The 72,089-nt window shown below is 38.3% G+C and overlaps 1 non-coding gene across 1 annotated transcript; it reads left to right on the plus strand.

Moving 5' to 3' along the window:
* The first annotated feature begins 24,328 nt into the window (after positions 1-24,328).
* On the plus strand, positions 24,329-24,435 carry LOC145056094 (small nucleolar RNA R71). Its single transcript, XR_013685630.1, has one exon. It is a non-coding gene; the product is annotated as a small nucleolar RNA R71 (small nucleolar RNA).
* The last annotated feature ends 47,654 nt before the right edge of the window (positions 24,436-72,089 follow it).

Consider the following 72,089-nt stretch of genomic DNA (forward strand, 5'->3'; position numbering starts at 1 on the left):
TGGTAGATCTCGGCATATCGACAGAAAATATCACTTTATTAGGCATCGAGTAGAAGAAGGACACCTCGTGGTTAAGATGATATAATCAGAAGATAACCCAGCAAATCCGCTTACAAAGGGACTGAGCAGGGTTAAGCATTTGCAGCATGCTATGGGTATTGGGCTGAAGGATGATATTAGTTTAGATTAGATAGTATTTGAAACGTGTAATAGATAAATGTAATTGACATTTGATGATTAAATAAAGGAGTATTATTTATGAGTAATTTTATTGTCTTATGTTAATTGTTTAGCTATTGTTTCACTTTGCATGTTTTGACTTCCGGAATAATTAAGTTTATTAAGAATAATCGAATTATTCAAACAGTCCACAATCGTTCATATGTTGGAAGTAGGTATAAATGAAGATTGTCATGAATTGGTGTGTAGATTGTCTAAATGGCATTTGACATAGCAAAGGTTTGCTGCAACGTTCATAAGTGCTTATGAACAAGTTTTGAGCATTGGAATAAACCCGCGCTTGCTGGAATCACTTTGAGTGATCGCAAGACGATAATATCATATGGTCTTAAAACCTAGATATATGGTTTATTATTTACTAATTGGTTGTACATTGATAATGCGAAACCGCATCAGTAAATTGATGTCATAAAATGCATTGTTGTGTATAGTGGTTAGTCGATAGGTAAATGCATATAAGTCGAAGTTTATCTGTTACTTTTATTCTAAGAGGGTAAAAGCGATATCACGACCGCTCGATGATTTGATTTGACTTATGTGTCGGGCCCAGTCAGGACTGAATTGATGTGTTCAATTAAGTTCTATGTCAAATAAATATGAGATCGAGAAAATAGTTGTTGGACAATGAGTATGACAATGTCTCATGAAATTGTCTACACGATATCAAAATAGAGGGCTGTACGATCCCTTATCTAATGGACAGGTTACTGATAAGATCAGATTTGACAGCGTCTTTGAGAGCTACGATTGCTAATCGGATTGTGTTTGCATTTATAGTTACTAGACTTATCCAAGTGGGAGACTGTTGGATTAGTGTCTAAGGCTGTAACTATATTTGGTAAGTACTTGACCCGATTGTGCATGGTTCTTTTGGGTTGCCTTCACCATAGCAACTTGACAGGGTGATTTAGAGAGAAGAGATATTATAATTAATATATTATAAGAATAATATATTAAAAGAATAATTATATTATTTGATTAATATAAGTCATAAATTAATTAGGAATTAATTTGGTTACTTAAAGAGATTAATTAAAAAAGGGGTATAAACTGTCAAATGTATGAAAGTTGTATTTTGAGTGGATAATCCTTATGGATATAGGGTTGGACGATTTTAGGGATATGGATCACCTAGAAATCGTCCAAGGCCTTATCTGGGAAGGGATTTGGATTGCTTTGAGGCTAAGTTATCCAATTAGGGTTTAAGGGTGAAACCCTAGGAGTTCACAGTATAAATAGACCCATAGGGTTGAGGAAATCAGACACAATTGTGATTAGAGAAACCCTAGAGCCGATTTCCCTCTTGCTCATCTCTCTCAAGTCATCTTCTTGCTAGTTGGTGTTTGTAAGCCATTAGAGGAGTGACATTTGTGACTCTTAGCTCCAAGAATAAGAAGGTTTCAAGCAAGTAACTCAAGGTATTATTCTAGATCTATTTTCATATGTTTTGTTCTTATATTTAGCCATGAAAGTCTTGGAATTATGGCATGTTCAATTAGTGAAACCTAGATCCAAACTATTGGGTTGTATGTGCACATAAGGAAAGTTCTTATGTCCAAAACCCATCAGTTTTCACATTTGGTCCTTTGTACTTTGAATTTTCAAAATAACATGGATATGTATTGGGATTTTTATATTTACTATGGTTGATGTTATGGAAATAAAAGTTTAAAAATTTTATGAAAATTTTGCTGTGACAGCACAATCTCTAAATGAATATTAGAGGTAGCAATTGCATGAAGATATTAAAGGACAAGTTTTTTGAACAAGAGATTTTAAATTGTGAGAACTGAAGGAACAGATCTTGGAAAGAGATAAGTGATGAAATCACATTACCATGTCAGATTTGAATTTTGAGGTGTACTTCATTGAAAATGTTTAGAGGCAAAATATTCAACATATTCGATGTGAGTATATTGGACGAATCTTCAAGTAAGGTAGAATTCTAAAAATCTTAAGACTATATGAAAAGGTTAGACAAAAAGACATATAATGATCCTTTATTTTTCGAGAAGAAATAATTCCAAGAATAAAAATTAATCGGAATTCTTTGACTTTCTAGTGTTCCCATTAGAGAGTACCAACTTGTTGAAAGAATTGAGGATCAGGCATCATCATTCTCATCTTGTTCAGAAACCTATTAAATTTGGTTTCGTCTAATGCCTTAGTAAAAAATCAGCAATTTCATCGTTAAATGGAACAAAAATGAGCTCAATGTTACCTTTTAGAACATGATCTTTAATAAAATGGTACCAAATATCAATGTGCTTGGTCATGGAATGTTGAATTGGATTGTGAGAGATTGCGATTGCACTTTAAGAGTCACAATAAATAGGAATATTTTGAAATCGATAACCATAGTCCAAAAGCTAAGATTTCATCCATAGAACTTGCGAGGTGCAACTTGTAGCAACGATGTATTCTGCTTCGGTTGTTGAAAGAGCAATGCAGTTCTATTTCTTGAATGACTAGCTAACCAATCTTCCACCAAAAAATTGACAGCCACTAGATGTACTTTTTCTAGCAAGTTGAAGTCCTCCATATTTCGAGTTGGAATAGGGTTGAAGAAAGAAACTTCCATTAGTAGGATACCAAATTTCGAGGTTATTTGTTCCTTTGAGGTATTAGAAGAATTGCTTGATAGCCAAAAGATGAGACTGTTGGATTAGTGTCTAAGCCCGTAACTATATTTGGTATGTACTTGACCCGGTTATGCATGGTCCTTTTGGGTTGCCTTCACCAAAGCAACTTGACAAGGTAATTTAATAAGAGAGAAAGAATATTATGGTTTATTAATATATTATAAGAATAATATATTAAAGGATAAATCATATTTATTTAATTAGTATTGGTCATAAATTAATTAGGAATTAATTTGGTGACTAAAAGAGATTAATTAAATAAAGGGGCATAAACTGTCAAATGTGTGATAGTTGAGTTTTGGATTGGGAAACCTAATGGACTAAAGGGGGAACGAAATTATGATGGGGATCCATCATATTTTCGTCCAAGGCCTTATTCCCGAAGGTTCCTTGGGCTGCTTGGTGGCTAAGCTGTCCATTAGGGTTTAGATTGAAACTCTAGCAACCTGCAGTATAAATATTACCCCTAGGCTATGAAAATCGGCTACACTTGATTCTAAGAGAACCCTAGGGCCGAAATTAGCATCTCTCACCCTCTGTCATATTGCCTTCTTGCTTTTGGGGTTTGTGAACCATTAGAGGAGTTACAATTGTGACTCTAAGCTCAAGATCAAGAAGACTACAAGGATTCCAAGTTATTTGAAAGAGGTAAACACTTAGATCTGTTCTTATGATGTTATATTTGAATTATATATGATAGATCTAGGGTTGCAAGGCTTGGATTCAAATCATGTACAATAGATAAACCTATATCCAAGCATTAGGGTTTGTATGAGCACATAGGATTGTTCTTATGCATAAAACCCATCAGTGGTATCCGAGCCATTATTGGTTTAAGTTGTATGTGATGCTTTAACTATTTGCTTGCTGAAAATCGTGTTTTCTTGCCTCTGCCCGACTCAACTCGGCGAGTCAGTATCTGGACTCCGCGAGTTGGCTCTACTCGGCGAGTCCAGGTCTGACTCGGCGAGTCTGTGCGTCAGGCAGAGGATATTTCGAGATTTTGTTGCTGTTTTGTCATGGAATTAATGCCTAAATTGGTTTTCGAAGATAAAATCCAAATTTTATAATATTTTCATGATTATCCCTGCCAAAACAATAGAAAATTTCAAATCTTTTGAATATTAGTTATTTATATGATAAATATGGATTATTTAAATTATTTGGTAATTATCTTATGACTAAAATTAGATTAGGTCATATATAGATAATTATGAAATTAACTGTTTAATTTAAATTTTTTGTTATTTGATCCCTTTTGTTTTGAAAAGTTCAAAACTTGTCTTCAAGTTTTGAAATTTAAATTTTATGATTAAAAGTTTAATTTTGAATAATTTAAATTTCAAACCCTTAGAATTTTACAAGTTTAAAATTCAACCCTATACTATTATATTATTACAAGCTTAATTCATATATATATATATATATATATATATATATATATATATATATATATATATATATATATATATATATATATATATATATATATATATATATATATATATAACTTAAAATGCTAGTCTTACCGTTAGTAGGCCTAATTCACGAATCCGGTCTATAAGGTGGGTATAAGGTTACTGCCTATAAAATGGCGCTTATTGGGTGTACACTCACACCCACCGCTTGCTAAAAGGGTAGGATAGGGCAATCCTCTCCTCATTAAAAGTATAATGTAAGATACAAAGTAACTACAATGTTTTACAAATTCCCAATCTTAGTTACTTTAGGGTAAAATGTGAAAATGATGCTAATGTTGGATTAGTGTCTAAGTCCATAACTATTTTGGTATGTACTTGACCCAATGGTGCATGGTCCTTTTGGGTTGCCTTCACCAAAGCAACTTCATAGGATGAATTATGGAGAGAAAGGATTAAATATGATTTATTAATATATTATGAGAATAATATATTAAAGGAGAAATCATATTGTTTAATTAATATTTGTCAATAATCAATTGGTAATTAGTTTTGTGACTAAAAGAGATTAATTAAACTTAAGGGACTAGAATTGTAATTATAAGATAATTGCAATTTGGGCCATGGATTGCCTTGTATTAAGGAGTGGACGAATTCTATGGGGAAACCCATGAGGAAATCATCCAAGCCCTTAAGGAAAGGAATCCATGGGTTGCTTAGGGCTTAAGCATCCAAATTAGGGTTTCCTTGTTAGATAACCCTAATAGCTTTACTATATATAGACCCCTTATGACCCAAAAACGTGGCTAAGCATCCTTCTAGGGTTTCACACGTTTTAGGGCAGCCTCCTTCCTCTCTCCTCTTCATCCTCTTGCTCTTGGTGTTTGTGAACCATTAGAGGAGTGACATTTGTGACTCTAAGCTTTCTAAAGTCAATACAAGAAGGATTTAGGATTGTTATTACTATATAACAATCAAGGTAATATCTTAAACCCATTCTTATGTTAATATGATTACTTGTATGCTAGAATTAGGGTTTATAGTCTTGGATAACTTGCATGTACAATAGAGAAACCTAGATCCAAGCATTAGGGTTTGTATGAGCACATAGGATGTTCTTATGACCAAAACCCATCAGTGGTATCAGAGCCTAGATTGGTTTCTATTGTATTGATGCCTTGTATGTTGAAAAAATTCGTTTTTTGCGGTTCTGCTTGCTGAACTCGCCGAGTTCATGCTAACACTCGACGAGTCCATGCCTGACTCGACGAGTCGGCTGGTCAGTAAGAGGGAAAACCGGGATTTCTTGCTGTTTTTGCTTGAGGATACTTGCCTTATCATATTAGATCAATATAAATCCGATTTTTTGATATATATGACTGTATTTTTGATCTAATTGAAGATATTTATCAATTAATAAAATATTTGTTTCCTTATGTGATAATTGATTAATTATTTTGATTAAATTGGTAAATTGTTTTGCAAGAAATCGTTAAATAAATCAAATATGGATAATTATGTGATTAATTGTTAATTAAGATTATTTGTTATTTGATCCTTGTGTTATGAAAAGTTTCACATTTTCCCCTTTAGGTTTTATAGTTTAAATTTTACCTCAAAAGTTTTGTTGTTTTGAAATTTAAATAGTTGAAACCCTAATGTTTTGAAAAAGGTTTCAAAACTTGCCCTCAAGTTTTGGAATTTAAATTTTGATTAATTGTTTAATTTTGATGTATATTTAAATTCTAAACCCTAATGTTTTGAAATGTTTCAAAACTTGCCCTCAAGTTTTGGAATTTAAAAGTTGATTAAAGGTTTAATTTAGGAATGTTAAATTCTAAAACCCTAGTATTGTTTTAAAAAAGTTCATATCACACCCTTATGGTTTTATTAATTAATTAAGGTGTATAATTAAAAGAGGTTTAATAAATCCATAAAGTTTTGGTTTACAATTTAATTGAATTAAAAGTATACTTGTTAAATTTGACCACCTAATATTTTAAAAGTTGTAAAATACACCCTATACTATATATAACATTAAAAGTCTAACATTATATATATGTATGAGTAAAAGTCATTCTTACCGTTTGTAGGCCTCATTCACGAAGCTGGTCTATAAGGGGTGTTTAAGGAAATTGCCTATAAAATGGCGATTGAATGGGTATCCACTCTTACCCACCACACTCTTGACTAGTGGAGGGTCGTTAGTCGAACGGGTAGGATAGGAAGAAACCTTCCATTACAAGTATAATGAATTACTAAAGTAACTAAATTTTTTAAATTCCCAATCTTAGTTACTTAGGCAAAGTGAATTGATGCAATTCCATGAAATTACACTTTGTACCCTTGCGAAGACGTTAGTGGAGCGTGTGTGGTTTACCGGCACACTAAATGGTTCTAAGCAAAGATAGCAAAGGGTGACTCAATGTTTGTCATAGCTCGGTGGAGCGTGTGTGGTTTAACGGCACATCGAATATGTGACTGTAACATATGGGGGCACCATGTAAGTTTGCATGGTTATTCACACCCGCTTTGTGATCCTCGGCATCCCAATCACAAACACGAGGGGCATATCGAGATTTAAACATGCCATTGAAATGTTCAATGAATCTCAAAGGATCTAGGAGTTTTCATAAATTTAAAACTTAAATTTCTTTTTCGTTTTTCATGGTGTAAATTAGTGAATCGTCATTCACTTACCTTCAAATGTTCTGCAATTTGGGTTACGACATCCCTCTCCCGAGTTGTAAAATATTGTGTTGGGTCCTAGCCTTAGTATCTCATTTGGGTGATTTGCTAAGGACTCAATCAATCAACTAACTTGAATTTGTTTCTCCCGTTTTGTAGATGTCAAAGTTCGACAACTATGGTCTTCCTGAATCCCGTGGAACAAGCATTCCACATGAAGATGATATTCCACGATTCGATCGAGGAACAAGAGATCATGCTTCTCTTCCTCCACCTCCTCCAATTATTCTCCCTAACCCACAAGTTAGAAGACTTGAAAAGTTCAAACTCACTCAAGCCCTTTTGGCAAGTAAACATAAAGAAGGAAAGTCGGTGTGTGTGCATGTCCTAGGGATGAAGTCACACATTGATAGGTTAAGAATGTTGGGATCCGTTGTCTGTGAGGAAATGGCTGTTGATTGGGTTCTTCAGTCACTTCCTAACTCATATAGTGAGTTCGTAAGAGAGTACTATATGATGAACTGCGACGTGACCCTCATAGATCTCACCTATATGCTTATTGCTGCTGAATCAGCAATGGTTTGGCGCAATAGAAAAGCAAAGTTGATTGGTGAATCTGCCTTTAAGACCTCTATGGATATAGACAATGGCAACGAAAGACATGCTATGATCGAAAAGTTTGATCATAAGAGAAAGGAAATGTCTGAAGTAGTTCCATGTCATGTTCCAAAAGAGTCAATTTGCTTTTATTGCCAAGAGAAAAAGGCATTGGAGACGAAGCTGCCCCATTTACCTAAGAGATCTAAGAGATGGGAAAGTCGAAACGTATGGCTCTAATATAGGTAAAATACATTAACTAACTCTTTTAAGCTTCTATTCTAGATTCTTAATATATAATGTGATAAGATTAAAATTGATGTTTTGTAGGATCGAACAAAAGAAAGGAAGCTTAAGGGAAGAAGTGAGCAGAATCTAACCGTGAAGGAATGGATTTCGATCGCATTTCTCGAAGATTAGATTCTTGAGCTACTACTTAGAGTTAGAATAAGATTGCTAAGAAAGATGTATTAGCATAGTTTTTCAATTAATTGCATTGTAAGGACAAATTTTTTCCGCAATAAAATAAATTTTGATTTATATTATTTATTTATCCTTGCAATGGAATGCATGAAAATCGATGTTTGAAGGTTTCTAATATTAGCAATAATGGATTGATTCTTAATTATATTGTTTGTGGAAATGTCGAGAATTTACCAAATAGGGAGAGTTTCTCATCGCCCAAGTTTCAATTGGACAGAAACTTGGAATCATGCAACTTGGTTGCACGATGAATGAGAACTTTCATATTTGGAAATTAGACTAATTCATTGACAAAGTGTCAAGTGAAGGACTAGGAGATCGAATACACAAAGTTGCGTGTTGATAAAGTCCACCATAAGAGTAACAAGGTATTCGTCATGATTTACTAAAAGTTTAGTAAATATGATTACACTTATAAGATTAAGTGTAATTGTGAATTGATTAAAAAGGTTTAAATCAATAGCAAAACGAATAAGAAGAATCAAGTAGGCAGAAAGATAAAAGTTTCTCCATTCTAAGAAGAAGGGAGAGTAGCTTTTATGCTTTATGATAGGTCTGAATGATTAAGAAACATATCTCAATTGATCCTCTAAGTAAGTCTTAGTACAATTGTATTTTTAAGAAGAGGAATCAAGGATTGAAGAAATGGTTAAATGGTTAAATCAAGAAGTCAATCATACTTCGTTCCAAAACAAGTCTTAAAGTTAAGATTGTGACATTGAGTGAAAAGTATTAAGAAGGTTTGTAACATTCATCAAATGTGGAAAGTTGTGATGTCTTGGATAATACAAAGACCAACTAGGACCAATTTATGAAGAGTTTTGATAAAAGCTACACTAACTCTTGAATATTTGTTTGTCAAGAAATGTTTTGACAAGAGAATATTATATGTCAAGGAGTCAGTGGGAGTCTTAATGGTCTTGAAAGGTTTCAAGAACAAATCAAATAAACCTTATCAATCATCACTAGCACACGAGTTGAGGTTTACAACCTATCGTGTTGACATTATTTTGTTTCTATGCCAATCCAATCGAGTTAATTATACATGTGAGTCCTATGAGTTCTCATTTGAATGCATAAAAGGCAAGGACCTTGATCAATGGAAAGTACATTGATAAGAAAAGGTGAGCTGCTTAACTACTTGGAAGACATGGTGGGCAGCTGTGCTACCATAAGGCAAGAAATTGAGATTAAGAAAGTTCGATCCATATGAGTTTGAATTTGTCGTAAACTTTGGTTTTGACAAATTCACATGGATAGGAACAAATACACCGTTTAAATCTAAGTGTCATAAGATTTCCTCCATCATGAAAATGATTGTGAGGAAATACTTTCACTAAGAAAGATTTTAAGAAGATAGTGATTGTAAAATTGCATTCTCGAATTCGATTATGGTTACGGTATCCCTTTCCCTAATTTGAATTGTGAGGTTTGGCAATTGTTTAGACACACATATGAACTATCTAAGGCAAAGGTGTATAAGTTCAAGAAGCCTTGATAAAAGATTATCAAAGCACTAAGTATTAGAAACATGAACTTAAGAAATTCAATAAGCATTGTTTTTTTTTTCTGAAAGTTAAGCTGTTTCTGAATACATGTCAAAGCTAGTAGGAGCATAAGTGTTATGTTTATAATAATCATCATGATAGTGGGAGGATAAATGTTATGATTGTATGATTATTAAGGAAAGTATTGCAAGTCGGCAATATTAATTATAGAAAACAAGAGTCATTCTTTGCAAAGTTGTAAGGATGGAATAGTTGTTTTGCTATAATTAAGGGAGAGAATATTATGTTTCATTTCAAATCTAAAGGCTTAGGTTGTGGAATGTTAATAACATAGTCAAAGAAACATAGTGTGTTCTTAAAATTTTGATTATGATTACGGCATTCCTCTTCACAATTCGAATTTTGAGAACATAGCAAGTAAAACATTATGGCAGAAGATTGATGAAGTATCAAATCTTTATGTAAGACATTTTGCATCGTGTCCCATACGCTTCGGGTATTGGATCGATTGCAAATGCTATAATATTTGACCATTCTAAAATTTTCCAAATGTCTAGCGCATTTAGAGGGAAAAAGGACAATAATTGGTTTTGACTAAAATAATTAAACAACTATCAAAGGACAATCCAAAGTTCGCCGAGGATTGGTACCTTGTGAGTAGTTGGAAGTATAGTATTGGAAAATACGGAAATGTTTCCATATTGGATAGACCATATCGACATTATTATGAATATAGAAGATTCTTTTAAGAATGAGTTGTCATATGGAAAATATGGAAATGTGTCCATGTTGGGAAATGAATATTGAAAATCTATGTCTAGATTAGAAACTTTTATGCAAAAGGATGTTCAAAGGAATGTTCATTGAGTGAGAGACATCATATCTAAGGAATTGTATTGTAACAATCTCCGATAGAGGATTTTGTAATTTCATTGGCAATAGTCTTTGTGACTTTGGTGCAGTGACATTACGAAATGATCATTGCATAAAATGTTAGAATCTAGCATATTCTATAAGTGGCAAGAATTTGATATTCTTTCACTTATGGAAAAGGATTCGGGGTTGTGAAATGAGTATGATTGGAAATGTGTTCAATTTGATCTATTTCACAAAGTAAGAACCATAGGTAAACATTGTGTGCATGCTAGGAGCATGGGACAAGTGTAGTAATAATTCGAGTAAGTTGATTACCCGAAACGACAAATAATGAGTAATCAATATGGTGATAAATAAAAGGTGTTTTATTTATGCTCAAAGGTTTGAGGCCATATGGGATTAGTATTATTCTTGTGTTTAACTTTGCATGTTTTGACTTCCTGAATAATTTAATTGGTTAAGAACAGTCAAATTATTCGAACGGGCCACAGTCGTTCATATGTTGGAAGTAGGTATGAATGAAGTCTGTCGTGAATTGGTGTGTAGATTGTCTAAAAGAATATTAGACATAAGCAAATGTTTGCTGCAACGTTCATGAGTGCTTATAAATATGATTTGAGCATTGGATTAGACCCACGCTCACTTGGATCACTCCATCAATCGTATCACGAGTGATTGGAAAGACGATAACATCTTATATTCTTGAAACCGAGATGTGTGAGTTGTATCTTGCAAATCGGTTGCACATTGATAATATGTAAACGCACCAGTAACTTGGTGTTATAAAACATATTGTTGTGTGTGATTCGGTAAGTAAGTGCAAGTGAGCATTGAATCAAAGTTTATCCGTTCCTTTTATTCAAAGTAGGATAAAAGTGATATCTTTGGGCCCCTCGATGATTTAGTGATGAAAAAACGTAAATGCTCGGCCGGGCTAGGGCTAATTTGATTTGTTCAATTAGTCAGTCGTCATAAATCGGAAGTCGAGAAATAGTACAAAGAGAATGATTACAAATCATGTCTCATACGATATCTAGAATGGAGGAATATACGATCCCTTATCTAAGGACACGCGTATCTGATAGGATCAGAGTTGACAACGGCTTTGGAAAGCTACGATTGCAGATCAGGATCTGAAGTCATACGCATAATAGTTATTAGACTTATCCAAGTGGGAGACTGTTGGATTAGTGTCTAAGTCCATAACTATTTTGGTATGTACTTGACCCGATGGTGCATGGTCCTTTTGGGTTGCCTTCACCAAAGCAACTTGATATGATGAATTATGGAGAGAAAGGATTAAATGTGATTTATTAATATATTATGAGAATAATATATTAAAGGAGAAATCATATTGTTTAATTAATATTTGTCAATAATTAATTGGTAATTAGTTTTGTGACTAAAAGAGATTAATTAAACTTAAGGGACTAGAATTGTAATTATAAGATAATTGCAATTTGGGCCATGGATTGCCTTTTATTAAGGAGTGGACGAATTCTATGGGAAAACCCATGAGGAAATCATCCAAGCCCTTAAGGAAAGGAATCCATGGGTTGCTTAGGGCTTAAGCATCCAAATTAGGGTTTCCTTGTTAGATAACCCTAATAGCCTCACTATATATAGACCCCTTATGACCCAAAAACGTGGCTAAGCATCCTTCTAGGGTTTCACACGTTTTAGGGCAGCCTCCTTCCTCTCTCCTCTTCATCCTCTTGCTCTTGGTGTTTGTGAACCATTAGAGGAGTGACATTTGTGACTCTAAGCTTTCTAAAGTCAATACAAGAAGGATTTGGGATTGTTATTGCTATATAACAATCAAGGTAATATCTTAAACCCATTCTTATGTTAATATGATTACTTGTATGCTAGAATTAGGGTTTATAGTCTTGGATAACTTGCATGTACAATAGAGAAACCTAGATCCAAGCATTAGGGTTTGTATGAGCACATAGGATGTTCTTATGACCAAAATCCATCAGCTAATCCATGGAATTACACTTCGTACCCTTGTCAAACATTGATGGAGCGAGTGTTGTTAACCGACACACTAATTTGGGGATGACATTCGTAGTGAAGGGTGACTCGATGTTTGTCATAGATCAATGGAGCGTGTGTGGTTTACTGGCACATTGATTAGGTGATAGAGACATTGAGTGCACCATGTTGATTCGCATGGTTATTCACAATTTTTTTGCGATCCTCGGTATCCCAGTCGCAAATTTGAAGTGCATATCAAGATTTAAACATGCCATTGAAAAGTTCAATGAATCTCAAAGATCTAGGAGTTTTCAATACATTTAAAACCTAAATCTCTTTTTCATTTTTCATGGTGAGAATTAGTGAATCGTCATTCACTTACCTTCAAATTATTTACTTTTAGAGTACAACATCCCTTTCTAAGTCTTAAATAATGTTGTTGGATCCTAGCCCTGATTTCTCATTTGGGTGTTTAATTAGGGATTCATTTCTAATCAAACCTTGTTCCTTTCTTTTTCAGATGTCTACAAACAACAACAACAATGTTTCTGGGTCATTCTCATTGATGAACCTATGTCAAAATGTGACATTTGATGGGTCAAACTTCAATGAGTGGATGAGGTACATTCGCATGATCACACGCTACGAGGACAAAGAATATGTCCTCGATGAAAAGCTTGAAAAGATCATCCCAGATGTTGCTACTCCTGAAGAGTTGGCCGCCTTTGAGGCCCAAGAGCGTGATGCTACGAAAGTTCATTGTATCATGTTGGCCACCATGAACCTCGAACTCCAAAAGTCCTATGAGGACATGTATCCGTATGAAATGCATCAGGATTTGCTGGACAGATATCACCAGAGCGCGAGGCAAGAGCGCTATGAGATCATTACTAACATGATCACCGCTAAGATGGGGAGTGGAGAATCCCTAACCTCTCATTTGCAAAAAAATGTTGAGGTATGTTGATCGTCTTCTCAAACTTAATGTTAAGTTTGATGAGGATTTGGCTATCGACATAATCCTCCACTCCTTGCCCTCCTGCTACAACCAGTTCAGAATGACCTACCACATGAACAAGGAAGAAGTCTCCTTGAGCAAGCTCCAAGGACTCTTGAGGACTACTGAGAGTAACCTCAAAGACAAATCTGTTGCATCATCCCCTACTGTGTCTGCTCTTGTGATGGAAATAGGTCAAGGAAAGGGTAAAAAGAGGAAGGCTTCATGTAAGAGCCACCAAAAGGGAAAGACCCATGATGGTTCATCTTCTAGTGGGACCAAAGCAGGCCCCGCTAAACCCTCCTTCGAACCCAAGGAAGCAGAGTGCTTCTATTGCCACGAAAAGGGCCACTGGAAACAAATCTGCCCTAAGTATCTGCAAGATATAAGGGAAGGGAAGATTAAGCACACCTTTGCAGGTATTCATTATATTAAATCTAAAAACTCATCATTTGCTACTTCATGGGTTCTTGATATAGGGTGTGGATTCCACATTTGTTCTGATTTGCAGGGCCTAAAAGGAAGTAGGGAAGTGCAAGATGGAAAGATGAACTTGATTATGGGAAACATAAGATCGTCGCCTGTGACCAAAGTCGGAGTTTATTCTTTAGTGTTGAGTAATGTGTTAGGGCTAGATTTAAATAATTGTTGTTATTCACCAGATATGGCAAGAAACATTATTTCATTTCATGGATTGTTTAGGCAAGGTTTCAGATATTCTTTTGATAATAGCAATGGTTCTATTAATGTTTATTTGAATGGTGTCTTTTATTTCAATGCATTACTTTGTAATGGGATTTATGAATCTATGATGATTGTTTATAATTTAGGAAATGATGTTTTGAATATTGATTCATCTACTAGCCTAGACAAAGCATGCTTGTGGCATTGTCGACTTGGCCATGTCAACAAGAAACGCATAGCCCAAATCCAAAAGTATGGAGTGTTGGAGTCATTCGATCTTAGGGACGATGACATTTGTGAATATTGTTTACTTGGGAAGATGACCAAGTCACCTTTTACTAGCACTTGTGAAAGGGGTGAGGGTCTATTGGATCTCATACACACCGATGTGTGTGGGACCTTTAGATCCACCACAAGGGATGCTTTCCGCTTCTACGTGACTTTTACGGATGATTATAGCAGATATGGATATATCTACTTAATCAAGCAAAATTTGGAAACCTTTGAAAAGTTCATAGAGTTTAAGAATGAAGTGGAGAATCAGCTGGGCAGGAAAATCAAGATGCTTCGGTCAGACCGAGGAGGAGAGTACCTAAGTCTTGAGTTTCATGACTGTCTAAAAGAATGCGGAATTGTTTCGCAATTGATGCCTCCAAGAATGCCATAATTGAATGGTGTGGCTGAGAGACGTAATCGGACCTTGTTGGACATGGTTCGATCTATGATGAGTCGGACTTCGTTACCAATAGCTTTATGGGGGTATGCCTTAGAGACTGCCGCCCATATCCTTAACTTAGTTCCCACCAAGAAGGTTGCCAAGACTCCTCACGAGATGTGGACATGGAAAGCTCCCCCGTTGGCACATATTAAGGTTTGGGGTTGCGAGGCTTTCGTAAGACGAGAGACTCACGACAAGCTCGAACCTCGTAGTGAGAAGTGTTATTTCATCAGCTACCCACATAAGTTTTTTGGCTATCTTTTCTATAGACCAAGTGACAATGTTGTCTTCGTTTCTAGAAGAGGAGTTTTCCGAGAAAGGGAATTGATAAGCCAAGAAGACAGTGGGAGGCAAATTGAATTTGAAGAGATTCAAGAGCAAAGAAATGAAGGAACCTCTGACACTGTCACTCAACTTGAGGAGGAAACTCCTGTTGATCCCGTTGACGAGTCCTTACCTCTTAGACGTACTAGTAGGGTTAGTGTTCAACCCCAGTTTTATGGTTCTCATATTACTAGTGAAGGGGATACGTTTATTAGTGATGAAACACTAATGAATTTGGACGAACCTAGCAGCTACAAGGAAGCCATGGCAGGCTCGGAGTCTGCTAAATGGAAAGAGGCGATGGACAGCGAGATTCAGTCCATGTACGACAACCAATTTTGGAATTTGGTTGATAATGTACCGGGTCGTAAGACATTCGGGTGCAAGTGGATCTTCAAGAAGAAGAGAGATGGATGGGAGAGTGCATACTTATAAAGCGCGATTGGTTGCAAAGGGATTTACTCAAACTCCCATAGTTGATATGATGAGACCTTCTCACCAGTTGCGAAGATAAAGTCTATTAGGGTAATGCTCGCAATAGCTGCGTTTCATGATTATTAAATATGGCAGATGGACGTGAAAACCGCTTTCCTAAATGGAAAGTTACCTGAGGATGTTTATATGAATCAACCAGAGGGTTTTGTCGATGCGAAGCATCTAAATAGAGTGTGAAAGCTTGAGAAATCCATTTATGGATTGAAACAAGCGTCTCGCAGATGGAATCTTTGTTTTGACGAGAAAGTTAAAGAGTTTTGCGTTCTGCGAAGCAAAGATGAATCTTGTGTATATGTCAAAGCTAGTGGGAGTATAGTGAGCTTCCTCGCATTGTATGTCGATGACATACTGCTCATAGGAAACGACGTCCCAACCTTGTAGGAGGTCAAGTATTGGCTTGGGAAATGTTTCGCTATGAAGGACCTCGGAGAGGCTGCTTATATTTTGGGAATAAGGATAATAAGAAACAGGGAAAAGAGACTAATAGGACTCAGTCAGGAAACATACTTGGATAAGGTACTAAAGCGTTTTAGTATGGAAAATTCCAAGAAAGGGGAGTTGCCAATCCAAAGCAATACCAAGCTGAATAAGACTCAGAGCCCGAGTACAGAGGCAAAGATAGTTGATATGAGACGAGTACCTTATGCTTCCGCAGTAGGCTCTATCATGTACGCTATGACTTGTACTCGCCCTGATGTGGCCTTCTCTTTGAGCATGGTCAGCAGATATCAAGGGAACCCTGGTAGGTCTCATTGGATTGCAGTTAAGAATATTCTTAAGTACCTACGAAGGACAAAGGAATGGTTTCTAGTCCCCAATGGGAGTGATGAATTAAGGGTACGAGGGTACAGTGACGCTAGTTTTCATACGGATCGGGATAATTACCGATCACAGTCGGGCTGGGTCTTTACCCTAAACGGAGGAGCAGTGACTTGGAAAAGTTCCAAGCAGGAAACCATAGCTAATTCAATGTGCGAATCAGAGTACATTACGGAGAGCGAAGCGTCAAAGGAGGCTGTATGGTTGAAGAACTTCATTAGAGACCTTGGAGTTATGCCATCCATAAAGGAGCCGATGGAAATTTTCTATGATAATGAAGGAGCGGTTGCCTTAACCAAGGAACCAAGAGATCATGGTAGATCTCGACATATCGACAGAAAATACCATTTTATTAGACATCGGGTAGAAGAGGGACTCTTCGTTGTGAAGAGGGTATCATTAGAAGAAAACCCAGTAGACCCCTTACGAAGGGAGTGAGTAGGGTCAAACACTTGCAGCACGCTAGGAGCATTGGGCTGAAAGATGATATAAGTTTGAATTAGATAGGAAACGTGTAATAGATAATTTGTACTTGACATTTGATGAATAAATAAAGTTGTGTTATTTATAAGTAAAGCTACTATCTTGTGTTGATTATTTGTCTATTGTTTCAATTTTGCATGTTTTGACTTCCTGAATGATAGGATTATTCGAACAGTCCACGGTCGTTCAAATTTTGGAAGTAGATGTGAATGAAGACTGTCATGAATAGTTTGTAGATTGTCTAAAAGGTTTTAGGCATAGAAAAGGTTTACTGCAAAGTTCATGAGTGCTTATGAAAATTATTTGAGCATTGGAATAAACCCGCGTTTGCTAGTATCACTTCATGGTATTTTACCTTCAGTGATCGCAAAGCGATAATATCATATAGTTTTAAAACTTAGAGATATGGTTGTTGTTTGCTGGTTAGTTATGCATTGATGATGTGTAAACGCATTAGTAACTTGATGTTATAAAACATATTGTTGTGCATGATTTAATTAGTAAATAATAGATGCATATGAGTCAAAGTTGATATGTTCCTTTTATTCTATGAGAATAAAGGCGATATCTTGGCTACTTGATGATTTGTTTTGACTTATGTGTCGGGACCGGTCAGAATGAGTTGATGTATTCAACTAAATTTTGTGTCAAACAAGTCAGAAATCGAGGAATAAATGCTAGAAAATAGGCATTGTCAGCATGATATCTAGAGCAGAGGATTATACGATCCCTTATCTGAAGGACGAGTTGCTGATCAGAGTTGACAACGATGTATAAGAGCTACGATTGCTAATCGGATCCTGAAGTCATATGTAAGATATAGTTACTAAACTTATCCAAGTGGGAGACTGTTGGATTAGTGTCTAATCCTATAACTATATTTGGTATGTACTTGACCCGGTTGTGCATGGTTCTTTTAGGTTGCCTTCACCAAAGCAACTTGACAAGGTAATTTAAGGAGAGAGAGAATATTATGGTTTATTAATATATTATAAGAATAATATATTAAAGGAGAAATCATATTTATTTAATTAGTATTGGTCATGAATTAATTAGGAATTAATTTGGAGACTAAAAGAGATTAATTAAATAAAGGGGCATAAACTGTTAAATGTGTGATAGTTGAGTTTTGGATTGGGAAACCTAACGGGCTAAAGGGGGGAACGAAATTAGGATGGGGATCCTTCATATTTTCGTCTAAGGCCTTATTCTAGAAGGTTCCTTGGGCTGCTTGGTGGCTAAGCTGTCCATTAGGGTTTAGACTGAAAATCTAGCAACCTGCAGTATAAATATGACCCCTAGGCTATGATAATCGGCTACACTTGATTCTAAGAGAACCCTGTTGGTGATTTTATATCACTAATGTTATTTAAGTGTAATGGGGTTAATTTGTTGATCAACGTCACTTTAAAAATTATTGAACAAATCGGTATGGTGTGGAGTGCACATTTGTTTAATTTTTTCTTTGTTGAAAGTATACGGCTATATAAGGGCGAAGCCCCTAAACCGACGGGGGTCCGGAGGCAGCGCCCCTGGGAGCGGGTTCCAAGGGGCGGCAACCCTTGGCGGGGTCCAAGGGGCAGAGCCCCTGGCTGGGATCGAGCTGTGGTTGTTTATGACAGTTTGTGGACAGTTTTAGGACATAAAACTGTCATGTGGCAGTTTTAAGACAGGAAGTTTTTTCTGTTATATGATCATATCCGAATCTATGGTTGGTACAATTCTTCTTCATAACATCAAAACATTCTCTCTTCTGTTTTCTCTTAATTCTGAGTCTTATCCGATCAAAGATTGGGAGTACCACCCAAATACTTTAATCTGAAAGTGAAAGCCACAATTCGCAAAATTTCCAAGTTTTCTATACCCCAATTCTAACAAACCCTAGGGCCAAAATTAGCATCTCTCACCCTCTCTCATATTGCCTTCTTGCTTGTGGGGTTTGTGAACCATTAGAGGAGTTACAATTGTGACTCTAAGCTCAAGATCAAGAAGACTACAAGGATTCCAAGTTATTTGAAAGAGGTAAACACTTAGATTTGTTCTTATGATGTTATTTTCGAATTATATATGATAGATCTAGGGTTGCAAGTCTTGGATTCAAAGCATGTACAATAAATAAACCTAGATCCAAGCATTAGGGTTTGTATGAGCACATAGGATTGTTCTTATGCATAAAACCCATCAGGGACAAATTCGGATTAACATGGAATCTAGCACACAGACATGTTGAGAACATGATTTCTGACGACTTGCAGTGAGGTAGAGTAACGATCCAATCATTCCCCTATACTTCTTTTCATCTACAACAACACTGGATGGGTCCGAAAAGTTCTTGGGTCTGAAACCCATCAGAACCTTTGCAAAGGCACATGTGTTTGATGCGAGCAAATTGCCACACCTAATTTTACCTACTATTCTACTAGCTATTCGACCCAGGGCAGTGTACCCTTTCGCAAATAGTATAGCACAAAATTCGGGTATCGATCTCAGGGAAGGAGATTAATTATTTAACCTACTCACTATTAAGTTAACCTAAAATTCTAAGCAAAAGTTAAAGGGTTTTTTTTTTATCTAATTTTGCAAGTTTAGACAAACTTAAATTCTCAACAACTACTCAACCAAATATTAAAAACACTTATGTTAGTTCGAATCCACTTTCCCTCAATGGTTTAGCTATTAATTATGACAATTCCCGTTGGTTACCAATTAATGTATTATTAGCAATTCAAGTCCAAATTTACTAATACTGAATTAATTCATGTAGAGCTATGCATAGTCATACATAGTTTAACACATAATCAATTATTAAATATGATTAAAGCTATGTAAGATTGAGTAAACAAACACAATTATGGTCATAATATGAGTTCTCCAGCATAGCCAAATTCAATACATTAATTATTTATCTAAGATTGGTTCGATCTTAGCTCTAATAATCTAATGTTCAATAAATTACTAGGTAATCAAATTCATGCATATTAATGGTCACTAAACTACATGGAATATGAATTAAAGCAATCTAGTATAAAATTAAGCATGCTAGGTATAAACAATCAAACACAAGACATTAACCAACTAGGAAAATATATACTAATATAACCAAACCATGAGTTCCAGCTTCAACTAGCTAATAAAAGCAGCTAGATTCAGCTACTCATAACTAAAATAAAACACAAAATTTCAACTAATAAAGACATAATGAATTGTACCAAATCAAAAGTAAAGTAATGATCTTCCTATCCTTTTTCCAACACCAATACTTGATTTCTCTCTTAATTCTCCTTTGAAATTCGTCTTCTGGAACTTCTAATCTCCAGCCAACCTCTCATACTCGTAAGTACCAAGGATATATATATATATATATATATATATATATATATATATATATATATATATATATATATATACTTATCGTGAATTTGAACTCCACATCATGGATGAGGACTCCACGTCGTGACTTTGGATGAATCCTTATCGGGCAAGGATTTCGATTTTCTGTGTACTCATCTTCCAGAATCGTCCTTGCCACGTCGTGTAAACTAAGTCCATGACGTGGCTTCATCTGTTTACGTGGACTTTCTTTTCTGTAATTCTCCAAGCCTCCAAAGTTCAATCTCTTGTCGCTTTTAGTCCTTGTTCTTCAAGAATGCTCCTTCTAGCTGCAAAATACAATTTTAATCTTATAAGTACCACTTATCTATGTAAATAACTAAAATATTAAGAAAAATGTATTAAAATATTGCCTAAAAATAGGTATAAATATGGCAATATCAAATACCCCACACTTATCTTTTGATTGCCCTCAAGCAAAATTAATTATTTTTAATTCAAACCCTCATAACTAGCATCACATAAAACAATCCATTTTGAACTCAACCATTATACCAAGACCTCAATGCGTAAATTTGTGTCCAAATCTCCTAATAACTTCTCAATCCTAAATAATCACAATCCTTATGAACCTTCACCCCTTAGCTTATATGACACTCATTTCTACAACCCTCTGAATCAATCCTCGGAAATCTTTCTTAACTTCTTGGTATTTTTGGTTAAGCTACCCAAGCATACATAATGTAGAAATTAACACTTTAGATACCACAATGGAGCTTTTAGAATTCTTCACTTCTTTGAATAATTGATCTTTGATTTCTTTGAATTCACCACCTTTTTGTTTGATTTTTGGTAACTTCAAATTTTAATTCTTTGGAATTTTGATCTTTTGATCTTCATACTTGATAGATCCAATATTCTTCAATTTTTTGGTAATTTCTCTCTCTCTCTCTCTCTCTCACTTTTTTTTTAATATAACTCATTTTTTTTCTCTCAAAACCTACATGCATAAGCAAAGGAGCTTAACTTCAACATTTATTGGCTAGAGATATTAGTCTAAGTGTAATGACTATATAAGCTCTCTTGGATAGATTTCAGGTACACACTGCAAAACTTATTTTGTCATATAAACTACCAGATTACCTTTAATATCTCATGGCTTTTCACTAGGAATGGGAAGCCACAAATATACTATAACATATATTGACCCCGTTAAACATTTGAGCTCTCATCGGATCATCCTACACAACACTAAAAACTTAAGTTCTAACTATTCCTAGATTTAATTTTTAGACTATTATCTCAAATCTATTTCTAAATTTTCTAAATTTTAAATTTCAAAATTTTCTAGCAATTTAATTTTTCAACCCCCTACTCCACACTTATTACATACAATTAGGGGTGCAAACGAGCCGAGCCTGGCCAGGCTCGGCTCGGGCTCGTTTAAGTTATATAAGGCTCGAGCTCGAGCTCGGCCTGATTTGAGCTTCCTTGTACTGAGCTCAACTCGAGCTTGTAAAGAATTATAGAAGCTCGGCTTCGGCTCGGGCTCGACTCGTTTTTTAATTGACGTGTCTAAATAAGCTTAAGCTCGGCTCGAGCTTGTTAAGAAGCTCGTTTACTAATACCCTAAATCCATAATTCCCCTAATATGTTTTTATTTTAATATATTTAAATAATATCAAATTATATTATATAAAGGCTCGTTTAGGCTCGCTAGCCTAATCAAGCTTAATGATATAGGCTCGAGCTCAAGCTCGTTTAATAAATGAGCTTAATATTAAGCTCGAGCTTGGCTTGGGATCGTTTAAAATCGATTTTGAGTCGAGCTTTTAACGATCTGATCTCGAGTAGCTCGCGGGTAGCTTGGCTCGTTTGCACCCCTACATACAATGCCCTCATTGTATGCATAAAATAATATAAAAACAATAAAAGGGAGAAAAATGAACAGACTCCCCTGGGGTAGTAGCGGCGAGATCGAATTCTGAACAGTGCGGATAACTTGAACATCTTGAACTTGGACTTCTTCAAATATGGAACTTGGATCTTTAGAGATATATGATAGGTAATATGTGTCGACAAAAATATGAATCTGAGGTTTGAATCTTCAATAAGAGTGGTGTAGATAAATCTTCAAAGTATGATAGACCAATATGGGAAAGCATACGCCACATTGCAGGGTGTAGAGAAGAGAAATGTAACTTCTAAATTCCACGTCGTGGTGTAGGAAACTAATAATCATCGTCATCGCCTTGAGCTCCACTAGTTCCTGCACTGTCTCCTTTTCTTGTCCAAAACTCTTCCCATGTTGAAATATACGGGCAATGAGGTGGTATCGTGGGAGGTCGCTCCATATTCATATGTGTACATAAAGCGTCAAGCACTTGGGTGTTGTAGTTGACACCTCCACAAAGATTGTCCAAATACAAACCAACCCGACTTTGAAATGGATCGGTCGGTATCCCACCCTCAAACTGTTGCGGTGGTTGTTGTGGTTGTCCCCTCTCTCCTCGGGATCTCACATTCCTCCTCCTAGGAATAAGTTGTTCTCCTTGTTGCTCTATGGGTTGTTCATCATCCTTGTCTGGTATCACAAAAGCTCCTCCAACATTCACCACAAACCGCATTAAACTCAAAAATCGGATAGTTAAGTCATTGTTTGAAAAGCACGTTAGGTTCCTAATAAAATTAGGACTCAAGATACCATAAGACCGGGCAAGTCGGGTGACTAAGTGTCCACCCGTAATGAGGCTACCGGGTCTAGAATTAGTCGCCTTCCTTCCCATAAACTACGCAAGCATATATGGGATGTCACAAAAAATATCGGATGTAATTATGCTCCAGGATCTCCCATCTTCTTTGGTAACTCTCCCATAATTACTTTAGAACTTTGCTCACTAAGAATTACCTTGGAATTCTTCCCTAGCTGTTGGCGAGTGTCAAGTAGATCTTGCAAGAATTTGGCATATTCAGGAACCTTATACAATGCTTCAATAAAAGGAGTATTAATTAAAATACCATTCACTTGTTCCATAAACTTCAAGTGTTCCTACTCTAGTGGGTGAATATGAGCTCGTGATAGAAACGAAAGCGGTGGACAATAAGCTTGAACATCACTAAAACTTTTCTAAGTAGACCCTGCCCACATCGTGGAGTTTGAAACCCCATGTCGTGGATTCGGTGTTTCAACAACATTTTTTTCTTCGAGCCGTGACATCTTCGAGCTTGGTCAGGTTAGATGTGGGTCGACTTCAAGTGCTTCAAGGAACTCAAAGATGGTATCCTCTTCAGTTTCTATTACCATTTTATGCGATTGAGGCTTTGTCTCGGAAATCTAATATAATTTTTCTCGTACAAAAGTAGTTAGTTGACCTAGTTGGACTTCCGTATTTTGGATCGATGCTTGGTGATTTCTTTGCAAGGTTTGTTGTTCCTTCATGATATTTTGATGTTCCCTTATCACTACATCTGTCTCATCGTATCTCTTATTGGAAGTCTCCATAAATCTATGTAACATAAACTAAAGATAAACTTTCTTTTCAGGAGGTGGTTGTTCTTTTTGGTATAAGCCTCAGTCAGTCTACCTATATTTTTCTTCTTTCAACTTCTTATATTCTTCATATGGTAACCACTCCTTCTTTGGTTTCCTCCATTTTTCATCATACTTATCTCCACTCGAGTAGAAAACTTGCACCTATTTATTTCCATTTTCATCCAAGTGGCAATCTTTTGTTAAGTGTGGGCCATTACATCTTTCACAACCAACTCTAATAGCACGAATTGATTGGTCCATCTTGGTCATTCTCCTGTCCATGGTGTTTAGCATGGCTAGTACAACAGCCATGTCTTCAGAATTTCCTCCCCCAATTCCTTTAACTCCATCATGTCTTGGATTATGGTACTCACGAGAATGCTTTGAAAATTCTTCAATTAACTCCTTGATTTCTGTTGGATTTTTCTTCATAAGTGGTCCTTGAGAATCAAGGAGTTGTCTCGTCATGACATTCACCCCGTCATAGAAGATAGACACTTCTTGTTGTATGTTAAGGTCATTTTGAGCGCAGTTTCTTAGTAGCCCTTTATATCACTCCCATGCCTCATAAAGCGACTCACCGAGTTGTTGCTTAAAGTTGGCTATTGCCTTCTTGAGTTTAGATATCTTTGATGGTGGGCAAAATTGTTCTAGGAATTGTTGATGCATTTGTGCCAAAGTAGTAATTACACCGGGTGAAAGTGCATTGAACCAATCTTTTGCAGCACCCCTAAAAGTCACGGGAAGCATCCTTAGTGAAACTGTCTCTCTAGGAACATTCAGGACATTGAAATAGTCTGTAATGTCATTGACCTCATCTAGGCGCTTATAAGGATCCTCATGATCCTTCCCAGAAAATGGTACGTCCTTAAGTGCAATAAGAATATGTCCTTTCAACTCGAATGTTGCAGCGGTGGGAATTGCGGGTTGTACTAAACCAAGACCGGTGTCCTCTCGGATTCTCTTCTTATATGCCTCCATGGACATATTAGCAATGTTTGTGATCTCGTTCTTACGCTCGTCCTCGAAATCGCTTTCTTCAAACTCGGGTTCAATCTCGTATTCGGTATCTTCCGGATTTGGATTTTGTTCAGCTTTCAAACATGCTCTCGTCCTTCTTTTGGTTGCTCGACTCTCCTACGTTCTTTCCCTTATTCTTTCCAAAAACTGATTTAAGGTCTTTTAAAGGAGACTTTTTTGGTGGTTGGTTTTCTTCTACGTTTTTATCCGTCTTTTTGTGAAGGGCCGACTCTGCATCTTCAAGCGGTGGTACTAAAGGTGTGTTGGAACCTCTGGTCATGAACTACTGTCATAAAGCGAAAATAAAAACTTAAAACTGAACAAAGACTAAATAAAAATCGCCTACTAACTGGTCACCACGACGTGGTAAAGAGCACCACCCCGTGTTGTCACAGAAAATCTAAACAGGAATGAAAAATAAAAAAACGAAAAACTATTGATCTCACATCGTGGACTTAAGGTCCACGTCGTGAGTTAAGCAATGAAACAAAAACTAATGAAAAAACTTAACTTTTGAAAGGTATTACCCCACAAAAGGATCAATTAACCTAAAACAAATAAATCAACAATCAAGTAAGCCGTTCCCCGACAACGGTGCCAAAAACTTGATGCTAGCAAATAGCTACACCTAATTTTACCTACTATTCTACTAGTTATTCGACCCAGGGTAGTGTACCCTTTCGCAAATAGTATGGAACAAAAGTCGGGAATCAATCTCAGGGAACATGATTGATTATTTAACCAACTCACTTTTAAGATAACCTAAAATTCTAAGCAAAAGTAAAAGGGTTTTTTTTTATCTAATTTTGCAAGTCTAGACAAACTTAAATTCACAACAACTATTCAACCAAATATTAAAAACACTTCTGTTAGTTCGAATCCAATTTCCCTCAATGGTTTAGCTATTAATTATGACAATTCCCGTTGGTTACCAATTAATGTATTATTAGCAATTCAAGTCCAAATTTACTAATACTGAATTAATTCATGTAGAGCTATGCATAGTCATACATAGTTTAACACATAATCAATTATTAAATATGATTAAAGCTATGTAAGATTGAGTAAACAAACACAATTATGGTCATAATATGAGTTCTCCAGCATAGCCAAATTCAATACATTAATTATTTATCTAAGATTGGTTCGATCTTAGCTCTAATAATCTAATGTTCAATAAATTACTAGGTAATCAAATTCATGCATATTAATGGTCACTAAACTACATGGAATATGAATTAAAGCAATCTAGTATCAAATTAAGCATGCTAGGTATAAAAAAGCAATCACAAGACACTAACCAACTAGGAAAATCTATACTAATGTAACCAAACCATGAGTTCCAACTTCATCTAGCTAACAAAATCAGCTAGATTCAGCTACTCATAGCTAAAATAAAACACACAATTTCAACTAATAAAGACATAATGAATTGTACTAAATCAAAAGTAAAGTAATGATCTTAATATCCTTCTTCCAATACCAATACTTGATTTATGTTTTAATTCTCCTCTGAAATTCGTCTCCTAGAACTTCTATGTCACACCCCCAAACCTAGGGGTGGGAATTATTTGGTCCAAAACCAAAAAAACCGAAAACCAAATCGAACCAAAATCGATTTCAAACCGAACCATATTCAAATTTGGTTTTCGATTTGGTTCGAGACCAAACCGAATTGTGAATTTGGTTTGTGGTTCGAGTTTCGGTCTCATGATGTTTAAACAAACCAAACCGAAAAAACCGAATTTCAAAAACTAATTAATTAAAAAATATATTTTATATTTTATATTAAATAAAAAAAATTAATAATAAAGTATTAAATCATTTTAACTCATTTACTATTTAGATCATTTTGTATGAAATTTTAGATATTTTTGTTTGCAACTTTAGGTTTCTATGTAAAAAACATTTTTATTTATGTTTGAAATTTTTTTAAGTTTATATTTGGGTTCCTCGGTTTTCGAACCGAACCAAACCGAATTTGAATTCGGTTTTAGGTTTGGTCTAGAGAAGTTGAATTCGATTGGTTCGATTTTTGAATTGGACCAAAAAAATTGAAACCGAAGAAACCGATTCGAGGAAACCAAAAAACGAACCGATTCCCACCCCTACCCAAACCTGAACGGCGGAAACGTTCGAGAGCGGAGGACATCATGTACAGTATCATATCAATGCATAATAGTAAACAGGCAACAACATCATCCATTGCATTAAAAGTATAATTTAATACAAGTGTGTTATGTGTATAGTTTGAAAGACACTCAAAATATTAATCAAAATAAAAGACGAGTCTTGAACATGCTTCGTCTTCTTAAAAGCCTAGTCCAGATGTACCTGTCTACTGGTGATCTGAGAATACAAGTTATTTTGAAAGAGTAGATCAGCATTAAAGCTGATGAGTTCATAATCATTTTTGTGTTTTTATTTTTTTTGTATGAAAGTGTTTGTAAATGTTTGTAACTATTTAAGGTAAATGTTGTATCTCTTAGAAAATCTTATATTTTCTACTTTATTATGAAATGTAGTATTCTACCAAGACCCGACAGTTCTAAATGTTTGTTCTTTTGTAAAAGTGAGTGTTATTCCCAAGTGTGACTATCATTACCAAAATATAGTTTACATTGCCTTTTATGTGAGATGATTACATTGTGAATGTAATGGGAAAATAAAATGTACTGTAGTATTGTATATAGTAACTACCATTGTACTAACTACCTTAAACCAGTTGGTTTAATTAAGGTAAAATGTGATATGATTGTACCCATACTTGACTGACTAGTAAAACACGACATTTGAAGACGTCGAAAATGGTATGACACTCGTCACCTGTAGACCTATAGGTCCCACTGAAGCTAGCAGTAAGGTGTAGGATGGTCAATCCCATATAGATCTATACACAAACTCACGCTCTCTCTCCAGGAGACACTGGTTACAAAACGTGACATAGCAGTATATTGTCATGCCATGAAGTAGTGGCTCACATTAATGTTATAGTATTCTTGTATTTGTATAGTATGAAAAATCTGTTCTAGTGTATTGTATGTTCTCTTTGTATAGAATGTTCCTCCCTGTTTCTCATTATAGTATATTTGAACTGACTCATGTATGAACTGACTCTTGTATGTTTCATTGTACTAGAAACAGTGAGTAGTAGTCCTCTAAACTATACCTATTATAGTTTACCAGAAATGTTGTTTGAATGACTGAGTATGTTTGTAAACTTTTGCTAACCAAAGGTGTTGAACTGATGTAAGAAATTTTATATCTATACACATATACTTAATATATAACTAAGATTCAAACGACCATCGGACAACCAACCTATACCTTTACTTTAATATTTTATTATTTAAAAGAATAAACTCTTGGTCAGAGTATTTTAATCCTGATGTGCTTATAGTTGCATATCTTTTATGGGTTGATATACTTAATTCACTATAAAAAAACATCTAATACCAATCTGTCACACCCCAAACCTGAACGGCGGAAACGTTCGGGGGCGGAGGACGTCATGTACAGTATCATATCAACGCATAATAGTAAAAAAGCAACAACATCAACCATTGCATTAATAGTATAGTTTAATACAAGTGTGTTTTGTGTATAGTTTGAAAGACACTCAAAATATGAATCAAAATAAAAGACGAGTTTTGAACATGCTCCATCTACTCAAAATCCCGGTCCAAATGTATATGTGTACTGGTGACCTGAGAATACAAGTTATTTTGAAAGAGTAGATTAGTTTTAAACCCGGTGAGTTCATAAGCAGTTTTGTGTCATTTTTTTGTATGAATGTTTTTGTAAATGTTTGTAATTATTTGATGTAAATGTTGTATCTTCTAGAAAATCCTACATTTTCTACTTTATTATGAAATGTAGTCTTCTACCAAGACCCGACTGTTCTGAATGTTTGTTCTTTTGTAAAAGTGAGTGTTATTCCCAAGTGTGACTATCATTACAAAAATGTAGTTTACATTGTCGTTTATGTGAGAAGATCACATTGTGAATTTATTTGGGAAAGTAAAGATGTATTGTAGTATTTTATATAGTAACTACCATTATACTAACTACCTTAAACCAGTTTGTTTAATTAAGGTAAAATGTGATATGATTGTACCAATACTTGATTGACTAGTAAACACGACATTTGAAGACGTCGAAAATGGTATGACATTCGTCACCCGTAGACCTGCAGGTTCCTCTGTAGCTAGCAATAGGTGTAGGATGGTCAATCCCATATAGATCTATACACAAACTTGCGCTCCCCCTCCAGGAGACTCTGGTTACAAAACGTGACACAACAGTATATTGCCATGCCATGAAGTAGTGGCTCACATTAATGTTATAGTATCTTGTTATTGTATAGTAGGAAAATTTTGTTCTAGTGTATTGTATGTTCTCTTTGTATAGAATGTTCCACCATGTTTCTCATTATAGTATATTTGAACTAAATCATGTATGAACCGACTCTTGTATGTTTCATTGTACTAGAAACAGTGAGTAGTAGTCCTCTAAACTATACCTATTATAGTTTACCAGTAATGTTGTGTGAATGACTGAGTATGTTTGTAAACTTTTGCTAACCAAAGGTGTTGAACTGATGTAAGAAATTTTATATCTATACACATATACTTAAATATAACTAAGATTCAAACGACCCTCGGACAAACAACCGATACCTTAAGTCCACAACCAAACAAGGCACAGGAAATGAAGTGAGTTATCAACCCTAACCTCTTTCAACCTCATTTATATAACTATATCTATATAGACATGATTTTGACAATATATAAGCTTAAAAGAGTTTGATAAAAGAGTTTAGCATGTAAAAGAGTTTTAACCATTTGAATGGTTATAGATGACTTGATGTTAGTTTGTAGAACGTTTTGAACTAGTATGTTTGATAACACAGTTTGAAGTATAAGAGATCCACTTGTTATGATAGTTATAAATCACATGTGATTGATTATACAACTATATGGTTTTCTACTTGTATCCCCCCCCCCATAAAAGGATTTAATATCGTTTAAAAGATAAGTTAGGGGTATGAAATCACTTGGTAAGTGACGGCTTGATGAAAACGATACTTTTCTCGGGCAGCACTTCGACCGAAAAGATGTCGATTTATCGGAAATCTCGGGAACTTCGAGACTTTGGGCTTCCTTCAGGGCTTCGTCATGTAACCGGGGCGTCCGGGTAGTCTCGGGATGCTTAACACTGAGTAAAAGTAGAGAGGGAAGTAGAGTTGAGCATCCTAAACCCGAGACCTTCGGTTTCTATTTATAAGGAATGATTTTGGAGTTCACGTCGTGAGCATGGATTAGCTCACGTCGTGAGGTCGATCCTATCCATTTGCTGACTCGACTTCTGACAGCCCGATGTTGGACCCTATCCATCCCTGGCTCACGTCGTGTGTCCTCTACAGGGTGGGAATTCATGTCCCGAACTTAGGAAATTCATATCTCTCGCATACAAGTTCCGATTTTCACGTTCTTTATATCCACGCATAGGTGATATTATGCTCTACAACGTTCGTTTAGACTCCGTCGGCTAATTTTGACTTTTATTTTTAATATTATATTTTTAACAGGCCGGCACTGGAAACGTCCGTTAAAAATTCATAACTTCTTTATCCGACGTCCGTTTTCGTCTATCTTTTTACCATTGAACTACTATTGTCGAGATCTTCGATTCTTGCTTAGGTTGTGTCGGCTAAAATTCGCTCGATCTTTATTTCGAGTTTTTAGCTGTCTACTGCTATATCTGAAACTTAGAAAAAATAATAACTTCCTCATACGAAATTAGGTTTGGACGTTCTTTTTATATACGTTTATGGTTTAATGATATCTACGACTTTCATTTAGATCCTAAGGCTAAAAAGGCATTTTATTGAAATTTCGTGTTTTCTGCTTAACAGTGTTTTACCGGTTTTGTTGCGTATCTTTAGTTAGTCATAACTTCTTTGTTATAACCTTGATTTTAGTGTTCTTTATATTTCTAAAAACCTTGTTACGATATCTATCACTTTATGTATCCCAGTTGAGATTTTTGAACATTTCATTTGTGACGCTGTTCTTATTATTTCAAAAATAGGTTATAATACTTGACTTTAGATCGTTACATTGACTTGAAAAATATCGGGTTGTTACATCATCCCCCCGTTAGAGGGAATTTCATCCCGAAATTAGAGTTTAAGAAAGTACAAATAACTAATTAAAAAGATGAGGATATTTCAGTTTCATTTGATCCTCGCGCTCCTAAGTGAATTCTAGTCCCCGCTTGGCATTCCAGCGAACCTTCATTATCGGGATACGGCTTTGCCTTGTTTGCTTGACCTTTTTGTCCATGATCTCTACTGGTTCTTCCGCGAAGTTGAGGCTCTCGTTGATCTCGATCTTGTCGAGTGGGATTACAAGAGTCTCACTGGACAAGCACTTTTTCAAGTTTGATACGTGGAAAGTAGGGTGTACGTTACTAAGTTCGTGAGGTAGTTGGAGTTTGTAAGCTATAAGGCCAATTCTAGCGATAATCTCGAAAGGCCCTACGTATCTTGGATTTATCTTTCCATGCTTTCCGAAGCGTATTAAGCCCTTCCAGGGTGAGACCTTCAAAAGAAATCGGTCACCAACCTGGAATTCCAAAGGTTTTCTTCTCTTGTCTGTGTAGCTTTTCTGTCGGTCTCTAGAGGCTTTCAATCGTTCACGAATCTGAACGATCTTCTTTGTCGTTTCCCGTATGATCTCCGGACCTATGAGAGTGCTGTCAGGAATGTGTCCTTTAGCTAACTGTGTGTCGCCTACCTCAGCCCAGTACAGAGGGGATCTGCACTTACGGCCATAGATGGCTTCAAATGGAGCAACCTTTATGCTCGTGTGATAACTATTGTTGTAGGAAAACTCGACAATGGGTAAATGAGTATCCCATGCCTTTCCAAAGTCAATCACACAGGCTCGCAACATATCTACCAAAGTTTGAATAGTCCTCTCACTTTTTCCGTCGATTTGTGGATGGTAGGTTATACTCATGTCCAGCCTAGTTCCTAGGGAACTTTGCAGCGCTGCTAGAACCTTGAAGTGAATCTACTATCTCTATCATAGATAATGGATATGGGAACACCATGCAGTAGTACAATCTCCCTAATGTAGGTTCTAGTTAGTTTCTCCATCTTGTTCGTTTCTTTGATAGGCAGGAAGTGTGCTGACTTTGTTAACCTGTCTACGATCACCCAAATGGTATCGAGAGCACCCGTTGTCTTGGGAAACTTGGCCATGAAGTCCATTGTGATTCGCTCCCACTTCCATTTAGGTATCTCCGGTTGTTGTAGTAAACCTGAGGGTTTCTGGTATTCGACCTTAACCTTGGCGCAAGTAAGACACTTACTCATGAAGGTAGCAATCTCTGTCTTCATGTTAAGCCACTAGTATAGCTTTTTTAGGCCAAGATACATCTTATCTGAACATGGGTGGACGGAATATCGAGTGTTGTGCGCTTCTGTCATGACCAAGTCTCTGAAACCAACATGCCTCGGTGTCCAGATCCAATCCATGAGATATAAGGCTCTGCCACCCTTGACTTCTAGGTTCTGATCCATCCCTCTCAGGGATTCACCCGCCATGTTTTCTGGTTTTAAGGCTTCTAGTTGAGTCTCCTTAATTTGTGTGGATAGGTGCGAATGGATAGTCATAGTCAATGATTTGACTCTATGACCAGAGTATTTTTTTTCCGAATTAGAGCGTCAGCTACTATGTTGGCTTTATCAGGATGATAACGAATTTTGCATTCGTAGTCATTGAGTAGTTCAACCCACCTTCTTTGTCTCATATTAAGCTCCTTTTGGTCGAATATATGTTGAAGGCTCTTATGGTCTGTAAAGATAGTGCTCTTCGTACCATACATGTAGTGTCTCCAGATCTTCAAAGCAAATATTACTGCTCCTAACTCAAGATCATGTGTGGTGTAGTTGGCTTCATGTGTCTTTAGCTGTCTTGAGGCATAGGAGATGACCTTACCTCGTTGCATAAGAACATCGCCGAACCCTTGGTTGGATGCATCGCAATAAACCATGAAATCTTCTATTCCTTCCGGGAGGGATAGTATCGGTTCGTTGCATAAGGCTCGCTTCAGCGTTTGGAACGCCTTCACTTGCTTCTCTTCCCAGTCAAAGGCCACGCCCTTCTGGGTCAATGTTGTAAGCGGTTTCGCGATTCTGGAGAAGTTCTGAATGAACCTACGATAGTAGCCAGTGTGGCCTAGAAATTGACGAATTTATGTAGGTGTCTTCGGTGCTGACCAGTTCTCAATGGCCTTTATTTTGGAAGGGTCCACATGAATTCCCTCTTCACTAACAACGTGACCCAAGAATTCAACTCTTCGAATCCAAAACTCACACTTTGAGAACTTCGCGTAGAGCTTCTCTGATCGTAAAGTTTCCAAGATCTGACATAGATTCTTACTATGCTCATCCTTACTACGAGAGTAGATATGTATGTAATCAATGAACATAATGACGAACTGATCCAAGTAAGGACGACATACCCTATTCAGTAAGTCCATAATATTGTGGGTGCATTGGTTAATCCGAATGGCATCACTACAAACTCGTAGTGTCCATAATGAGTTCAGAAGGCTGTCTTCGGAACATCCTCCTCTAGCACTCGCAATTAGTGATACACGGATAGTAGATCAATCTTTGAAAAGTAATTTGCGCCTTACAGTTGGTCGAACAACTCGTCTATGCGAGGTAGAGGGTAACGATTCTTGATAGTTAGTTGTTTAGTTCTCTGTAGTCGATACACATACGGAATGATCCGTTCTTCTTCTTCACGAACAAGACCGGTGCTCCCCAGGGTGAGAAGCTTGGTCTAATAAAGCCCTTGCTGAGCAGTTCGTTCAGTTGACCGGATAGTTCCTGCATCTCAGCTGGTGCTGGACGATAGGGTGATTTGGCTACTGGGGTAGCCCCTGGAACTAAGTCGATTCTGAACTCGATTTGACGTTATGGAGGTAATCCTAGTAGTTCTTCTGGAAAGATATCGGGAAAGTCGTGTACTTTTGGGATGTTCTTTATGTCTTTAGTCTCTTGGCTGATATCAACAACATGAGCAAGGAATGCATGACATTCCTTTCGTAAATACTTTTGGGATTGTACACTCGAGATGATACGAAGGTTCGTATCAGGTTTGTCGCCATAGATAACTAGGGTTTTGCTAGTCGGCAGATTAAGGTGAACTGCCTTCTCATAACACATGATATCAGCACGATGAAGACTCAAATAATCCATTTCGATAATGATGTCGAAACTTTTAATCGAGAGCAACATGAGGTCGATTGGAAATGAATGGCTATCTAGAGTTAGAGTACATCCTATTTATATACCGCTAGTGCTCTTAGTATTTCTATTAGCTATTTTTACAGTGAACGGTTCTTTAAGTGCACGTGGTTTTTGTTTAAGTAAGTGAGCAAATTTTTGGTTCACGAAACTCATTTCCGCTCCACTATCAAATAGTATGCATGCATATGAGTTATTGAGGAGAAACGTACCAGTGACCACTGTGGGGTCAGCAACCGCTTCCTCGTGGCCTATAGCCAAAACTCTTCCCACTCCGCTAGTGTTCCATGCCTTCGGGCAAGTTCTCTTGTAGTGACCCACCTTGCTACATCCGTATCAAGATTGACCCATACCAATGTCGGGAACTTGGGTGATTGGCCTTGCCGGAGCCTAGCAAAAACAAGCAGTGTGCCCTTTCCTGTTGCAGTTAGCGCACTGTATATCCCGGCATGGTCCGTTGTGGTGGAAGCTTCACTTGGGCAAGCACCCAACATACTGCTTCATCGGCGCACTCTCTAGAGTGCACTGGAGCATCACCTTGAGTGGATTGCACGGTTGTTCCACTCCCGCTAGTACCAATAGCAATGAATTGAGCTAAGGCTTCCAAAATAGCCGCAACCACTGCAGCTTGGATAACTGCTGGATTGTATTGTGGAGGAGGTGGTGGTGGTTGAGTTGGAGTTATCGGAGGATTGCGTCTCGTTGATCGATGTGGAGGCATCTTTCAACTGAAAGTTTATTAAGATGAAGATATTGGTAAGAATTCAATTGAGAGTACAATGAGATTGGTCCATGGACTAAGTCGCCATAGCCCAACAAAACAAATGAGAGTATGATTGTGATGAAGCTATAACAATAGAAGTATGAAAGCAATTGGATAATGATTCCCCATGAGAGTAGATGTATGTCAATAATATTGGCATTAGTGATATAATAAGTTTGGGAAAAATGACCTAGGAATAGGTCTTACATCAAACCAAAGCAAGAAAATTTTGACAACATATAGACCTAACCGACTAAAAGTTCAAGGTCCTAACATAAGCATGAAATTAATACTAGAGTCTATACATAGAATTATCCAAAAGAGAGATTAGAATAGTCTCTACTCGTGAGGGGAGTTGTTCTGGTTAGTACTTGATTCAGCCCTGGCTTCAGCCAACTATTGTTCTGTTTCCCAAACTCGTCTCTGTAGTGCCACCTGGTTCTGACGAGATTCCTAACTTCAGATCGACAGGCATTCAAATCTACTTGTAGGGCGTCAGTACGAGACCTTTCAAAGTCATGATCATCGGTTAGATGACGAAGATGTACTGTGTTGACCGAGTTAGCCCGGATCTCCATGACTTGGTCGAAGCTCACTCTTCCCTGCTCAGCATTGCGAGCAACTCGATGAACCACAATAGGAAGGACTATATCTGCTGAGCCTCCCTCATTTAGGTTGTAGAAACTTCGGTCTCCATTGTAGGGAGGTTCTTGTTCCTGCTCGTGGCTCCACCGGCCTAAGTTCACCGCCTACAGAGGCTCTTTTGGCTTTGCATCAAGTCATCCATCATTTCTTGGTTGGGAAAGTACGAGTCGCCGGGGAGATTGAATCCAGCCATGTTATCTAAGCGAGAATCGGGGTAAAAGAAATAATTAATAGACGTACTACGTAAGATAATTATAGGATGATCCTTAGCAATTACTTCAATACTTGCTTAGTGCATACCAGTCATACATAATTAAAATAGGATAGACCTTCGAATACGTGACCCTAACTCCAAATCCACTACCAAACAAGGAACCGGAAATAAAGCAAAGATCACAGATTCTAAGTCTATGACACCTTAGTCACATATAACTTTAGCGTATCCACTCAGCAACTATTGACCTACTAGTAATGATCTTTAGTTCCCAAATAAGTAATTATAGTAACACAAAATACTCCTATAGTATTTTAAGTTTATGTTATGTTCTAAAGTTTTCATTGTAGTAGTGTTGGTAAGTTTTTAGACTTGTTGCAACACCACAACCATTCCAAGGCACATGCTAATCACTTCTCAGAAAAATATAGTCGATCAGGCTATATCACTCCCAGATCTGATTATATGTCCCAAAGCCTGCTTGTGCTGTGCAACAACCGCAATACTTTTGTTCTGCTCTAGTATGACACTGATCCTAGTATGAATGCTTGTATGTATACTTTAGTTTAATATTTTATTATTTAAAAGAATAAACTCTTGGTCAGAGTATTTTAATCCTGATGTGCTTATAGTTGCATATCTTTTATGGGTTGATGATGAGTTAAAATTAACTTGAAGATCGATTAGATCTTAAACAGTTAATTAAAGAGCAAACAGCAAGAACACGAAAACAGTAAACAACTCAAGAATGGATCGAACAATGTCGAATGATTATAAACAATCCTCAGAAGAGCTCGATGAACAACTACAACTGTAGAAGATTAAAAGGTTTACAGGAACGATGAAAGAAAGTATTATGTAAGCTATCAATTAATCTATCAAAACGTTAACCTAATATGCATGCAAGCATATTATTATATAGTAAACCCTACAAGCTCACGGTTGGACAGGCCCAAACCGGAGTGCAAAACTGGACTATAAACCGAGCCCAATGACGCAATAGAAAATAATTCCTATGCTACCCAACAATCTCCCCCTTTGCGTCAATTGGAGCGAGACCATTACTTCTTGCTTGGGCCAACAGCAGCAGGAACCTTCTTCTTTACAGTCTGAAACAGACGAGAGATAAGAGCAAGTATCGTCTGTCTGAATCGGATGTACCACTGAATCATATCGTTGAAGTATTTGATATCATCCGCTGTATTCTCTTTACATCGATGGATGATCTCCAGCACATGCTCTAGACAAGCAGTGGTATAAAGATGTTTATCCGCTAAGGCAAAGAGACATTTCTGTCCTTCAGCCCTAGTGAACATGACTGAATTATGCCTTGGGTCAATCTTTCCCATCTTCATCTGATTGAGATCACTGGCCGAGCCAACAGGAGAGATCTTCGGTTTCTTCTTGAAGACATTGGCAATCTCCTGATCCATTAGTGCTACCTCCATGATATAACATACCAACATCCTTTTGAGATGGTGTATGATCGGACCATATTCAGCTTCATTCGTCAAGAGGATGTTGTGAAAAACGATCCAGTCATGGGGGTTGAGGTTCGGTAGATCTGCTAAGGATATAAGATGTCCGGTTCTTGCAGACCCTCGAATCACCCTGAACCGAACGTTGATGAATCTACCTTCGGTATATGGCTTCAAAACCCGAACGTTAACGATCTTCTGAGCGCTCCATGTTTGATATTGTGGTTGAGTGGCCTTCAGATAGAACTCGATTAATTCCCGATCAACCTCCGGATGAGGATGAGGAACTTCAAAAATGTTGGAGAAGGCGTGGAAGATAAACGCCTTTCGAGTTAGGGGCATGTCGAACTGCGAGTCGACAGAATTGTAGCAGTCGAAGGAGATCACCGGTTCGAGCCATAGGATGCTCGGAGTATCGATAGCCTCCTTAATCATTCTCTCTCGAGTCCAAGCAGGGAAAAGAGTCTTCCTGCTCTCGAGGAGATCGTGGGCTTCTTTCTTCTTGCGTTCAGCTTCTTCAGCTTCTCGCGCCACACGAAAGTTGTCATTATCAACATTGCGACTATTTTTGTGTTTCAGCAAGTCAGCAATGGTTTCTTGATCATCTTCATCTTCTTCCTCAGCTATCTTCTTTCCTTTATCCTTCACACCCGAACCCGAAGTTTGACCAGTAGGAGGAGGTTCGGTTGTGTGAGCAGCTTTTGAGGAAGGAGGTGGTTTCGATCCGGACTTCACTTCTCCCCCTTGTTTCGGAGTGGACATGAAACTAGGTAGCCCTTCTATTTTGTTGAGGAGGTCCAGGGCAGGAGCAAGTTTTTCAGCAAGGGTTCGCCTCACCGAATGATTGAGAATCGGATCGTGTGCTTCCAGGATGTTGGATAGGGCAGAGTGTACATCCGAAACACATGTTTTGATAACCTCCCGTTCGGATCAAAGAGCTTCAATTTGTTGCTGAGAGTTGGAAAGCTGAGCGCTCTTGACCTTGAGGGCGGTGGTTTTGTTTGCAAGAGCGTCCATCAACGAGTTTTCTACAGCGAGATCCTCTTGGAGTTTAGAGAGGCGCTCGTCAATGGAGCCACGAAGGGCCAAGTTGTCGTCACTGATTGATTGGCGAAGGGTAGCGAACGACTTCAACTCCGTGGAGACGAACGTGGCCAATTGTTGAACGATTGGTTCCAACGTTGTCTTTGTGGCATCGGCGCTCTCCTGTAAGGACTTTAACAGGGAAGAGGCATCAGAGAATAGTTTATCGACTTTTTCAGTCGCAGCTCACATGCTTTCGTCGAGGCGTCAATGGCAGCAGTGGCTGAAGCGACGGAATCATGCTGAACCCGGGAAAAGGCATCAACGATCTTCTGAAGAGCAGCTTCAGAGAGAGAGGATTGAGAATTAGAGGATGAAGCAATAAGCAGGTCAACCTTCTCATGCAGCTCCTTAAGATGCTTCTTTGTTACTGGAGCTTCGTCATCGTCGTCGCTTTGGACCTGAAACGGACTGTAGTAGACCGAATCGAAGGTCATATTTTCCCCTCCAAGGAAAGGGTTATCTCCGTCAGAGGCATGACTAGGAGATGGGGGTGGTGGTGAAGCTGGTGGTGTTGTGGTATGGGTAGGTTCAGGTTGAGTTTGAGTGTGGGTAGGTTCGGGTGGTTGTTGGGTTTCGGTTGTGTTTCTGGTTTCGGTTACTGGTGGTGGTTCGGTTGCATCGGTATGAACCCCCGTATCAGATACGTTGGTTGTAACCTTTGCAGTAGTTGTTGTTGTATCAGTTAAAATGGGTGGTGGTATAGGGAAAGAGGTTGGAGGAATGGTGGTAGTGGGGGTTATGGTGGGAATGGAAGTGGGAATTGTTTGAGTGGGAGAGGGAATTGGTGAGTTATGGATTTCCATGTCAGGGGTAGGTGATCTGGGTGGGGTATTGCCTCTTGGAGGGGTTTCGCCTCTTTGAGAGTCGTCCGAATCCGAACTCTCACCTTCCGACTCACTGGAAGAGGAGGCGATTATCAGCTTTCGCTTCGGTTAAGTCTTGCGCCTCTTCTGATGAGGGGACTGAGCAGGTTTAGTAGCCTTCCTCTTTTTGGGAGAAGGGCCTTTAGCCCCTTTCGCCACTTGCTTTCCTTTTTCTGCCTTTTTGCCTCTTGAAACAGGCTTATCGGCATCATGTATAGATTTGAGCATCTCCTGTATGAGCTCCCTTGGTCCAGACTGCTTGAACTCCTTGATAGTCCGGATGATCCTGCTGTCAGATGGAACATCGCCGTACATGGTCTCCGGGATGGAGCCAATGAAAGAAAACCTCGATGCATCTGAGACGATAATCTTTGTGGTATGGAATGTACCAATCGAAGACATCGATGCACTGGCAGCAGTTGGGACATCGTGCTTATCCATCGCCCATTTAGTAACGATGGTCCAGAACCTGGCATACGACACCTCAGAATGTCGTGATGAGGATGATAAACTCTGGATGAGTTGTTGCCAGAGAACCAACCCATAATCAACGTTGACGCCGTTGTAAACGCCATACATGATTGAGAGAAAGAGCCGACTAGAGCCGTCTGAACTTGAGCTCCGTTCTGAAAGACCCTTGAAGAGGACAGTGAACATACCGTTCCACTGTGGCGGCAAACATGACTTTTTAAACTTCGCGACGGAGGTGAGCGTCTCCGTGTACCCCCTATTGTAGAACATATTGTAGAGGTGCCCAATTGAAATCATCTCCGGATTAACCCTGGAAGGGTCAGCAGCAAACCCTAGCAATGAGCCAAATCGTTGCCTGGAAATCGAGGCTTTGTGATCAGCAACCTCGAAGAAGATTCTATCGACTGCTTTGTCATAATGTGCAGTCGCATAGAGCTGCGATAATATCTCCATGGGCACTGTTTCCACCCGTGAAAGTGCAGGAGCGATAGGGGAATACTTCAGGCACTCGATAATCGGGAACATGTAGGAATCGTACGCCTGAGGGGTTAAATCGGGAACATGTGGGAAGTAGCGTGAACTGACGATGATTCTGCCATTGTTGAAGTGGGGAAGAAGATGATGAACAATTAGGTTTTCAGCGAATTTTTGCTCTCTTGGAAATTTGGATGCGGTAAAGAGGTAAAAGGGAGATGAGGTCGCCTTTTATAGTTGTTTGCAGGAGAGAGAAAAATATGTTCAAATCTTCTATCGAAATACGAAAGGTTTTCTCCGGAATAGGCCTGATACGTGACAGTTAAGGTATGCGATGAACACGCATGAGAGAGAATGTCAGATTCCTTGGAACACGCCATCCAACAAGCGCCGTTTCTCAAGAAACCGTTTCAAATCCACACGCGCCTTTATGTGCCAGAGAGGAATCGCTTCAAATTCGCACACGCGTCCACAGTGTCAGTTAAGGAATTGACGTTTCATTTTCGCATGCGTCCCCGATTTACCGCCGTTTGAAATGCAATCCATTAGAGAGGAATCGTTTCATTTTCGCGCCTTTACGTGCCTGAGTCAGCAACCCTTCATCTTATCCTTGTAACGACATTTTTTTTAATGATACGCCCACGTGGATTAATTATGACCACGTCTTTTAATTAACCACCAATTTAGTAAAACAGCCTGTAATTATTAGTACCAGAATTTTGGAAGATCAAAGATTTTCGTGCTAAGGGTGTAAAAAGAAAAGAAATAAAGCAAATCTTTTTGGGAATAATTGTGATGTCATTTAAGACACGAAACAAATGATCCCGGGCACGAATCTCTTCCTTCAAAGTCAAGAGAGACCTTAAAGTGTTAGTGTGGTTTCCCGTTGAATAACGATCAAACACTTATTAAGAAGTGTTGAAAGGCTTCTTTTAATTAGGCTCCTTAGGGTGGCTTTAGCTTTGATTCAACAGTTCTAATCTCGATATAAGATAGAAAGTGAACAAAGTACTTGTGAGACCGGTGTGGTTTGTTGAACAAGTAGGCTTGGAATAAGTTTAAAGTGGCTTGGAAAATATAAAATCTCAAAAAAAATAAAATGGATCCCAAGGGAAGAAATGTTATGGTGTGTAACAATTTCATAGGAATCACACAAAAGAAAAACTTGATATTTTATGAGGACACGTCCGTCAATTCATTAGTGAAAACTTGATCAAATTACTTGATCACCGTCAATTCAGATTTGGTTTTGAATTTTGGGTTTCACTCAGCTCGTAGTGGCACGAAACTAAGATCATAAACACAGTTTTTGTGTAACCATAAACCTCAGTGGTAATTTCTGAGAGTCTCAAGGGTTACATTGATGAAACGAATGTAATGGAGAAAGTAATGGAGATGGTGTGAGAAATCAAATTACCTCTGCTATAAACGAAGGACCAAGCAGAAAACTCTTATCTCATGTGAGAAGAGAGTTAGGTAGCACTTGATTAGAATAAATGTGATAGCCTAATTGGGAAGACAAGGTTTGTGTATACCAAGTCATTAAGGCTGTTATTCAAAATCTGATGAGACTTTGGTCACATACAGCAGCATGCTTCTAGGGACACTTAACTAATTCATTAAAAATTTTCCCCATAATCGAACGAACACTCATATAAAATGAAAGACTAAAAAGTAAATAAAGAACAAAATATTTATAGAATTTTGGATATATAAAAAAAAATTAAAAATAACAAGGTAAAAAAATAAGACTTAGAAAGAAATTAAAAGGAGTTAAAAAAAACTTTGGAAAAATTAGAAACCGAACCCGAGCGTTTGGTTGGTGTCGGTTGAGAAAAATTCTGAAAAACCGAACCCGAGCGTTCGGTTGGTTTCGGTTTTGAAAAATTTTGGAAAACCGAACCCGAGCGTTCGGTTGGTTTCGGTTTTGAAAAATTTTTAGAAACCAAGAAATTTTGACATTCAAGTAGGTAATACTTTTAGACGAATAGATAAACAACTTTGTACAAGAAATTTACAACCAAGAAAACTACCTTTGAAATGATGAGCGAGTGCAGATGATGCAACCGAATCCGAACGTTCGGTCAATTTCGCTTCTTACGTTTGAGATCGAGAGGTAGTTTGTGGTACTGATTCTGATTCCATCATACCTAGCCCTTGTAGAATTTTGTTGAATGAGGCTTCAGGAAGGGCTTTAGTAAAGACATCAGCCAGTTGATCAGTGGTTCTAACAAAGTGTACTTCAACGTTTCCATCTTCCACATGATCTTTGATGAAGTGATACCTTAGTGCTATGTGTTTGGTTTTGGAGTGTTGCACTGGGTTATGATAGATCCTAATTGCACTTTCAGAGTCGCAATATAGTGGAATCTTTTTCATATTGAGTCCATAGTCTCTAAGTTGACTCTGGATCCAAATCACTTGAGAGGTGCAGGATGCAGCTGCAATGTATTCAGCTTCTGCAGTGGACAAAGACACGCACGTTTGTTTCTTTGACTGCCAGCTAACCAACTTCCCGTCAAGGAATTGGTAGCCACCAATTGTGCTTTTCCTGTCGAGTCCACAACCTCCAAGGTCTGCATCAGAATAGGCTTGAACGAAGAAGCCTGAGTTGGAAGGATACCATAGACCTAGAGAGGTGGTTCACTTGAGATAGCGTAGAATGTTCTTCCCTGCAAGCATGTGAGGTTTGCATGGATTTGCCTGAAATCGAGCACAGTAACAAACAGAAAACATTATGTCAGGCCTGCTAGCAGTGAGATACATTAGTGAGCCTATCATCTGTCGATAAAGCGTAATATCAACAGCCGGTTTGTCCAGGGATGGGGTGAGCTTGGTGCCGAACGCCATTGGAACTTTGACTTTGGAATCTCCCATCATGCCAAACTTTGTTAGGAGAGTCTTCGTGTAAGCTTCCTGATTGATAAAGATACCTTCGGGTCCCTGTCTAATATTTAAACCAAGGAAAAAGTTAATAGGACCTATTGAGCTCATTTCAAATTTAGTCTCCATCAGCTTTCTGAATTCAGCTGTTAGGCTAGGATTCGTGGAGCCAAAGATGATATCATCGACATAAATTTGAACGATCATAAGGTGGTTACCTTCCTTCTTGCGAAAGAAGGTTGGGTCAACCGAACCTTGTTTGAATTTGGACATCTTTAAGAATTTAGTTAGCGTTTCATACCAGGCTCTCGGAGCTTGTTTCAGTCCATACACGACTTTATCCAAAATATAACAATGATTAGGATACCTTTCATTTACGAAGCCAGGAGGTTGTTCCACATACACAGTTTCTTCGAGTTCACTATTGAGAAATGCACACTTGACGTCCATTTGGTAAACCTCAAAGTTTTTGTGGGCAGCATAGGCTAGAAAAATTCTTACAGATTCCAGCCTAGCTACAGGAGCGAACGTCTCTTCATAATCAATCCCTTCCTCCTGACAATATCCCTTCACGACCAGACGAGCTTTGTTTCGAATTACGTTTCCTTCCTTGTCCATTTTGTTCCTAAAGACCCATTTAAGACCAGCAACCGAGGCATCTGGAGGAGTTGGAATAAGACGCCAGACTTTGTTCCTCTCGAATTCGTTCAGTTCATCTTGCATAGCTTGAACCCAATCGGAATGATCAAGAGCAGTATTAACTGTCTTCGGTTCAACTTTTGATACGAATGAGTTAAACATGCAGAATTCAACTTTGGAAAATAAGGATGTTTGTTTTGCCTTAAGTTGTGATCGAGTCAGAACCTTTTCAGAGACATCACCAACAACTTGAGAGATAGGATGATCTCTGGTCCATTTGGTGAGAGGTGGGTAGTTTGGATCAAAGGTTGGATCTAATTCAGCATGTATCATTTCTTCTGGTTCGGACTGGCTTTCATAGTCGTAAGACATATCAGCATGCTCCCCCTTGATAGATGAGCTTTCAGGAATGTTTTGAGCTTCAGAGGTTTCTTGAGGTGTGGAGCTATCAGGCGTTGATGCACCTTCGGATGGTGTGGCACTTTCGGTTGGTGAAGTGTTTTCGGTTGGCAAAGTGTTTGGCTCCCCCTCAACTTGTGAGCTTGGCTGGGATGATGATGGTGGATTCTCCCCCTCGACTGAAGCATCGTGTGGTGGAGAATCTTCAGAGCCAGATACTCCTTCATTCATTCTCCTGGCAGCTTCTTCGACAATATGCTTCATGTGATCAACTTTGTTGTCTGCTGCGCCTGCTTCTGAGAGAGTGGCTTTCTCTGGTTCATCAAAGAGCTCCATGAACTTCTCGAATAGATTAGCGATCAAGACTGTGACTTGGCCTGTTTGAGGAAAAATTTCTCCAGCTATATCTTTGTTGTCCTTTAGCTTTTTGATACAGCTATCATCGAAAGTTACGTAATAAGTCTCTTCGATTTTCCTCGAACGCTTGTTTAATACTCTGTACGCTTTAGAAGTGAGAGAATAGCCCATAAATATTCGTTCGTCGGCTTTGACATCAAACTTGTTTCGGTGTTCTTTGGTATTGAAAATGAAACACCTTGAACCGAACACATGGAAAAACTTCACATTGGGCTTCCTGTTGTTGAGAATCTCACAAGGTGTGAGCGTGAATCGCTTGTTGAGATATGACCTGTTCTGTGTAAAACAAGCAGCAGAAATAGCATCAGCCCAAAAATAAAGAGGTAAGGAAGCGAAACTTAGCATGGTTCGGGCGGCTTCACACAAAGATCGGTTTCGTCTTTCGACAATCCCGTTTTGTTGAGGTGTGTAGGGAGCTGAGAAGTTGTGACTAATTCCCTTTTCCGCCAGGAATTCTTCGAATTCTTTATTTTTGAACTCCAGACCATTGTCGCTTCTGATGTTGCAAACGACCTTTTTCAGATGTACTTCAATCTGCTTGATGAATAACTTTAGCTTAGGAGTCGCTTCAGATTTAAGCTTCAGAAAGAACACCCATTTTAACCGCGAAAAGTCATCAACAATAACAAGAATATACTTGCTACCACCGATGCTTTCGATAGATGAAGGACCACATAAATCAATATGAAGTAATTCAAGTGGTTCAACAACTTTAGTGTTTATTATAGATGGATGACTTTGACGACTCTGCTTCCCCATTTCACATGCAGTACACAGATGGTCTCTATCGAACTTGAGCAGTGGAAGACCTCGAACGTGACCTCCAGTGACAAGTTTGTTGATGTCCTTAAAGTTAAGATGAGAGAGTCTTCGGTGCCACAGCCAGCTTTCGTCAGATTGTGCTTTTGATAACAGGCAAATAGATGGGTTTCCTTTGATGGGTTTGAGGTTTAGAGGAAACATTTCACCTTTGCGTTCAGATTTGAGAATAACTCTTTTCGTCTTCTTCTCAATTATTTTAGAACCCTCATCATCGAACGAGACTTTGAGACTGGTACCTCCAACAAGCTGAGATACACTGATGAGGTTGTGTTGTAGCCCTTCCACGTATGCAACCTTCCTTATCGTGAAATCACCGTTAGTAATCATTCCATATCCTTTTATGGTGCCGAAGGAGTTGTTTCCAAATTTGACGTTTCCACCATTTGAAAGAGACCTGTATTCCCTTAGCTCTTCCTTCCTTCCTGTCATGTGACGTGAGCAAGCACTATCAATGTACCATTCTTCGTCAAACTGCTCGTCACTGATAACCTTCTTGATCAGTTCGTCGAGCTCGTTGAACTGCACGCTGAGCGGCTTAGCTGTAAAGCACATATCCTGTTGCTCCTTCGGTTCATTACTCCCACCATCAGTGTTGTATCCCCTCATCTGAGATACGTCGGACACCATCAAGCACCTTCCTCCACTGCTTTCTTCTTTAGCTACACAGGCCTTTCCATGGGAAGGCATCCTCACTTCATCGTCTTCAGAGTCGGTTGACCAAACCTCTACGCCACCGAATTCATCATCAGCAACCGAACCCTGCACAATTAGAGCGTTCATAGAAGGGTTAGCGGTAGATTTCTTCTTCCTTATCTCATCAAGCTTTTTCTGCAGCAAAGCTTCCTCATCCTTTTCCTCATCCTTTTCAGCCATCTTTTTAAGGACACAATCTTTTGCATAGTGGTTCTTCCCACCACAATAGTAACAGCTTACTCCAGAATCACCATCTGCCTTCGGTTCCTTCTTAGACTCTTCAACCTTCGGTTCATCTTTAACTTTTTCAGAACTATAATTCCCCTGCCAGTTTCGGTTTTTGTTGGAGGAAAATCTCTTTTTGATGAACCTCTTGGGGTTAGACACCATCATAGCATAATCCTCAGACGTGAGGTCATAATCCTCCAAGTTGAGGTCTTCTTCCTCCATCACAGCTTTACTTTTGGACAGGAGGGCTAACGAACCTAGGCTTGAAACCACATTCTTCTCCTGCAACACAATCTTCTCCTGAGATTTGAGAATGCCCATCAGTTTTGCCAAGGAATATGATTTAAATTGCTCGTGGGCTTTAACTGTGGACACGACTGCTCTCCACTCTGATCTTAGACCATTTAAGAAGGTAACCTTCTGCTCAATAAGCTTCCTTTCGATGTCAAGTTTGATCATCTTGCTAAGAAGATGATTGAAGCGATCGAACGTTTGGATCACAGTTTCTTCGGTTCCTTGCCTGAATTCACCAAACTCAGACAAGAGTAATGTTTGAATGGAATGTTCTAGATCTTCGTCTGTAGATTACAGTTCACGTAACCTGTCCCATATTTCTTTTGCCGTCGTGCATGAACTTACCAGCCTGAAAGTGTCGGACTGAAGGGCGAATCTGATCAATCTTAATGCCTTGATGTTGCACTGAAATTTATCTTTTTCATCTTGCGCAATATCTTTAACATCTTTCAGAAGATCATTATACTCCTTTTGAGTTTTAATAATCCTTGAAGTTGCAGAATGAGAAAACGGTCCATTAATGATTGCTTCCCAGATGAGGTATCCATTATCCTCAGATCCTATAACATAATCTTCAAAGTGATGCGCCCAGACTTCATAATCATGGGTGTACAGGATGGGAATCTTCGTTGTTGATCCAATGCTGTTCGAAATATTGATGGGATTCGATTGCGACTCGTCCATAATGATCGAATAACCTGTTTAAAGATCAGACTTGTAATAAATCAAATTAGGGCAAAACAATAAATATCGAGATACATCAATAATGAGATGACGGCTCAATAAATATCAGTAATTGCGGAAAAACCCTAATCGAAACCTTTTTCACAGAAAAGAAGTGTATCAATTACACAGCCTCCTGCTCTGATACCAATTGATGAGTTAAAATTAACTTGAAGATCGATTAGATCTTAAACAGGTAAATTAAAGAGCAAACAGCAAGAACACAAAAACAGTAAACAACTCAAGAATGGATCAAACAATGTCGAATGATTATAAACAATCCTCAGAAGAGCTCGATGAAGAACTACAACTGTAGAAGATTAAAAGGTTTACAGGAACGATGAAAGAAAGTATTATGTAAGCTATCAATTGATCTATCAAAACGTTAACCTAATATGCATGCAAGCATATTATTATATAGTAAACCCTACAAGCTCACGGTTGGACAGGCCCAAACCGGAGTGCAAAACTGGACTATAAACCGAGCCCAATGACGCAATACAAAATAATTCCTACGCTACCCAACAGTTGATATACTCAATTCACTATAAACAAACCTCTAATACCAATCTGTCACACCCCAAATCTGAACGACGGAAACGTTCGGGGGCGGAGGACGTCATGTACAGTATCATATCAATGCATAATAGTAAAAAAGCAACAACATCAACCATTGCATTAATAGTATAATTTAATACAAGTGTGTTTTGTGTATAGTTTGAAAGACACTCAAAATATGAATCAAAATAAAAGACGAGTTTTGAACATGCTCCATCTACTCAAAACCCTGGTCCAAATGTATCTGTCTACTGGTGACCTGAGAATACAAGTTATTTTGAAAGAGTAGATTAGTTTTAAACCCGGTGAGTTCATAAGCAGTTTTGTGTCATTGTTTGGTATGAATGTTTTTGTAAATGTTTGTAATTATTTGATGTAAGTGTTGTATCTCCTAGAGAATCCTATATTTTCTAATTTATTATGAAATGTAGTCTTCTACCACGACCCGACTGTTCTGAATGTTTGTTCTTTTGTAAAAGTGAGTGTTATTCCCAAGTGTGACTATCATTACAAAAATATAGTTTACATTGTCGTTTATGTGAGAAGATCACATTGTGAATTTATTTGGGAAAATAAAGATGTACTGTAGTATTTTATATAGTAACTACCATTATACTAACTACCTTAAACCAGTTTGTTTAATTAAGGTAAAATGTGATATGATTGTACCCATACTTGATTGACTAGTAAACACGACATTTGAAGACGTCGAAAATGGTATGACATTCGTCACCCGTAGACCTGGAGGTTCCTCTGTAGCTAGCAATAGGTGTAGGATGGTCAATCCCATATAGATCTATACACAAACTTACGCTCCCCTTCTAGGAGACTCTGGTTACAAAACGTGACACAACAGTATATTGCCATGCCATGAAGTAGTGTCTCACATTAATGTTATAGTATTCTTGTTATTGTATAGTATGAAAATTTTGTTCTAGTGTATTGTATGTTCTCTTTGTATAGAATGTTCCTCCGTGTTTCTCATTATAGTATATTTGAACTGACTCATGTATGAACTGACTCTTGTATGTTTCATTGTACTAGAAACAGTGAGTGGTAGTCTTCTAAACTATACCTATTATAGTTTACCAGTAATGTTGTTTGAATGACTGAGTATGTTTGTAAACTTTTGCTAACCAAAGGTGTTGAACTGATGTAAGAAATTTTATATCTATACACATATACTTAAATATAACTAAGATTCAAACGACCCTCGGACAAACAACCGATACCTTAAGTCCACAACCAAACAAGGCACAGGAAATGAAGTGAGTTATCAACCCTAACCTCTTTCAACCTCATTTATATAACTATATCTATATAGACATGATTTTGACAATATATAAGCTTAAAAGAGTTTGATAAAAGAGTTTAGCATGTAAAAGAGTTTTAACCATTTGAATGGTTATAGATGACTTGATGTTAGTTGGTAAAACGTTTTGAAATAGTATGTTTGATAACACAGTTTGAAGTATAAGAGATCCACTTGTTTTGATAGTTGTAAATCACATATGATTGATTATACAACTATATGGTTTTCTACTTGTATCCCCCCATAAAAGCATTTAAAATTCTATAACAGATAAGTTAGGGGTATAAACTCACTTAGTAAGTGACGATTTGATGAAAACGATACTTTGCTCGGACAGCACTTCGACCGGAAAGACGTCTATTTCTCGGAAATCTTGGGAACTTCGAGACATCGTGCTTCCATCAGGGCTACAACATGTAACCAGGGCGTCGTGGTAGTCTCGGGATGCTTAACACAGAGTAAAAGTAGAAAGGGAAGTAGAGTTGAGCAGCCAAAACCCTAGACCTTCGATTTCTATTTATAGGGAGTGATTTTGGAGCTCACGTCGTGAGCATGGAGTGGCTCACTTCGTGATGTCGATCCTATCCATCTACTGACTCGACTTCTGACAGCCTGACGCTGGACCCTATCCATCTTTGGCCCACGTTGTGAGCTTCAGGCTCACGTCATGATTCCTCTAACAGGGTGGGAATTCGTGTCCCAAACTTCGGAAATTCATATCTCTCGCATACGAGTTTCGATTTTGACATTCTTTATATCCACGCGTAGGTGATATTATGCTCAACAACTTTCGTTTAGACTCCGTCGGCTAATTTTGACTTATGTTTTTAATATTATATATTTAACAGGCCGGGACTGGAAACGTCCGTTAAAAATTCATAACTTCTTTATCCGACGTCCGTTTTTATTTGTATTTTTACCATTGAACTACTATTGTCGAGATCTTCGATTCTCATTTAGGTTGTGTCGGCTAAAAGTCGCTCGATCTCTATTTTGAGTTTTTAGCTGTCTACTGCTATATCTGAAACTTAGAAAAATCATAACTTCCTCATACGAATTTAGATTTGGACATTCTTTTTATATACGTCTACGGTTTAATGATATCTGTAACTTTCATTTAGAAACCCAAGGCTAAAAATCATTTTATTGAAATTTCGCGTTTTCTGCTTAACAGTGTTTTACCGGTTTTGTTGTGGATCTTTGATTGGTCATAACTTCTTCGTTATAACCCGGATTTTAGTGTTCTTGAAATTTATGAAAACCTTGTTACGATATCTATCACTTTATGTATCCCAATTGAGATTTTTGAACATTTCATTTTTGACGCTATTCTTATTATTTCAAAAATTGGTTACAATACTTGACTTTAGATCGTTACATTGACATGAAAAATATCGGGTTGTTACATTGTAATCTCCAGCCAACCTCTCAAACTCGTAAGTACCAAGGATATATATACTTATCGTAAATTTGAACTCCACGTCGTTACTTTGGATGAATCCTTATCGGGCAAGGATTTTGACTTTCTGTGTACTCATCTTCCAGAATCGTCCATGCTACGTCGTGTAAACTAAGTCCACGATGTGGCTTCAACTGTTTATGTGGACTTTCTTTTCTTTAATTCTCCAAGCCTCCAAAGTTCAATCTCTTGTCACTTTTAGTCCTTGTTTTTCAAGAATCCTCCTTCTAGTTGCAAAATACAATTTTAATCTTATAAGTACCACTTCTCTATGCAAATAACTAAAATATTAAGCAAAATGTACTAAAAATTGCCTAAAAATATGTATAAATATGGCAATATCAGTGTTCATTGAATATTTCTTTAGAAGTTCGGAAATGTATTTTTCTTTATGGATGAAGATTCCTCTGTTGGTCTATTTGACTTGCAATCCAAGGAAGAAGCTTCATTCACGATTCATACTCATTTGGAATCGATTAACCATCAATTTTGCAAAGTCAGCAACCATCCTTGGATCAATTGACCCAAAAATGATATCATCGACATAGATTTATACTAACATAAGATGTTTCCCATTGATTCTTCGGAATAATGTAGGACGGATAATTCCTCTTTGAAAACCAAAACGCTTCAGAAAATCAGTGAGAGTTGTGTACCTGGCGTGAAGAGCTTGCTTGAGGTCATAAACAACTTTTTGAAGTTGGTAGCAGTAGTTCGGATATGAAAGATTCACAAAACCAGGAGGCTGTTGAAGATATACTTCACAATCAAATTCACCATTGAGAAAATCACTCTTGACGTCCATTTGGTAAAATTAAAGCCTTTGTAAGCAGCCTAAGCAAGAACGATTCAGATAGCTTCAAGACGGGCAACAGGAGAAAAGGTCTTGTTATAGTCAAGTCCTTCGATCTGAGTAAATGATTTAGCTACCAATTTTTCTTTGTTTCAGATTATAACTCCAGCATCATCAAATTTGTTTTGGAAGAACCATCTCGTACTAATAATAGGGTGATCCCGAGGAGGAGGGACAAGATTCATCTCTTGATTTTTATAAAATTCTGCTAGCTCTTCTTACATGGTTGTAATCTAATCGAAATGTTCTAAGCATTCTTTTATGGATTTAGGTTCAACCATTGATACACATGTCGAGAAGTGACACCCATTTTGAATGTTAGTAGCAAAGCGATTTTGAACTCCAGCATTGAGATTTCCAATTACTTGATTTGGAGGATTATCCTTGGTCCAGATATACAATCTCAAAAGTTCTTAAACGGCAAATGATATGATGTAAAGAATGGGGTTGTGTTGCTCCTATTGAACAATTTGAATTTGAGGATGATGCTCCCCCTGAACTTCTAAATCAGATATGTTTACATCATCAGAGTTTGAAAAGTCAAAGAAGTTGACATCATCTTCATTGTTGTTCGGAATTGGATTGATTTTAGTGAATTGATTTGCTACATCTTAAAATCCATCTACATTTGATTCAAGAGTTGTATTACTATTCTCCCCCTCAACCTGAGAATGTTGAAATACATCATAATCAAATGGAGGAAAGGTATGGGTCATACTAGAAACATTTTGAGAAACCAGAGTGGCAGACAAGGACAGTCTTGATCAAGATTCTGAATTAAGAGCATTTTCTATTGGTCCGAAATAGCTTTCAGAATCAACTTAGACAATTTGAGGATTTGGAAACCCAGGCGGTGGAGCATCAAACTCCATGATATGTGTTGGAACATGAGTAGGCTCTAAGTTCCGAACAAAATTATCATCAAAAGTAATATCAAATCTTTCTTCACTACACGAGTTCTACGATTCAAAACTCTATAAGCTTTAGATTTGGCTAACTATCCTAAAAAGATAGCTTCATCGAATTTTGGTTGAAACTTGGTGATTTGATCACATTTGTTTTTTATAAAGCATCTACATCCAAAAATCTGTAAAAACGAGATACTTGGATTTCGACCATTCATTTCTTCATATGGTGTCATGTTGAGACGATGGTTGATGATGCTTCGATTTTGAGCGAAGCAGGATGTAGAAATGGCTTCGACCCAAAGATAAATAGGAAGTCTTGCAAAGTTCAACATCAATCGTGCGGCTTCAACTAGAGTATAATTTATTCTTTTAACAACACTTTTTCTGAGGAGTGTAGGGAGTAGAGAAATTACGCTCGATGCCTTTGTCGATAAGAAACTTTTCAACTGTGGGATTTATGAACTCGGATCAATTATCACTTCGGATTCTCCGAATAGGAAGTTTAATCAAAACTTTAACGCCTATGATGAAATTTATGAGCTCGGAGGCGGTTTCGTACTTTAGCCTTAAGAAGAATACACACGTGAACCTTGTGTAGTCATCTACAATCACAAGGATGTACTCTTTTATGATGTAGGCTTTCTATGATAGATGGTCTATAAAGATCAATATGAAGAAGTTCAAGCAGTTCCGAAATGGATTTTCCAATCAGAATAGGATGTCCTTTCTTTAATTGCTTCCCATATTCACATGCAGCGCAGAGGTGATCGTTACCAAATTTGAGGAGAGGCAGACATCAGACCATTTCACTAGAAACCAGATCATTCATGTATCGTAAGTTGAGATGAGCAAGCCTCTGATGCCATAGCCAAATTATGTCAGAAAAGGATTTTGATAGAAGACAAAGTTGATGCTTTGTGATGGTCATGTTGATATCTAAAGGATACATATTCTTGATGCAATCTGATTTGATGAGACATTCCTTTCGGTCTTCTGTCATCACGTAGCAATGCTTCTTGCAGAACCAAACCCTCCAATTTGCATCAGTTAGTTGAGCCATAATGATTAAATTATTCTTGAGATAAGATACATAAACTACATTGGAGACAGAGAAATTTCTGTTGGTCAGGATTCCATAACCTCGAATTTGAGAGTTCGATTTGTTGCAATAAGTAACATAACCAACATTTGGAGTAAGTTTTAGATTATGCAAAAAAGATGTCTGCCTAGTCATGTGCATGGAACAAGCTATGAATATATCATATTGTATCTTGTTCCGAAGCACAAAAAGCCTACAAAGTCAGTGAGTTTTGAAGTTTTTAGGTTCCATGTTAGATTTAGGGACTTTAGCATGGGCTTTAGACTTGGTTTGTGATTTTTGAATAGTTGGTATCTCGGAGTGCTTTTTCCGAGATTCGTTTGGAAAGATGCAGAATGTTAGAGTCCTTTCATTTATCCAAAAATCATATTCAACCATTGGTTGTTTGGGCACTGCTTTCTTTGGAAGAATATTTTTCCTAGATGTTGCTAGATTAATTATGTTCAAAGACGTTTCAATTAAGGTTTCATATTTTTTAACTTTCCATTCAATCTTTTGTTTTGAACCTTTAGATGATTTTTGAACATCGGCATTTCGAACATATTTTCCTTTGCTCACTGCATTCATAGGCGCATTTGATTTTGGAAATTGTTTTGATTCAAAAATCGTTCCATCCGAGGTATCAATAAAAATAGAAGAATATTCTTTCCAAGGAGAGTGAATTTCCTTAGATAAGGTCTCAACAGTAACATTTTTCACACCATTAACACATGGAATATGAATTTTCGAGCTAAAAGAAACAGATGGTCTCTTAAGGATCTTAACAGGCATGAAAGTATTGTGATTCCTAGTAGTTGGGCTAATTGTTTGAGGCATTTTTTTTTCTTGGATTTATCAAGGAACCTAGAGCATTGCCTAGACCTAGTTTCTTATTCAAAAGATTTCCTAGCTTCGGTATTTGGATGAACAATGTCTTTCTTTTTTAGCCAAGGTTTCTTTCGAGAGTCAGATGATGACTTGGAAGTTTGTCCAACTAATGGATTGTTGAAACGAGGCTTAATTCGCACTAGAGTCGATTTTGAAACCACATTAGAGTTGGAGACACAAGAATCGGATAAGGTGTCATTATCACTCTTAAGTTCTACATTACTATCCAAGGACTCCCAAAAGGAATTGAATTGGTCTGATTCATGTTCGTTTGTCTCAGGAATGATTTCCATGATAACATAATTATTCGGAGGACCGAAGTTATGAACACAAACTCTGGTATTGCCTGTGTTATTTAAGGATCCCGAAGACTGATTCAAGTCCATGGATATCTGAGGTGGAAATTGGGTGGAATCACGACATGTAATAGTGATCGTTTGAAATCATGGATTAATGATTGATATTTGGTCAAGGTCTCATGAAGGAACGACAATGGTGATACAGGGGTATCTAAATAAGTGTGTTTCGGAATATCTTCCATAAAATTTAAGTTTTGATGTTCCTTCAGAGGCGAATAAATAGATTTGAAAACCCACTTCCAAGACCAGGTGCTTTGGACCAGGGATGACGAAAATTATGTGTCATTCTTTCATTAGCTTCAAGAATATCGATCGAATTATGCAAAGCATCAAATTTTGCATTAATACTGAAACATCTCAAAAATACGACCCGAAAATTTCATTTTTAATATAACAAAGATCATAAAACTGAGTATCACATAATAAAATCATACGTTGCGTATCTCAAAACCGTAATAAAATACTGTGAGAAAAACTGTGTCACAACTCTATCAAAACATATCTAAGAAACTAAATCAACTCCCAGGACAAAAACTGAAGCTGTGGTGTGTGCGATGCCATCATCCCGAGCTCTTCCCTTTACTTGCGGAAGTACCTGAAACCAAAACTAAAACTGTAAGCACGAAGCTTAGTGAGATCCCCAAACTACCACATACCATACAATAACAAATAAAGCACATACTAGGCCTTGCCCACTGCATCAGACCGAAGTCCGAAACTGACTGCATCGGACCGAAGTCCGGGACTGACTGCATTGGATCGAAGTCCAGAACTAACTGCATCGGACCGAAGTCCGGAACTAACTGGGACCTTGTCCCCTGCATCGGACCAAAGTCCGGAACTAGTTGCATCGGACCGAAATCCGGAACTGTCTGAACATAGCATAACATAAACACGTATCTGCTAACATAACACATATACTGCATCGGACTGAAGTCCTGAACACATAACACATAGACATGCCTGAATCACAAAGACATCAAGCACCATGAACTACTGCTTCGGACCGAAGTCCGGAACTAACTGCTAGCTAAACGGGCCGGCATTGTGGCCGTAGACCCGTTCCTACTGGTACGAAACTCACCTCGTGAACTGGTTGCTGAGTGTATGGCTCTGGAAGCTATCTGTTGCTGCTCCGGTATCTCCCTGGCTACAATTCCATAAACACACTCAATCAAATACTAATAACTGTATTGGGGTAAAATGACTCTTTTACCCCTGGTCAAAGTCAACTCTCCCGGTCAAAGTCAACCTACAGTTGACCTGACTCGCCGAGTTGGGCCGCCAACTCGCCGAGTCCTTATTCTCACTTCTCAACCCTGCTCGCTGCTACTAGTCGAGTATGGCATCAACTCGACGAGTTTCCTTTCGATTCTAGAACTCAGGCTATCTGCATCCGACTCGCCGAGTCGTATGAACAACTCAACGAGTTGTTCTTGAGCTAAGAAGATTGCCTTGGACTCGCCGAGTTGTATGAACAACTCGTCGAGTCCCTCTATTACTGAGTCTGACCTCCAGCTCACTAAGTACACTCTACTACTCACTGGTCCCCACTCGGCATTACTCAAAAGAGGAAAAATCGGGGACTCACGACTCGACTCACCGAGTCGGAAGAACGACTCGCCGAGTCGCATGCATGCAGCTACTATAAACTCGATTCTGCTTGAATCCAGCGCATAAAACTTATAGATCTTGGCTCCCTAAGCTCGATTAACACGTAAAGATTCTATCTTTTCGTGCCCATATGCACCCATGAAGATTAAAAGGCTCAAAAAGCATAATAAAGGCTAGATCTAGGGTTCTCAAGCAAAGAAACTTCGAAAAGGCACTAGATCAGGGCTCTAAAACTCCTAAATGAACAGATCTAGGGATATCTCCACCCAACAAGGCATCCATACAACCAATAAAGCTTTGGAAATACATTAAACTAGCCTTAGAGGTGTTCTAATGGAGGTTTTAAGCACAAAACAGAATAATTCCGAGACATACCTCATTGAACTCTGACTTTGGCCTTGGATCTTTGCTCTACACTTCCTCTTTTTGGTCCTTTCTTCTTTTTCTTCTTCAATCCTTCAAGAATCCACACAAAAACACTTTAATCATACAAGGAATGGTTAGGGTTTCTCACAAGCTCTCTGAGGGTGAAGGAGGCGACTTTGGGGCATATAACATTGCTTAAATAGTGAGCAAACCCGGGGATTTAGGGTTTCTTCCTGGCAGGCGGACTCGCCGAGTCCTGAATATGGACTCGTCGAGTCGCCGACTTACACATGCTTGAAATCCCGTCTCTACTCGACGAGTCGGGCTATAGACTCGCCGAGTCCCTCTTGAAAACTTCTAAATAAATAACATGGAAACATCATACCAGAGACGGGTCGTTACAATTCTCCCCCACTTGACTCAGACTTCGTCCTCGAAGTCTGCTACGGCTGAATCTGCAAATAACTCCGGGTAGTGCTCTCTCATCTCCTCCTCGGCCTCCCATGTCCACTCAGACCCCTTCCGGTGCTGCCACTGCACCTTTACTAACTAAATTACCTTGTTCCTCAAGGTCTTTGTCTTCCGGTCCAGAATCGCGACCGGCCTCTCAATATAATTCAGGTTGCTATCAACCTGAATATCTTCTAAGGCAACAACTACTAACTCATCCACCAAACACTTCCTCAACTGAGACACATGGAAAGTGTTGTGGATCTGGCTAAGCTCTGCTGGAAGATCCAACCGATAAGCAACCCGACCCACTCGGGCCAAAACCCTGAAAGGACCAATAAACCTGGGGCCCAGCTTGCCCCTCTTCCGAAACCTGATGACACCCTTCCAAGGTGAGACCTTCTGAAGGACCATATCGCCCAACCGGAACTCCAAGTCTGAATGCCTCCTGTCGGCGTAGCTCTTCTGCCGACTCTGCGCAGTCTGCAGTCTACTACGAACCTGCTAAATCAACTCGGTCGTCTTGAGCACCACCTCTGTGCTCCCAATGACTCGCTGACCGACCTCGCCCTAACAAATCGGGGTCCTGCACTTCCTCCCATAAAGCATCTCAAAGGGAGGTCGATCAATGCTCGGATGATAACTGTTGTTATACGAAAATTCCGCTAATGGAAGATACGTATCGCAACTGCCACCGAAGTCTAGGACACATGCCCGGAGCATGTCCTCGAGAGTCTGAATCGTCCTCTCGCTCTGCCCGTCCGTCTGAGGGTGGAAAGCGGTGCTAAAATGGAGACGATTACCCATCTCGTCGTGAAACCGCTTCCAGAATCTGGATGTAAAACGGACGTCTCGGTCTGACACCACCGATACCGGCACTCCATGACGTCCCACTACCTCCCGCACATAGATATCGGCTAACTTTTCTGCCGATATGCTCTCCTGGATCGGTATGAAATGAGCACTCTTCATTAACCGATCCACTATTACCCAAATCGAATCTACCCCACGTGCGGTCCTGGGAAGCTTGGTGATAAAATCCATGGTGATGTCCTCCTATTTCCACACGGGAATGTCTAACAGCTGCATCTTGCCATGAGGCCTCTGGTGTTCTACCTTGACCTTCCTGCAGATCAGGCACCTCTCTACATACCAGGCGACATCCCGCTTCATGCAGGGCCACCAGTAATCGGGTCGAAGATCTCTATACATTTTCGTCGCCCCTGGGTGGATAGAAAATCGAGACTTATGAGCCTCGTCCATCAACACCTGCCGTAGTCCGCCCCAATACGGTACCCACACTCTCCCATGAAGGGTCAACAACCCCCGACTATCATAATCAAACGAAGCTACTTGGCCCACTATCCTCTCACACTTCTGCCTCTCCTCCTTGAGGCCCTCAACCTGAGCCTCCCTGATCCGTTCCAACAACGGAGTAATCACTGTCATCCTCAGACATAAGTCTCTGATAGGGGCTGCTGTCACCTTGCGGCTTAGGGCGTCGGCCACTACGTTGGCCTTCCCTGGATGGTAAAGGATTTCACAATCATAATCCTTCAGCACATCCAACCACCTCCTCTGTCTCATGTTTAGACTCGGCTGATCCATAAGGTACCTCAAACTCTTGTGATCCGTGTAGATGGTACAACGGACCCCATAAAGGTAATGTCTCCAAATCTTGAGGGCAAACACAACCTCCCCCAGCTCTAAGTCATGGGTAGGATAGTTAGCCTCGTGAGGCTTCAACTGTCTCGAGGCGTAAGCTATCACATGGCCTCGCTGCATCAATACTGCTCACATACCTGTGATTGAGGCATCACAGTAGACTACAAAATCCTCTACTCCCTCTGGCAGGGTAAGGATCGGAGCCTCGCACAACCTTTGCCTGAAGGTCTTAAACGCTGCCTGCTGCTCAGGCCCCCAACGAAACACCACCGACTTCTTGGTCAGTCGGGTGAGCGGCACTGCTATCTTGGAGAAATCCTGAATGAATCTCCGATAATACCCTGCCAACCCTAGGAAGCTCCGAATCTCGGATGGAGACTTCAGGACCTCCCACCACATCACAGCCTCTATCTTGGCCGGATCTACTAAAATAACCTTTTGGTTGACGAGGTGACCAAGGAACTGCACCTCGCGCAACCAGAACTCGCACTTGGAGAACTTTGCGAAAAGTCTCTCCCTCCTCAAAACTTCTAGCACCTCCCTCAGGTGCTCCTCGTGCTGCTCCTGCGTCTTGGAATACACCAAGATATCATCTATGAATACTATCACAGACTGGTCCAGCATCGGCCTGCACACACGATTCATGAGGTCCATGAACGCGGCTGGAGCGTTGGTGAGCCCAAATGGCATCACCACAAACTCATAATGACCATACCTGGTCCTGAAAGCAGTCTTCTGCACATCCTCATCTCTGACTCGCATCTGATGATATCCGGAACGTAAATCGATCTTGGAAAACCAAGACGCTCCCTGAAGCTGGTCAAACAAATCATCTATCCTCGGGAGTGGGTAACGATTCTTCACCGTTACCTTATTCAACTCCCGGTAATCTATACACATACGGTGCGACCCGTCCTTTTTCTTCACAAACAAAATCGGAGCTCCCCAAGGCGAACTACTCGGTCTGATGAAACTCTTGTCTAGAAGCTCCTGCAACTACATAGACAACTCCTGCATCTCAGGGGGAGCTAACCGATACGGTGCCTTAGCTAGCGGCGCCGCACCCGGAATCAGATCAATCCCGAACTCGACCTGTCTCTCTGGAGGTATTCCAGGAAAATCCTCTGGGAATACATCAGGGTAGTCTCGCACTACCGGAACATCATCTACTGCCACCTTACCCTTCTCCCGGGCATCCAAAACATAAGCTATATATCCGGCGTAACCCTGCTGAAAATAGCGCCTCGCTCTCGCGGCTGAACAAAGAGCTGGTCCGCGTTGTGGCCTCTCACCCTGAATCACTAACTCTCCCCCACTGGGAGTGCGAACCCTCACTAGCTGCAGCTCGCAATCAATCACCGCCCCATTAGGACTCAACCAATCCATGCCCACTATAACCTTATTCCCTCTCAGGGGAATAGGGACCAAGTCCATCGGAAACTGCTCGTCGAACAACTGAAGAGAACATCCTCTATGCACTCTGGCGACCCTCACGGTCCTGTCATCTGCTATCTCGACCTCTAGTGGACAATCCAGCTCCCTTGGAGCTTTACTAATTCTCTTGCTAAGCGCTAGCGATACAAACGATCGGGTAGCCCCCGAATCAAATAATACTGTAGCAGAAATGTCGTTCACAGAGAACGACCATATACAAAACATATAACCATAAGCAATAATCAATAATAATAATAATATAGAGATGAAGGGAAGATACTGTTGGGTTTTGAGCATTCTAACACTCCTAAGTGTACATGCAACCCTAAATACCTTGGATCTATGTTTTCTCTATTATACATGCAAATAAGAACTTCCAAGGTATTATCCTAATCTAGCATACAAAACAATGAATGTAACAAGATAGAATACATACCTTTTTTGATGTAGAAAGTCTTCATGAAACTTGAGTGCATAGCCCCAATAGTGTGGAAGCCTCAAATGGAATCACAATCATCAAAACACCTTGGAATACTTTAGAGAATATGATTACTTGGTTCTCTCTAGTGAAATTGGCTAGCCCTTCTTTAGTGTATCCACACTAGTGCCAATTTCACCAACCAAAGACATCTTTATATAGTATGGAGGATTAGGGTTAAACCCTAATACCCATGACCTTTCATTTCCTAGGATCCATGGGTTAAACACTCCATGGACTATCCATGAAAGCTTAGCCCAACCTAAATGAACTTGGCCCATTCCATATATATAAGAGTCCATATTTAATTAGTTCCTTTTGATCACTTAATTAATTATAAATTAATTCTTGATCAATACTAATTAAATAATATGATTCCATATTAATATATTAGAACTTATAACATATTAATATTAATCATAAACATACTATTCTCAAAAGATTATCCATATAAATTGTGTCGGTGAAGTGCAACCCAAATGGACCATGCCGGGTCGGGTCAAGTACATACCAAATATAGTTATGGACTTAGACATTAATCCAACAGATACATACCCGTCACCACATCTGGAGTCGCTCGTGCCTCCTCTGCTGTCATCTGAAAAGCTCTACTCTTCGCCACTGGCGCCTCGGCTCGGCCCTGCCGGCCATCTGTAATCCTCAAAGTAGCAGGGGCAGGTGCAGCCACCTTCCCTGCTGCAGCTAAACTCGGACACTGGTACTTTTTATGTCCCCTCTGATTGCACTAAAAGCAAATCAGATTTGATGCTGCAATGGCGGTAGCAGGGGCCGTACAATCCCTGCTCAAATGCCCAGTCCGACCGCACTTGTACAGCCGGAACTCCCTGCCTTGCACACCCCATCGTGCAATCTCCCATACTTGCCACATCGGTCGTGGCTCTGCTGACTCCTGGATCTGTGATCTGAAACCTTGGGCTTTTTGCCCGAACTACATGTACCCGAAACCGCCTCCGGTTTCCTCTTCTTCTCCATCTCAAGGTCAATCTCCCGCTCCCAAGCCCTAGCAATCATGTCATCCAGCGTTTTACAGCTGGACCGGCTCACAAACTGGTGGATATCACTCCGCAACATCTCATGATAGCGGGCCTTCTTCATTTCCTCATCGGCTGCATACTGAGGAACGAGAAGAGCCCTCTCCCTAAACTTAGCGGTGATCTCCGCCACGGTCTCTGTAGTCTGGGTGAGGTCCTAAAACTCTCTGGCTAACTGTTGCACCTCAATAACTGGTGCAAACTCCGCCCTGAACCTGGTAGAGAAATCAGCCCAGGTCATGGCATCTGGCGCTGCATCATCTCCAATGGTATGTCCGACCTCTTCCCACTAATCCCGTGCCCTGTCCTTCAGAAGACAGGACGCCAATCTAACCTTGTCCTCCTCGGGACACCTGCTCGTGCGGAAAGCGTTGGCCACATCCGCCAACCATATAGTACTCGTTATAGGGTCCCGCGCCCCGTGGTAATCTGGAGCTCCACATGCCCTGAACTCCCTGAACGTAAGTGTGCGCGACCCCATCATGGCCGCCACCTCGGCACGGAAGGTGCCCAACCTCTCATCCATCAGCTCTAGGATACCCTCCTTGATCGAACCGAAGATCACATGAGTCTGCTCTAGTATGATACGAGTAATCTCTAAAGAAAGAAACTCTCTGGTCTACTCATCCATACGATCGGCCCCCGAGCCTGATCCTGATCCCTCCCCAGCACTTGCACTGCCGTCTGCTAGCCTCGAACGCAAAACGACCATTCTGAAACACATCATGGCAACATCAGAAAACTGAAATATTTCAAGGGATCATTGATACTACTACTAGCTTCCTGGTCTTGTCTCAGCCTTCCTTGATTCGAGTACGGATCCTCTGCTTTCAGTAGTACGGGCCCATACTACCTTCCACATCTATCCGTACTTTCCTCAAGAACTGCCTTGACTCCACCAAGTCACTTCTACTACTACTGGTCTCTGCTACTCTCATCCTAGGCTTGCCCTAGGTAAATCTCTGACTCCACTCAAACCAGTCCTTAGCTGCCGAAGGCCTCCTTGTAATGCTAATTAGCCATCACCTGAATACCATCACATGTGATGAGGCTCACATAATCCTTCGAGTAAAAGACTCGTCCCTACAATGGTTAGACTCAAACAAGAGCTGCGCAATAGGACCAAATCCAACACTCTGAGATTATTCAACCCTGATCACATGTGACGTGACGTATTCACCTAACGGCTAACTCCCATCACCAAGAGTCCTACAAAGCACAAAGCAAGCAACATTCGTACACAGGAAACTACTCAAGCAAATCTATTCTCATAACGAGAAACTATACTAGCATACAATGCTAAGCTCATACTATCAGGCATAACCTAAACAGGCTATCCTACTATTGTCTACTTAATACTAGCATGCAAATCTTGTAAAGCTGAAACACATATAGCAGGCACATAAGGCATCCTCCTAGATCCTTAGTCCTATTCTAGCATGCTGTTCTACTGAAACTGACAATCATAACATAACTTGTATGGGTAATTTGGGGGTACTTACTTGAGCTCAGCTGATCGCATGCACCACACCCTTATCTTGTTTAAAAATTCTTTTCTTTCTAAGTGCTTTTCAAAATTTCTTTCGAAAATTTTTTTCCTTTTGAAAATCTTTTTATCTTTCCCTTAGTTTGAGTTCAGATACACCCGGAAGTGTATCCGAATCCCTCAAACCAAGGCTCTGATACCAACTTGAAACATCTCAAAAATACGACCCGAAAATTTCATTTTTAATATAACAAAGATCATAAAACTGAGTATCACATAATAAAACCATACGTTGCGTATCTCAAAACCATAATAAAATACTGTGAGAAAAACTGTGTCACAACTCTATCAAAACATATCTAAGAAACTGAATCAACTCCCAGGACAAAAACTGAAGTTGTGGTGTGTGCGATGCCATCATCCTGAGCTCTTCCCTTTACTTGCGGAAGTACCTGAAACCAAAACTGAAACTGTAAGCACGAAGCTTAGTGAGCTCCCCTAAACTACCACATACCATACAATAAAAAATAAAGCACATATTGGGCCTTGCTCACTGCATCGGACCGAAGTCCGGAACTGACTGCATCGGACCGAAGTCCGGAACTAACTGCATTGGACCGAAGTCCATAACTGACTGGGACCTTGTCCCCTGCATCGGACCGGAGTCCGGAACTAGCTGCATCGGACCGAAATCCGGAACTGTCTGAACATAGCATAACATAAACACGTATCTGCTAACATAACACATATACTGCATCGGACTGAAGTCCGGAACACATAACACATAGACATGCCTGAATCACAAAGACATCAAGCACCGTGAACTACTGCTTCGGACCGAAGTCCGGAACTAACTGCTAGCTAAACGGGCCGGCATTGTGGTCGTAGACCCGTTCCTACTGGTAGGAAACTCACCTCGTGAACTGGCTGCTGAGTGTATGCTCTAGAAGCTATCTGCTGCTGCTCCGGTATCTCCCTGGCTACAATTCCATAAACACACTCAATCAAATACTAATAACTGTATTGGGGTAAAATGACTCTTTTACCCCTGGTCAAAGTCAATTCTCCTGGTCAAAGTCAACCTACAGTTGACCTGACTCGCCGAGTTGGGCCGCCAACTCGCCGAGTCCTTATTCTCACTTCTCAACCCTGCTCGCTGCTACTCGTCGAGTATGGAATCAACTCGACGAGTTTCCTTTCTATTCTAGAACTCAGGCTATCTACATCCGACTCGCCGAGTCATATGAACAACTCGACAAGTTGTTCTTGAGCTAAGAAGATTGCCTTGGACTCGCCGAGTTGTATAAACAACTCGTCGAGTCCCTCCATTACTGAGTCTGACCTCCAGCTCACTAAGTCCACTCTACTACTCACTGGTCCCCACTCGACATTACTCAAAAGGGGAAAAATCGGGGACTCGCGACTCGACTCTCCGAGTTGGAAGAACGACTTGCCGAGTCGCATGCATGCAGCTACTATAAACTCGATTCTGCTTGAATCCAACGCATAAAACTTATAGATCTGGGGTCCCTAAGCTCGATTAACACGTAAAGATTCTATCTTTTCGTGCCCATATGCACCCATGAAGATTAAAAGGCTCAAAAAGCATAATAAAGGCTAGATCTAGGGTTCTCAAGCAAAGAAACTTCGAAAAGGCACTAGATCAGGGCTCTAAAACTCCTAAATGAACAGATCTAGGGATATCTCCACCCAACAAGGCATCCATACAACCAGTAAAGCTTGGGAAATACATTAAACTAGCTTTAGAGGTGTTCTAATGGAGGTTTTAAGCACAAAACAGAATAATTCTGAGACATTCCTCAATGAACTCTGACTTTGGCCTTGGATCTTTGCTCTACACCTCCTCTTTTTGTCCTTTCTTCTTTTTCTTCTTCAATCCTTCAAGAATCCACACAAAAACACTTTAATCATACAAGGAATGGTTTAGGGTTTCTGATATGAGCATATTTAGTTCATATTAAGTATAGATTTTTATTCATTTATTAGCTAAATTATTGCATTTTATGGACAAAAGGTACTTAAAAGTGTTTGAATTATATTTTCAGTCCAAAAATGAAGCTCGTAAGCAGAAGGAAGCAGGAGAAGCGGTTGAGAGATCAAGAATGGAACAAAGAAGAAAACCACCAAAAATAATACCTACTCGGCAAGTAGGGTCGACTACTCGGCGAGTCCGATCGAAGAATCGAGAAGATAATGACTCGAGATCCCAGAGACTTATCACAATACGGGGACTGAGAGATGGACTCGACGAGTCGCCACCTGACTCGACGAGTCGATTCGTATATATAGAGATAACTCTTCAGAACGATAGAGGAGAATTCTGGAACGATTCAGAAGAGTTTAGCTGCGATTGAGAAGGCAGAAAAACCCTAGCAGACGACGATAGAAGCTAGAATTCAATCCTGAATAAGAATTGAGGAAAAATTTCATCATTCCACTTATTCTTTTGTTTTATCATTATGGTTAAACAATTTGACTCTGTTTGTTTGCTGTTATTTACTTCAATTATGAGCTAAAACCTTTAGACTTCTGTTTGGGGATACAAAGTTGACAATATGGTTTGATTGATTGGTAGGATTAATTCTAAGTTGGTGAATTTTTGTTATTTTAGTTTGCTAAAGAACCTTGTGTGTGAATAATAATTAATTTTCTGTTAATAGGAAGATAATTGATTAGCATGAACATCTATTAATTATTAACCTCATATGCTATGTGATCACTATGCCATATGTCTAGGATTAATGAATATGAAACTAGAATTAATAAGAAAATTGAGTAAATTCATGTGCAAGCTTGTGTGATGACCATCAACAAGAAGTTAATTAAAAGATTAAATTAGTTAACTATTGCAAGTCTAAATTAACCCGAATAATTAATCTAGTAAATCTAATTAAATTAGACAACTGGCCACTGTTTAAGTTAGTTTATTTGCTAAGGATTAGTGTAGTGAATGCGAATCTAATCACTTGAATCGGTAACCAACGAAAGAATTAATCCATTGCACCATTACCTTGAAATCAACCATAGAATCAACTAAGTTGAACTAAACAGAAGTTCCCTTCCATTTATTGAATCTAGTTAGTATTTTGTTTTCTAGTTTTTAAGTAAGTAATAGTTAGTAAGTTTCTAGTCTTGTAAAACTAGATAAAACCCCTACTTATTAATTAACTTAGATAAAATTAGTTTTTAATTTTAATTTGCCGTTCCCTGTGATCGATACCCTACTTATTTAACTATACCACAATTGATAGGTTCACTGCCTTTTGTGTGTTATTTGATAATTAAAAGTAGGTTTAAAACTAAGTGAGTTTGCACACATCAGTTTCTCACAAGCTCTCTGAGGGCGAAGGAGGCGAGTTTGGGGCACATAACATTGCTTAAATAGTGAGCAAACCCGGGGATTTAGGGTTTCTTCCTGGCAGGCGGACTCGCCGAGTCCCGAATATGGACTCGTCGAGTCGCCGACTTACACGTGCTCGAAATCCCGTCTCTACTCGATGAGTCGGGCTATAGACTCGCCGAGTCCCTCTTGAAAACTTCTAAATAAATAACATGGAAACAACATACCAGAGACGGGTCGTTACAAATACGTTTATTATCAGTAACCAAGATATTTCTTTCACTAATTCAGATTTCACATTTGTCATTCAAAACAATACATTCATACTTATCCATTACAAGTTCTCTTTCTAACGATTCAATCTAAAGTCTGCGGTCTTCAAAACGTAATCTAAGTCTAGTAAACTTACTATCTAACTTCTCACTAACTTCTATGGCAGACTCCTAGGCTTTATGGAAAACTGTCATATCTGATTGAATTTGAGTTAGATTAGGTTAACAAACCGATAAATCAAAATTATTATCAGTAATCATAGATTTTACGTGTTGGATGACATTTTGTCCAGGCGAATCATTTGTTGCCATGTAGCAATAATGTGGCTCAACATCGTCATTATCAGCTTCTGAACTTGATGACAAGTAACCCTCATCACATTTAATTGATTGTCTAGTAATAAGACACAGGTTCCCTGCAGATTTTTCCTTCACTTTAATCACAGATGACTAATACCCATAAACATTCCTTGAAACTATGGTGACAAATGCCTTTTCACTTTCAGCAAGTTATTGTGCTCTACGAGCATAATAGGCAGAGTCTTTCACCGTTGGTTTTTGAGGAATTTCATCCAAATAGTCCTTAGCATAGTGGTTTCTGAGACCACATTTATGACATATAAGCTTAGGTTTGACTGAGTTCGGAACTTCCTGAGGTTCCGAAGAGCGAATCGGAAAGTTAGGTCGATACATATGTGGATTTTCAGTGCGTTTAGGGTAGGGTTGATGATTGATTTGGTAGGGAGCTTGAAATCTGTTTTGATAAGGTTTATGATTTGGATTCCAAGGATATCTATACTTCATAGATAGAAGTGCAAACTATTCTTGGAAACAAAGTTCGATATCAACATATTCTAGATCAAGGTTTTCTTCAAACGGATAGCTTGGAACTGGAGAGGTTGGTAAAACAGGTGGTGTAGGCTAAACATGTAGGATAGGTAGGATGACTCCAAAGGGATCCGAACAGATGTGGTCAGAATCAGTGGATTGATCAAGCTGACTAAAGTGAGAGGACTTTCAGATAGTTCTCTTAATGTTTGAGCAACGTCGGATTCATGACCTTGCAGTTCGTTAAACAACTGATATAGTTTTAGTTTCTTTATAGATCCATTACTCTGAAGACATGACTTAACATTTCCCCATACTTTCCAAGGCTGGTGATGAGCTTGAGGTTTTACTCGAGTGGAGTTTGGACTACTCCATATGATGTCATGTTGTTCACCACGATCCTATACCAATTAGATATAGAGGCTACAGACTCACCAGGAGTTGTAATGAAGGTGTCGAAGTTGTTTATAATGGATTTTAAACGCTTATCCTTCATGTTCTGTGATCCTTCCAACAAATTTTGTAGTGTATTCCAAATCTCCTTAGCAAATTTAAACAACTTAATGCGTTCAAAAGGAGATGGGGGTACACCAAAAACCATTTTAGAGAAGGCGATTTGATCTGCATGAAGCTTCTCAGTGTTTATTGAAGTCAGCGGTGCTGGTCGAGTCTCCTCTTGACCCATGACAGTGGAAACAACATCTTTACCTACTTGTCTTACTAGATCATGAGGACCATCTTTCACTGGCCTCCAAAATTTTTCACCTTTTTCTTCACCAAGTAAAAATCTCTCCATTTTAACTTTCTAGTGATAATACTTCTCAACAACTAGCAATGGAGCATGCGTTGGGCAACCCATGCTATTGCTATTTGCATTGAGTACATTTGTGGAGATTGATTAGAAGCAGCCATTGAAATTAAGATAGTAAAGCTGAAGTGGTATATATAAGAACCTTTATTCTGAACACAGAAATGATTGAGATGCCAAGATTTAATACTAATGAATAAAGACATGATGTTGTAGTAGTAAATTTACGAGATTTTTTGTTAACAACTTTAAGTTTTGAATCTAAGGATAACAAAATTATTTAATAATATTTTACAAAGAAAATTTTACGGTTTCACTTTAGGTTTGGCACAAAGCCTCAGGCATGTCTGAGTCGGAACTCTCAATTTCCATATATTAAAAAAATCCAAGCTAAAAAAACTAGGGTTGTTCATTATTTGGATAAAACCTAACTGTCCAATTGAATAATTTGGATTAGACTATTTGGTTCAGATATTCGGATTTTTGAATTGGTTTTCAATAAAACCAAATTATTATTTTGGATTTCATATTAATTTTGGTTTATAAAATAAGAACCGAATAGCTCAAAAAACAAAATAATAATTTATTATTTATTTATTTTTAATATATCTATAATTATTTATTAATTTTGTAACTTATTTTTTTTAGGTTCAAAACGTTTTACTTAATAAAAAACATTAATATGCATTTTCTCTCAAAAGTTTTTTTTATCTATAACTTATTTATTAATTTTGTAACTTATTTTTTTAGGTTAAAAAAGTTTCAGCTTATAAAAAACATTAATATGCAGTTTCTCTAAAAAAAATTATCTATAAAATATTAAACTATAATATACCTTGTTAATAGTTGTTTATAAATTTTAAATCACAACTAAATAATTTGATTTTGCTTCTTCTATAAAATTGGGTAATATTATAATTATATGTCGTTTTAAAATGTTTCGATTTTTGAAACTGAATTATAAAAACCAATCCAACCGAATTGTAATTGGATCGGATTTAAATTTAATTTGGACTGTTCATATCCAATTTTTGAAAACCAAAATCATTTTGGATTCACTTGATTGGATCGGATAAAACCAACCCATCCGAACGAACATCCCTAAAAACAAGTGAGTTTGAATATAGACCTGGCAATGGAGCGGGTTTGGAGCGAATCGACATTGATCCAAACCCTTTTAACAAAGTTCAAATTCCGATCCAAACCCGCTCTGTAACCCGCAGGGTTTTGAATAATGAGACTCATACCCTTATCCACCTAGTCAACAAATATCCAAACCCGCCCCGTAACCCAAATGTTTTTTAAATAATCAAACACATTTTACTTAATTCTTAAAATGAATTTCTTAAATAAAAAACATATACTATATCTTAATACTTAAAATAACATTTGTTTAAATTAAAAAAATGATTTATAGAAGAACATTAGTTACATACTTGAGGAATTTCAATTGGAATTAAAAATCACTATTGTAACAACTTTGAATTGATTTATGATTATCGATTATAGGGATAGTGAATAGAAGTTGTCAACATTTTCATGTTAAAAAATGATTTTATTTAATTATAAATGGATATGACAATTTTTTATAAATATAAATTGAATGACATTATGATTCTTGATAGAAGTCTATAAGTTTAGAAACGACTTATCGATTCCTACATAAAAACAATTTTTTCTTTGGCCTTTACCCTTTGGACTTTTGATTGGAATTAAAATTAAATGTTAGGTACTACAAAATATAAATGTATAATTCTAAAGTTTATATGTACGGATTATAAATGGAGCGGGTCGGTGATGATCTTACCCGATCCATTTAATAAAAATGTTAGTGGGTATGGATCGTGAACGGGTAAACGAATCAAAAAATATGTTCCAAACTCATATAATTTTTACGGGTTTGGATTGGATCAGGGTCAAAACCCGTTCCATTACTAGGTGTATTTGAATATAAGGAGTGAGTGGGTATATAGCACGTAGACATAATTGTCTCGTATATGTCTTCGTTTACATAATTGTCTCATATATGTCTTCGTTGTCGTCCATATTTGAAAGTGACCTCTGAAAACATTTATGAGACTCTGATGGGTGTAAAAGTGTACATAACCAAAAATTGAAAGGTCTAATTTTACTCACGCTCAAGACAACGCGACAACACGGTTTACACCGTCAAATGAAACCTCAAGGAAATACACTTCTGGCCCATTATTTCTCCTCTCTGAAATTTGTTGACCCTAACGCATTGAGCATTGTAGAATTTTAATTGATATATTGTGTTAGTCGAATATTTATTTCATATTAATTAAGATCAAACTTATGATATATTAAAAGAAGGTTAATCACCAAAATGAGAGACTCTAATTAATGAGGATATATTATTACAAATTTACTATTCTTTTTGTAAAATAGTGTAAAGTGAAATATTTACATACGTTTCGTAAAATTTTACAGAAATTCTCCTTAAATTCTTAAGCCTTTCATTTTATAGAAAATTGTTAGCCCACAAAATGAATTTTTTTATCAAATTAAGTAAGTGTATTTTAGAATACAATTATTCAAGAATATAAATTACTTATTTGCTGGTTTATGTCTATAGCAAACGATTTCAATATGCAGGCGACTTTTTTTTTCAACAAAAGCCATAACATAAGAGCAAATACTATACAGGGTCGGCTCCAAGATTTCGAAAGCCCTGTGCAATTTAACAAAAAATAGGCCCTAAAACTTGAAAGATCTGAAATTTAAGCAAAAGAATATGTGAAATACATAAATTAAAATTTTCATACTAAATAATATATATATTTTTTGTTTCTAATTAAAAACAAGTATAATATTCATTGAAATAAACTTTTCAACAACACCTTCATAAATAACTTTATCCAAAATGTTGCTTTCAACCATGACGATCAATTTATAGATTTCCTTCTTGGTTTTGATTCTGAAACTCAATTAGTAAAGTATAAAACTTTTATACTCTAAAAGAGCTGTAAAAATCAGATTACACTATGTCATTATTACATTCTCATAAACCAAAAAATAAAAATCAGATTACAAAGAAAAGAAAAAGAAATTAAAAGTTATATTACATTCTTATAAAAGAAATACTCTGAGTTGCTTTTGATAAAAAAAATTGATAAAAAATTTGTATATTACAGTCTCAGAAAAGAAATACTCTAATTTGGTTCTCATAAAAAAGTTTTGATAAAAACTTATGAATATACTTTCATATATTCAACATCTCAAAAGGGTTGTTTTCTTGAAATTTTGATTGACTCTGATTTTCAAAACCTCAAAGCTTTTAAATTCAAGAAAGAGATAAAGAAAAAAAAACTTATTTACTTATTATAAAGAAGTTATTAGGAATAAGAATATTATCTAATTTTTGAATTACTGTTCACTTATTTTTGAAGTAAACGTTATTTTGCATGTGAAGTTCTTATTTTCAATTTTTCAAGTAACATGGCTTCCCAATTTTTTTTTGATTCACACGTTTTTGAAGATTGATGAAGAAAGGGGTAGGAAAAAAAATAAGAACTCAAAACTTGTGCAGAAGGAAGTAAGGGGACTGTTGCTGTCATGGAGTCTAGAGAATTCACTAACCATCAA

Source organism: Lactuca serriola, chromosome 5, assembly GCF_051521515.1.
Source record: "Lactuca serriola cultivar US96UC23 chromosome 5, Lser_US96UC23_V15, whole genome shotgun sequence".
NCBI lineage: Eukaryota > Viridiplantae > Streptophyta > Magnoliopsida > Asterales > Asteraceae > Lactuca > Lactuca serriola.